We start from the raw sequence: 72,089 nt of genomic DNA, 5'->3' as shown, positions 1-72,089 counted from the left end.
CATTGGAAATTTATTGCATCAACACCATAGATAAATTGTTCTTAATGCTTTTTTTTATATTCTAGATTTAGCGAGGTCGATTATGAAAATAATTATAATTTATTTTATTCAAAAAAATGGACCATTCTTCAGATACAGAAGAATTTTCTTTAATACATACATATTTAATGAAGTTTACCAAGTCACTGTGTTAAATTAGTGCTCAAATAAAATCTTACATTTTTAATTATTTTCCGATTTTAAAGATTTCGATGGTTGCGTGTGATAAAAATAAGTTTTAAAGAATTTTCAGCTATTAATTATAGAATCTAGTTCCTTAATAATATTTTATTCTGATAAATGCAGTAGAATCTAGTTTGAATATGACACTGCCTAATTATTTAGAAAATGGTTTTCTGGATTCTTAGCACTCGTCATAAAGATTTTTTTAATTGTTAAAATAAATGTTACTAGATGTTCTTCAAAGCAGCACATTTGATTCTTTGAACAGGAAAACAAAAATAAAAATTATTCGTATGATTAGTATAAATTTTTTTTAAGAATTCATACTTTGCTTGGAATTTATTGATACAACTTCTAAATCTTTGAAAATTAAAAGAAATGTGTGCTCTTAATTTTTGAATGAAATAATTCAAACAATTCCGGATTTAAATTTTAGTAATTTTTAATTTTCTAGCTTTGTTCTAAAATTAAAAATAACATATTCATAACTCTCACATGAGGATGCAAAGATTTCTAAAAAATAAAAAGACATCCCAAAAATCTACTTCCTTGAATAAATAAAGCATAAAAAAGATTATTTTAATATGAAACTATAAGGGTTTTTTCTTTCTTGTATGATGTTACTTTATTCCATTATGTTTTGATTGACTTTCCTAAGCAAACTGAAAACTTTTCCTAAAGATTGTTTGGATAGATATCCGACTCTTCGAACTATTTGTTCTTATTTTTTTTCCCTCCAATTATCATTGAGTTATTTATCTTCAAAGTCACCTATGTTCTTAAATAGAACAAAATAAATAATTAAAAATAAATCGATAATGTAATTGGGAAAATTTACATTTTCAGAGTGATGTTCTACACAAATACCGTAAAATATAAAATAAAATTTGCTTAAATAAAGTGATAAATTTCTTTAATTTTACTTGCCAAGAATGACAATCAATTTAAACCACTCCTTGAGATTCCAAAGTGTAGAATGAAACACCAAAAACATTTTAAATATTTACAAAAGAAACTTCCTAATGAATATGTAATAGTCTCTCCATCAGACACCGCCTTGTTAATTGTAAAACCACTAAAAAAAAGAAATCGATCGTTAATCAATGAAGGGTTTTACCGAAAAAAGAAAAACCCGCTAGACGACGAAACGTAATGATGATGTTGACTTGCAGATTACTGTTGTTTGGACACCGAAGGAGGTCTAATAGTGCTGCAGACGGTGTTTTATGACCCAACGAGTCCTGACCCCCTACTCACGAGACTGACCCCATCCAAGTCGTGTGAAAAAAAGGGGGTCCTGCCAAAAAAGAAAGGGTTAATCACGGGGGATGTGAGAGCTACCTGAATTGTTTCTGTGGCGGCAGAGGCTAGGATGGCAAGGACGAAAATGACGGCTTGCCAGCCTGGATGTCGTGACATGCGGTAAATACGGTTTGATAGATAGTATATTACTGGTTTGTCTTCGCGTTTAATGGCATCTTTATGAGTTGGCACTTGAACCCCGAGCGTGATGTATCGAATAGAGAAAGTTGCATTTTGTGGGTTGTCACGATTTGCGGAAGGATGGCAGAAAGCATGCATTCTGGTAAAGCTCATGCATGCATCGTGGGAATTGTGGCACGTGAAGTGAGAGTCATTATGCGCTCATTTCCTGCTGTCAGTTGGCATTCACTACTTGTTTTTCTTAGAAATCTCATTAGTTAATTGTTAAAAGTGTTGAAGTGGGTGGAATGCGCGTCATCCATCTTGCTGTTGAGTTATATGGATGAATTATATGGCTGTTAGTTATTTTTTCTTCTTTTCAGATGTTTATGCTATTATGAAAAATATAATTGATAGTGAAAGCACGTTCGACAATTTTTTGGAAGATAATTTTTAACTTTCTTTATTTCGACTACGTGATTTTTTTTAAAATAGAGTAATTTTCATATTGTTTTTTCATTTTTTTTTTTTTTTTTTTTTTTTTTTTACGTTTATGCAAGCTTAAAAGGACTATTTAGATAGTTCTGACTGACATATTTTGAATGAATTTTACAAGATGAGGACAGCATTGCACAGCTATTGAAAATACAAAATATTTTCGCAGCAAACTCATGCCCACCAAATGATCAGTCTGTAGCTCAGAAAGATTATCTTTTTTTAATTTTATTTATCTAGCAACTGAAGAAATCAAACACTATATTACTTATTTTCTCGGTAACATTAAACCGTTTTTATTTGCTGACATTATATACTCTTAAAGCCATTATTAATGCCCTTCAGTTGTTATTATGCTCTTTTCTAAAAATAATAGAGCTTTAATTTAGGTTGTATAGTGACATCACCATACCTCCTGCATTTTCAAAGTCGTAAATATTAATGAAAATTAACCTTATTAAGATTATTTTATAGTTATTCGCTTTATTACTGTATTATTTGCCCTAGTGCTGTAATTCAAATATAATTAATATAAATTCATTCTTGCATTTTAAAATTATTATGCAAAATACTTAATTAATATAATTTATAAGATAAACAAAAGCGCGATGTATTAATGATAAAATGAATTCCTGATTTCTGCTGATACGAAACGACCCCGTATGTACATTAAATGTATAGCGTGTCCTAACTGTGTACAAATTTTAAGAATAAAAACAAACATATAGAAAAATGTGCAAGGAATGCTATGGGGGATGTTATGGGTCTGCAAGGGACGAGCCCATATGTTCTTTGCAAGGGAATATGGAGACAAAAATGCAAAGGGCTACCGCTTCTAGGGGCCCTTTATCAATGAATTAAATAAGCGAATTTTATGTTCTAAACAAAATATACAACCCCAATTTACCAAAATAATTCCTTAATAAGATAGTTGTATGAATAACAACTTATGAAGTTTGCATAGCTTTAAATGCAAGTATTTTGAACAATTATGATGATTACTAAAGGTTTGTTTCATTGTGACCTTCTTGACTTATCTATCCTGACAAGATTTGTATTTCTGCTATTCATACTATTATCATCATAATAGCATTAACAGCAGAACAATTTGAGTAGATTCATTTACGGCTATTCTTCATAATAGTGTGCTGTAGTACAGCCATCGTGTCTTTATTTGTATATTAGTTTGCTACATTAAATATGTGCTCCATTAAACCTATGTTTTACAATATATATAATATACTACATTTTTTTGACAAAGAACTCTTGTAGTGGTAACCTTTTACATCTACAACATCACTTTCTATTGTAAAAACATTTCAGTTCGTTTGATTAACCTTTGAAATTTGCTAATCTTTCTGAGTATCTTGTATATTTAAAGCTTTTGATTATAAAGCTTCAATAAGAAATGAAAAAAAAGAACAAGGAACACTTATTAAGAACAATATTTCTCAACACATGAGCACTTAATAGACATTCGTTCTTTGGTTGATTCACGTATAGCAATAAATATTTGTCACGTACGCAGGAATAAATGCTGTCTTTATTAAATTCCCCCTGCAGGATCACTTGAATGATTTTTTTTATATTTTTTCTGCTAACCAATAAAATAAAATAGAGATATAATGAACCCTTTCTGCTTTGTTGTTTATTCTGGCTGAAGCTAATGAAGCATTTTTTGCCCATTTATGATAGCGTAAATTATTGCGATGATTTAATGAAGCAGTTAATTTTATGCCCTTCCTTTATTCGAGTTCGGTGCAACAGTTTGAATCGGTACCGTGAAATATTCGAATCGGGACCTCCTAACATTTAATCTCTTTCTTTTCTTCAGATCTGAATATGTTTTTTTTAACCGAATCTTTAAACACAGCACGAGTTATTCTTGTCACGTAATAGAAAAGCAAAGGTAAAACTAGTAGTTTCCCCTCGCGCAACCCGAGGCACAGCCGATTCAGCTTTGTTAACATCGAAGCAGCAAGACTGAAAGCAACTAATAGGCATAATAAGATGGCATGTCACAATTATGAACCTGTGTGTCAGATAAAAAATAGATTTTAACTGAGAGACTCGGCAAAGAAACCGATAATTTTAAACTCAGGTTTCGCTAGAACTGTTTGTTCCTAATGTTTTAATTGGAACAAGGTTCGGCACGATCAAATGGAAACGTATTTAATTTGTATCTTATTAATTTCCAGCAATTTCAACTTTTTGTAATTTTATTTCATCACACAATTTTTTTTTAATATTATTTGTCTCTTATTTTAATATTACGTGTTTCAAAATGATAGATTGCTTGCTTTGATATTGCTTGATTTAGAAGAGCAAGATTTTGAAACTCTATTTAGTATTTTTCTGTGAAGTCAAATTTAATAGATAAGTTATTTTTATATCGTCTTATACAATCGAAAAAACACCTTATCACCTTCGGAGGTTCTAACATCGGAGTAACAAGAAGAACAGGACCACATGTCATGGGGAATTTCTTCCCGTATATAATACGCAAACCTCCTCCGAGAACATCCTGTGGTTTCTTCTGTTGTGTCTATTGGAAATAAGTATAAGCCTAGAGAAATATCTTATGTTTGAAAGAGTTATTTTTATGTATTACTTGCTATATATATTATGTATTAGAGTTATTTTTATGTATTATATCTTTTTTAAGTATTATATATTAGAGCTAAAGTATTAGAGCCACGTTTATGTATTATGTATACTATTTTATATGTATGCTTGAATCATTCAGGATTAATAAGACAAATTATCAAATAGTTTGTCAGAATTTCGCTCACACAGATTAGTCAAGAAATTTGTAATTGCAAACATTACACACGATCCATAAAAGTACCACTATAACAGTTAAGTAACGAAAAGAACAGGACGCTAGTTTTTATAGGACATCATGTTCTGACGAAACCTTATCTGAACGAAGCTGTGAAAAGATGTATTCCATGGAAATCAAGTAGATTCATCAGTCGGATTATGCTGACATTAGAGGTAACCCGAGCGTTTTATTTTCTACCTTGCAAACCAAGAATTGATTCAAATTATAATGGCTCATGATTCTCGAACGTTAATGCACGTCATTTATGCATTATGGCTTCATTGAGTATAGGATATTAGTTTCGTCTTGGGAAAAAAATCAAAAGTTATGTTAATTTTTGTTGTTGTTGTTGTTCTTATTTTGTATTCTTGACTTCTTTCACAATTATTTAATATTTGAAGGAATAATTCAACATTAGTAATTTTAGATTACGTTAAAATATATGAATGTTTTCAGGACAAAATATTCCAAGCTTTGTATTATTCTGATAAATTCCAGATATCCTATTAAGAATATTATCTTTTGAACTTTATTTTTATTAACTATTTCACTCAGTCATCAAGTTGTATTAGTATTTCCCCTTTCTCAACACTGATATTCTATCTAATTTTTTTTATAATTATCGATGATAATTATGATTTAATCTCTAAACAAACCATGAAATTTCAAAGAATTTCTGATGAAGTTTTTAAATTTTAATATCAATACTGATTTTCATCTTAAATATTTGATCATAATATACGCCCTTAAATTTCCTCCAATGAAAGAATTTATTTAACGATTAATTTTGATTCAGTAGAAGACGATAATGAAAAAAACAACAACAAAAAAAAACAGATAATTCATTCATAAAAACGAAACTAAGAATAATAAATGCGTTACTTTATAAAGTTCAAAGTCTTGATTTATTCCTGAATGCCTGACAGATGTGCATTGATATAAGAATTTAATTAAGAACATACTTCTACGCGTATTAGGAGATATTGTCCTCGATAAATGTTCCTTAATCTTTAGATTTTATAAAAGTAAATAAGTAAGTAAGTAAATATTTAAAATAAATAAATATATATGAATAAAAAAATCCATTTGATACTATCGCAATATCAAATTCTTAATCTCGAGATTCATTAAATATGTTCATTCTTCAAATTATAAATATGATTTTTTTTCTTTAATATTAACATTTAGTTTGGAATATTTATTCATTTAAAGTTTACAATTAGTAATAGGCTCTTTTCTGCTGTTTTATATGATATTATTATTAAAACATATTCTTATTATGTAGGATGTTATTTCGGCTTAGTATTGGTATTTATTGCATTGTCTTTTAAAGAATCTTTTCTACGACAATAATGTTTATGATTTGTTCTTAAAGCCACATTATTATCTTCGTATTTATCAGTTTTATATTTGTTTTTTTCAGTTCGCTAAAAATTTCTGTTACTTAAAAATTTATTTTGTAGTATTTATAACTCATGCTTATTGCTATGTAGTTCATGTATCGCTTAAACACTTATTGAAATTTGATTTTATTTGAACATTTTATTGAAAATTATAACTGTTGAATGTGAGGCGATTTATTAAGTTAAAGATGAAAACACATTCTGCTGAAAAGTAACAGGATATATCTAATAACGATGGATAAATATTGTGAATAAAGTTGTGGAATATTTCCAAAAACATTTATTGAATTTCAAAACTGTTAAATGGACAGCAAGGGACTTTTGAGAAACAAAACTTTATTCAGTTAATGACAAAAATGCATTTTGCCTTACAAGTAGCTGGGAATATTTAGTAACGTTGGATAAATATTGTAAATAAAGTTGCGGAAATATTTCCAAAAACATTACTGAATTTTAAAACGGTTAAGTGGATAGCTAAGAATTTTTGAGCATCAAAACTTTATTCAATTAATGACAAAAGTGCATTCTGCTGACAAGTAACCTGGAATATCTAATAACGATGGATAAATATTGCAAATAAAGTTGCGATATATTCCCAAAAATACATTCTGCCTGACAAGTAACTGGAAATATCTAGAAACGATGGACAATTCTTGTAAATAAAGTTGTGAAATATTCCCAAAAAATATTTATTGAATTTTAAAGCTGTTAAATGGACCGCAAGGAACTTTTGAACAACAAAACTTTATTCAGTTAATGGCAAAAATACATTCTGCCTGACAAGTAACTGGAAATATTCTAATAACGGTGGATAAATATTGTAAATAAAGTTGTGAAATATTCCCAAAAATAAGTATGTCAAATTCAGGAAAACTCTTAGAAATAACATATGATACTAATTGAAAAATAATATCGCTACGAACATTCCCTATTTCCATTGACAATTTATGACTTACACCAGAAACAACAATCGATCTTCACTGTCTTGAGTTTCTGTTTTCATTGATTGATGTACAGCTAATAACAGAGTGGATGGTTGGGTTTGCCTTCAAAGGGGCGCGTGTGTGGTCTAACAATTGGGTTTAAGCCTTCTATGGGGCACTTATGACGCGGAAACAGATGGAATTAAGAGATTTAATCTCGATTCTTGGTACACCACAGAAATATATTTAGTTAGAAATGAAACACTTCGTGAGGTACGGATTGGGTTTGTGCTTCTGCCTCGGAACTGTAAAAAATGTTTCAATTTCGACTTTGTGATGGGTCTGTCCGCTTATTAAATGTTGTTCCATACATGTGATTATTTATCATTAAGTAAGATTACGATCGTACGTTGGAAAAGACTTTAAGATCAATAGAAAAAAGATTTGTTGAAAGATGAAAAGAGTATTTTGTCTAAGTGTATCTCACGTACCTTGGTGCGGCTTTCATTATTTCTTGCGTCACGAATAAGGATGAAGATCCTTTACTCTTCTGTAAGAGTAGTATAAATCATGAAATTTCTTTAAATAAATACCATAAAAAGTTTATTAAATAAAGCAAGTGGTCTCCCCAGAACTTTCTCGCATACTCTCTTTTAAAGCTGATATCCCAGAGACAGTCTTTTCTATAGCATTCGCATGCAGTAGTAACGAAATATTAACATTTGGCGGGTATTTAACATTTTTACTAAATCTATCGTATCCTCCTTGGCGATTTATCGCCGGCATGAGGTCAATAGTATCCGAAAATTGCAATTGTGTCCTAGATGCATTTTCCTCAATCGATTGAAATAAAAATTTGACACAATACTATATTTGTAATCACAAAAATCCCATTCCGAATTTGATATATTTAAGCCACTGAATTTTTGAGCTATCACGTTTACATGTTTCTGAAAATATAGACAGAGAGACGGTCAACTTCTTGTGGAATTTGACTCAAAATTTGATAAATGCCTATACTAGAGTTATTTCATCTTTGTACCGGTTTTTATTTTTCTAGCTCTCTACGGTTTATAGTTTTCGTGTTCAATTAAATTCGAACAGCCAGCCAGGCAGATTTCTTCTGAACGGATTTTGCTGAGTTTCGATAAATCTATTAATTTAATGTAAAAACTGTATATCAAATTTCATTCGTCAAATTCAAAATTTTTTTAGTTGTTTTTGTAACAGAACAGATAGAAGACGGGACATTTTTCCAAAAATGTGTTTTTCGAGATCTGGGAGGTTAAAATATGGAGATTCGTCAAAATCTTGTTTCGAATTTTTTTGTCGAAAACAAAATATTATTTTCTCTATATTGCATATACAGAAAGTAAATTTTCTTGGAAACATTTCGAAAGCCCTTTTTATGTAATACAGAATTATTCAAAACTGTTGCACTGTTTATAAATAGATATTAATTCTTGGTATACAATGATAGGAGATAATATTTAAACTCTACACCGAAGGAAGGTTTAAAAATTAAGTTATAATTGTCATATGTCACTGGTTTTGGCCAATCAGCAATATTTATATACTAATCTAACGTAGTACCATATGGAAAAGGTTCTATACTTACCTTCTGTTCATTCATAGTAGAACGCAAATTTCTTAATAAAACATTCAATATGTACTTTGATATTATACAGGATCATTAAAAATATTTGTACTTATTACAGATGACTATACATTCCTGATAAAACAGTGATAAAAAGACAAAATTTGAATATAATACTGAAGGAAGTCTTAATTCTGTAATTAATATAATCAAAATAAATAATTAAGGTAAATTATATTTAGTTTATAATTTATGATTTTCTATAATTTCTGTTAATTTTTTATTTTCTTACCTTTCATCTTTGTCAGAAGAATTTTTTTAAATAAATACACAAAGAAATGTTTTTTTAACATATTTATAGTCATTCGTTGAAATAATTTTTAAAAAAAAACAGGCAAATAATAAAATTTAATCTTAATCTTGAATTAGTTTTAATGAAGTAGTAAACAACACGTTTGTAAACAACTCATTCTTCATTGTTCAATCGTCATAAAATAAATTTTTTTATAATAATTAATCATGCCTTGTTTGTTTTTATAAGACTGACCTTCAGGTAGGAAGCGTGTATGCAAGACTGGATAATATATACCATTTAATTATACACTAATCGTATAATTACGCTGCTGAAACATCTAATTACATTTAAATAAATTAAGAACATGAAAGGTACTTGAAATATATCAATCCCTGAAAAAATTCAAAGTAGGAAAACATTAATTATATATCAAAACAAGTCATTGGAGAAAATATAACTTTCAAATCAGGGCATGTGACACTTTGAATAAAGTGGCATATATATGCAATTATATATGCAATATTTGGAATATTTTATGCAAAGATTTGGCACATTAGTTATGGTTTAGTGTCAATATAATTAAATATTCAGTAAACTGTTAACTATTTAAAATAAAAAGCTTATCACACCTTTTTTTATTTACCTTTCATCGATAGTAAATAGGATTTCAGATTTTTCAAATGATCTTCATTCAAGGTCTTTTAAGTTTCTTCTCATATTATCTATTATTAGCAATGTACCTTAAATCACACTGAGACTATAAAAAAGAAGTCTGAAATATTGGATTATGTAATCAAAATCAGTAAATTAACCTTTTTGAGATTTGCACAGATTATTATTGGATGGATATGCTCACGAACATCGTCATTCATTCGCAGAGATTTAATTGAACTTGCAAAATTAAATATTCGATGAGGAAATATTTTTTCTAGTTTTGGCTATATTTTTGACATGTTAAGTATTAAACGAAAATGGATGGAAGAAGGAAAACTACAGCACAGATGAAATTATTAACAAAATTTTTATGCAATAGATAACGTAATTTTTCACAATGCAAATATAATATGAGGGAAAATCAATTATAAACCCTACATTTTCATAGAAGTAGACAGTTTTAATACATGTTTCTATATCAACCATGATTAGTTTATTAAAATATAAAAAATAATTTTATTTTTCATTTATTCAAGAGTTTATACATTAGCACAAAGAATGAACAAAAGTTATTTATGATGCAGTTGCATAGAGAATTGTAATGAAGGCCAACTGTAGACTTGATAAAATTTGACGAAAATTAAATACCCAAACTGAAAAAAGATGCCATAGTGATACTTTAAGTATTCAAATAGCACAAAGTTTTTAAAAATGACCATTAAGAAGTTGAAAATTTACATTTTTTTATTCTCTTCATAGAAGCATCATGACTAAACGAATTTCATTAGAAGAACAATTATTGCTAATTATCTGACTTCCTTTCATAACTTAGAAATAATACAAATCTCCGATGCATTGGGAAAAGTGTGTGTCAAGGAAAATTACACTGAAAAATAGCATTGATGTAATTTTTGTGAGCAATCTTTTGAAAGAAAGAGGTCTTTAAAAGAAATCCTTTATCCACCTTCATATATGCATTAAAATTTTCATGTAAAAACAATGTTTATATTCAATGCTTTTTTTCTGCACTCTCATATATGTGATAAAAACATCAAAAAATTTTCTTCAGGAAAAATAATTATTTAAAAGATTTTTTTATACATATAATCCATCTCTAACAGTAAATCTCCAGTTTGATAGGGGACATCCTAAACCTGCTAGCTTTCATACAATCGATAAAATTAGACTCAAATAATGAACAGAACAGGCAGTTCCTCTAAATAAAAAACCTTCAACAGTAATGTTATGAAAATAAATAAATAAGCTTAAAAAAGATATGGCGTAGCACCTATCTCGGGGGACGAGGGAAGGAAGTTCAATTTCCCTTCGGAACTTGGTCTAATGTGGTTCCCGTTAAGTTATGGGTCTAGAGGTAGACCGTGCATCCGGTTATTTCGAGGGTGAAAAAAAAAGTGAGGGGAAAAAAATGAATAAATCCATGGCATGTAATTTTATGGTATTTTGGGAGAGAGTATTATCTCATCATCATGGATACCTTTATGGAGTGTAATTTATGATGCTTTTTTGGATCTTGTTTTATGGTTTTTTGGGGGATTCTTTGTTATTTTTTACACAATCGAAGCTAATGAAATCTTCGGGGTTTGCTTTTATTGCATGGAGGGGATGTGAAAATGTAAGACCGACTGGCGTCAAAATTGAACGTTTCTTTCATTTTAAGGCTAAAGCATTCTTTCAATATATATATATATGCATACATATAAACAACAAATTGATTAAGATGTTTTGGTTATGTTATTATTTGTAAGTGCTTCTTTGTTGTTTTTACGAAAACGAAATTAATGAAATTTTCAGAATTTGCTTTTATTGCAAAGATAAATTGAGGAAAAGCTGAATATATTGGTGTCAAAATTAGCAGTAATATTTTATTTCTTTCGTTTTAAAGTTAAGATATACTTTAAAAAATACATACAATAATTTAAATAAAATATTCTTCTTTGAATCTGAACGAAGTATTTATATTTTATAGCAATAGTTTATTACTGTTCTCATATGAGCATTTGTCAATGAGAGTATCAAAAGAATGAAATTCAAATTAATTTTATTAAGCATATTTAATTGATCTTTATCCTTATTTATATTTATTTCTATTTTTTTATTTCATTTAATCTAAGAGATGAAAACTCAATAATTTTAATTACTATAATATGGTGTTTATCCATTCTATCTATACACTGGTATAAATATAATTTTTAAAGACACAAAATTTTGACATCGGTTTTACAATATAGATGGAAACTTTCGGAATGTGTCGCCGGACATCAAAAAGATTTCAAAACTTATCGTTTGACATCTAATTTTTCGTTTAGTAACCCATGCTAATATTAATCGTGCTTCTTTCAAGATATAATTTAAGCTCTTCGTCCAGCACATGTACAATTTTGTGACTTATCTCCGCAGTTTCAGATTTTTATCTCATTATCGTTTTTGGAGACAAAGGTGATCCAGATATTGGGTCACTGCCTACCCAAAACAAAAATCCTTCATTTTATCAATTTCAACTTGCAGACCTAGTGAAAAAATTGCTTAAAATTATACATATATTATGGAGGTTCTACAAGAATGAAGGCATTTTATCATCATTAACTAATAAAATGTCTTTAAATGCCTTCATTAACCAAAGAAACCTCCTTTGTGGACTTTTTTAATACAGGTTATCTGATAACTTCTTTCTTTCTTATTTTTTCCACGTATATAATACATTTTTCTTTATAACAAGAACGTGTTGTTTAACTGCAAATCTTATCATAAAAGTTACTTTTCAATTGCGTAATCATAATAATTAATAATAATAGTAATTTAGGGCCTCTATAAGTGTATGTTGGGATATCACAGATACAATGACAAAACTATTGCGTCATATAACTCCTGTTTGGATTCTATCAGGAAGTATATGACGCATACATGAAAATGTATGTTTTGTTTGCTTAAAATAGCTCCAAATGCGGAAATGTCAAATGTTTAAAAATGCTTTTAAGAGAGGAAGAAATGTTTAGGGTTTTATTTCTTAAAATTCCAAAATGCTCTGATGTTCCAAATGTGTAGTAATAACAAGCTTGGTTTTGCTTACTTACACAAAACTTCCGTTTTGAAGATACACGAGATAGTTTGGGGACAAACTTGTATATTTGAATCATGGTCAAATGATAATATCTCTGCCGGCATTTCATCTCCGCATTTCCCAATTGCAACACAGGGAGGGAGACCAGAATAGCTATAATCAGCGTGGCAAGCAGTTGTAGACATTATTTGATCCTGTGAACAAAAAAAAAAAAAAAAATCTACAGCTAAAACTCTAAAACATTTAAGTTTTTATATAAATCTATATTGATCTATCCATATTTATACAGAGTAAGTGGATCTAATCTGCCAAACAAAAGAAAATGATAGAATAGCTCATAGTGATCGTAAAACACTGTAGTAACCCTTATCGTTTGCAACTCATGGCGAATGAAATGAATATCTCACTAAAAATATTAATTTAAACATTTCTGGCAGACCTACACGTACATTAAGCACTTGTTTTAAAGAAATAGGAGAAATCCCATAAGATAGAAGCAGTTTCATCAAGATATTGGATGTAAGGCTACAAGGATCGAAACATTGTGAAAATGAAAAATCGAATTGTTACCACAATGTTTAATATTGAATACCGCAAATACAGTTCTGTCAAATCAAGATACTTCCCTATTTCATAAGTTTTCGAATGAGTTTACAATAAATAAAATCAGTGCTGAAGTTCAGGAAAAATTTAGTTTTACGTCTGGAATACATCACTGAATCGGCATAATCAAAAAAGAGAACTTACTCGATAGCATTTTTGCTTCTTATTTTAATTTTCTTTCCATCTTAAACCTGTTATTTTAGTTAAGTTCAAGAAATAAAATTTTAAAGCCAAATGAGAAAAATTAGTGCTTTTATTAACAGTATAAATAAAAAAATCGACAGACATCTTCATATCTAAAAGAGCTCATATTAGCCGTTTTGCATACATTCTATTTACCCGAACTTTGTTAATTTATTAACCTTTCGACAAATGACTGTTTCGATAAAGGTCGATTTCAGTAATGACTGAATCTCTTGACTGAATTTCTGTTGAATTCAGTCTTCAGTTTTCTTGGATTCTACTCTAAACTATATTAAACTAATATGGCTAAACCATATTACACTAATATGGTTTATTGCATGCTTATTCGAGAGCTGATGGAATGGATAACCTTTTGATATATTTAATGGATTGTAATTAGAATGATATCTGTGGCATTTAGTATTAAAGACTTTGACAACAATTCTATATTGCAGATTTCGGCGCTTTTAGCCTCAGCTTTAAATTCATGTATCTTGAAGAAAAGGGTCTCCTTGGAATTTCCTTACTCTTTCAACACGGTTTCTTATTTTAAATGTGGGTGGTCTGCCGATAACTTTTAATTATAGGAAAATTGTATAATTTATGCTTATCTTTCAAGATATGAAATTAAATTAACTAGCGTTGATTAGTACAATGATTAAATTCTCAGTAAAACTGAAGTTCCAAGATGACATTAAATAAAATATTAATTATTGTTTCGCTTCTGTATATCATATATATATGTCCGTTTTTTACATTTTTAATACATACTAAAATTATTAATTGTCGTTATAATTTAATCCAAAAATTACTTGGAATTTTAAAATATCTCAATCGTGCTATTATATGAATCTGAACAACCATATATTCTATAATAATTTAATTAGATAGTTAACAAACAAAACGGTTAAAGAATTTATATTAAAGATGAGTCAAATGAATCTTTAGTATCCGTATTTAGGAAACAAGTAAAAAAAATTAATCTTCCTTCTCAGATCTTAAATCAAATAGACATATTGGTAAAAAAAACTAACATTCTCCATTTTTGAGTGGGTGAAAGTCTACAACCTGCAGTCCTAATTGAATTAAATGCAGGATGGGAACCTTCTGATTTATAACAATTCTCTGTAAGAAGCTTAGTGAAATAATTCAGCGACCAGCAACATGCGGTTTTCACGCCGAATTACAAGCCTAAAAAACAGGGAGCGTTCTTTTTGATGAACTAATTACTTGTGATATAAATCAGCATTGACTTTTTTTCCACCGCATGCTTCTAACATTCAGAAACTTTCTGGAATTTATTATCTAAATTCATTCAAAAGGAAGTAAATCGTGCAACGAATCACGCTCGGCCTGGATATAAAATATAACGAAAAAAACCCGTTAGTAAAGAAAATATAATGATTTCATATCAGGAAAATCAAAGAAGAAGAATAAAATAAGTCAGCTTGTCAGTTTTGCTCATACAATAACGCGTTTTATTTATCATTTTTTTCAATGCAAGTTTTTCTGAGTCGATTGTTGTTTTTCGCGTTTAATGAGCACGCTGCAAAGAGACCTTATAAGAGAAAGGACATGACAAGATGTTATTATTATTCATTGCTAAAGTAAAACGTAACTTTTTTGCTGAATTAAAATCGTTTTCCATATTTGCCTTAGAATTTTTTCACGAATATCGTTTGCGAGCTAGATTATTATTTACTAAAAAGTCGTTTGCTATTGTTTTAAGTTATCTACTCTTCTGCCAAATCAGAATGAACCTTCAAGAAAAAGGTTGAATGCGAAACATGCAAGGTGATCAAATGCTCTTTGATTAAAATGATTTTGGTATAAAATAGCAAAGCATAGTTAAATCAAGTATTACCATGAGTTCTTGTTACTTTTGGAACATAATTATCTAAACAATAACAGGAATTCAATGATCTGTTTTGAAAAAAACTTTAAATGAATGAGTTTCAGATTTCATTCATTAGCCGTTGATGCTTATTAAATAAGCTTATATGTGCGTTATTACATTATGATTAAAAAATCATTGCATATGAATGTTGTTGACATCTGTAACTCTACTAATAATAAAGATGAAAATGTGTACGTGTTGGAACTGTACAGACATACCCTTTGATTTAGGCTACCAAATTTGACATATATAAACCCTGGAAATTTAGAATGTTACTTAGAATTTCAATTAATTATCAATTAAGCTGAATTTTGATATTTTTTATTATTAATGAAATTATTAATGAAAAAAAATACATTTTACAATGTCTCAAAAATTAAAAAAAAATATCTGTTTAAAAATGCCAGGTTAATAGGCGTGTAAGTTTTTTCCTAAATTTTGGCATTCTTTTTTTGTTTAATCTAAAAATTTAGATTACATTCTTTCCTGAAATTCAAAGCGTTTTCATTATTTTATCAAATATTTAATTGTATGACTTTCTTTCATTATCGAAATTTAAAGTAGAAACATTCTGTTTAATATCAGTGAAGTTTTAAAAGCGAATAAAAAAAATGGTGTTACAATACCGTAAAAGTTAGAATATAGATGAAACGTACATTTATGTCTTTGATAACACCATAATGCCATGGAACTAGTCTTTGTTAGAAAGGTTCATACACAGAATAAACAGAAAATGCATAGTTAAAATAACATGGCTGTAATGTCTATTTGTCAGAATCGCAGACATGAATTTGTATTTAAATGATCTAACTGAAATTAATTGCAACCAATATCCCCAGTGATTTAATTGAAATGAAATTAACTGCATGGTTTAACTGAAATTAATTGTAACCAATATCCCCAGTGGTGGCCAAAGATGACTAGGAAAGAATAAAGCCTTTCTATTCATATCAGATAAACAATATCTGGTTTTTGAAAACCTTCGGAAAATCTTTGCTGTTGTTGATGGTGGTGGTGGTAGTGGTGGTGCTGTTATTGTTGTTGTTAACTCCATGGCCTGACAAAGTCAGGCCAAATCCAAAAATACAAGAAGAATTAATTAAGGAAGGGAGGAGAATTAATTTCTCCCCAAAGAAGTCCTAAACAGTCTAGAATATGTTCAGAAGAAGCCTGATGTTGGCGGTATTTCGGGCAAAGAGGGTAAGATTTTTCACCCTGAGGAAAGAAAACGACAGACAAGTGTTGGTTTTTCTATCACAAAGAAGAATTGGAAATCTTTGATATTCTTTACTTATGATAGTAGAAATTATTCAGGGATGTAACATTTAATTGATTATTGATTTTATTTTATTATTGCAATAGTAGTAACTTAACTCTATTTCTTTATTCCAAGATATTTTCCTCATTAAACATAATAAAACTAACTCAGTAGGATCTACAATCATGAATGGAAGTATAATGAGACAACTGAAAACGTACTCACGATTATGCAAACGGTACGTTAAAAAATAATGTTAACAAAATTATTATTTTAAAAATATACTTGTCTTATGTCTAAAGTTATAGATGAAATCTGGAACGACTAAGAGATGAAAATGTTAAGATTGACAAGACAAATGTGGTGAATTGTAAATGAATAACATGTCTGCGTATGTAAGGGTTTTGTGTAACAATGAGCATATGAAAATGTATTTTATTCACAATAAAAATAATTATTAGTACTTTCATTAATTCACTTCCTAGTGCATCCACAAATACAGTTTCGAACAATATTAAATTGAAATGAATGTCAAACAAACTTTTGAAGTGCGTATGAATTCTACAGTCATATATATATATACTTTATCACTTGTATATTGATTGAGAGACCAAAGAGTATAAGTGAAGTTTCAACTGTATGGTCTTATTGTCTATTATGCTGAAGAAGAAAATTACAATGATAATTTTTCATTATTTCATGTCTTTCAAAGTGAAAAAAATTATTAATAACAATCTGTAATCTGAAATTCATATTTGATTTCATAATGTTTGTATTATCTATAATTTAGAAAATTGCATCGAATGCTTTTGTGCTTTATTCACATTGTAATTCTGCTTGATAAACATCTGTTCTTTCAAGATTATTCGCTGTCGAATAAAGCTATTTCGAACGAAACTCTTATAACTTTCAGAAACAAAATTTATATTTACCAAAAACGTAAATGACACATAGTTCTCTATACAAAAATATCTAAAAACATTTTCTACATTATTTTTCTACGAAAGTCTCATATTCTTAGCTGCAGTGATAGGAAAGTTATTCATTTATGAAAGGATAACAGTCATTCAAGTTTCGATTCTTTTATAAATCTAGTTCAAGCTGAAACGTGTGTGCCAAAGATCTTTATTTGCGCAAGTGCAAAAGTTTGAAATGATGGAAAATTAGGAAATCTTCCAAACGGCTTCTTGTTACTTCAAATGGAAGATAATATAAAAAATTCAAATTTATATTCATTTGAATTTGCTTATTAAATTTAATTTTCTTATAAATGAACGTCATCTCTCAAAAATTGCTTCAAATTGTTCAGAAATATCATTTCGAGAAATTCTTTTTTAATTAAAATTCTAAACAAATGATATATATAAAGTATTCATCTTTACAAGAATGTTTATTGATATGTGTCGTGTATACGATTTGATTTAAATAAATTATCTTAAATTTTTTGTATAAAAAAAACCGTAAGCGATAATTTAAAGAAAATTTTTCCGTACTCCTTATTTTTTTTTTTTTTTTTTTTTTATAAATATTAGTTTCCTTAAAAACTTTTTCTTGCAAATGTTAGGGTTATTTTGTCACACAAGCAAATTTGTCTACTTCCATAACAATTTTGTTCCAGAATTTTAGTAATTAGCGGTTTTATTTATAGCATTTTGTCGAACTAAATGGTGATGCAACAACAGGAAAATTAAAGATTAGAAGAAAACAATAGTAATAATAATAATAATAATAACAATAATAAATTCAATCTGGTAAGAAGAGTTCTGTAAACTAAATTAAATTAAATTGCATTCATTGTAAAGATCATCAATTAGCAATCCTAATATTTTTAAAATATGTGCAATACATTTCAAGCTAGTAAATGAAAATTTCAAAGGTTTTGATTCTCGTTTTTGTCTCATAAAATAAAGTGAGTATTAAGTGCGATTCAAAGTATATCAAATAATTTATTATAGTTTTAAAGTAAAATAAATAAAAAAGGCATTAAATTTTTTTTCAGATAACAAACATTCTTCCAAATCCTATTTAGATTGCATTTTTATTTTAAGTATTTCCACAACTTAATATTTTTTATCTTTACAAAATTTTTTTCATAGCTGGTATAAACACAATTAAACAAACAGTTTTTTTTTCTATTTCAGCAATCTATTTTTATCTACTAAACGACTGCTGAGCTTTAAACTTTAAGCAGTTGGATCATTGCTAGATACGGTTAAGTAAAGTTTTAAAAATTCATTGGGTTATTTCATTTTGTTAGCATTTTAAATCACATTTTTAATAGTTTTCTTTTGTACGTATAAGACATTTTTGGATAAAATAGAAACAATTCAAAAATCCTAATCAGGTGGATAATCGACGTATTTAAATATTTTTAAATACTCATAGGGTTGTTTCATTTTGTTAGTTTTTTAAATCGCATTTTAATAGAATTCTTTTGTCTGTATGAGCAAGATATTTTTGATAAAATACAATCTATTCAAAAAACTTAATTCATGTTTTTTGGATAAAAGCCATTGCAGCGAATTAAAGATTTCATAGTGAACTTCTGAAAGTTCCTGTAAACAATGGAATAATTCTTTTAATTATCAAAACAAAATGTTTTATTTATGTTTCATCTTTCCGTATTTTACGTATTTGCAAGCATTTTTTGATCATCAACTTTTTATACAATTTATTCGTAGTCAAATCTTATACATAGCTGGCAAACACAGATAAGCAAACAGGTTTTATTTTGTCTATTTTCTACAATTCATTTTCATCTACTTAACGACTGCTGAGTTTCAAAATTTAAGTAGTTGGTTGTTACTAGATGTGGTTAAGTAAAATTTTAAATTATCACAGAGCTATTTTATTTTGTTAATTATTTAAATCACATTTTAATAGATTTCTTTTGTATATATGAGCAATACATTTTGGATAAAATATAAATTATTCTAATATCTTAATCTATGTTTTTGGATAAAAGACATTTCACGGAATTAAATAGTTCAAATTTGTCTAGTGAGAAGTTTCTGTAAACAATGAAATAATTCTTCAAGTAATTATCTAAATAGCGTTTCATTTACGTTTCATCTTTCATGTTTCTACATGTTTGCAAGCATTTTTTGATAATCAGCAAAACTGTTCTAAATGTTTAACATGCGTTTTTCGCTAGATAACATCCTAACTAGTTAATATTTCAGTTGAATATTTCAGGCAAGATAATGTTCAAATAAATGTTTTCAACAAGTCCCCTTAAAGGTTTAACATATATCATGCCATCCATTTGTCAGATGTAGCAAACAGATTTTGTTTATTTGTGCCCCAATAACCATAGCCCCTTGAGGTTTCGTAGTTCAAGCTTGTTGCCACCCTACGTGAGGAATTTCTTAATGCTTATTGACGAACAACAATCACTCATCGCTTTCGTCCAGCCAATAAATATTGAAATGACTTATGTGGAGTAGGACTCGTAATAAATATTAATAACACTGACGAAATGAATGGTGCTTAATCTTTTCCACGCAACATGCTTGCCATCTGCTCTGAGATTTTTATTTTGGATATTAATTGCAGTTTGGGATTTAAATGAAAAATAGTGTATTGAAATTCCTCTATATCTCTTCTTATGAAGTTGCATTAAATGAAATATTCAAAACAAAAGAAATAAGGAGTTCATTTATTAAAAAAATTTATATAGATTCAAAGACGTTTGTTATTATTATATTGCTCATTTTTGAATAAAAGAAAATGTCATAGTGTTAATAACGTTTCAAGTAAACTTAGGAATTGTCTTCTAAAAATCACTATAATTGGCCTCCTCATCTATCTGTCTTTGTATAGAACAAATCATCTTTCATTTCTTTTTGAACATATATCAATAGTATTTTTCCCTGTATTTTTTAGTATTTATTTCTGTGTGCTTACCTACATATATTTGCATATATACTTTTATGCTTTTTGTGTTTGTATATTGAATATTTATTTTTATTTTATCCTGTTTCTCCAATTATATTATATTATGTACTGTATGTATCCGTTAGTATGTGAGTAATTTTGTTTGCATTTTTGCACTTCCTTGTTTCCCCTATTTTTTGTTGCATTTGTGCCTGTGTCCTTTACATTTGAAATTTCCCCCACTATCAATGTAAACTGACTTATGTTTGTAAGCCTTGTGTTGTACTTGTTGTTACACGAAGAGTTTATACATCGAGAATCAAAAATAAAAAATGCTTTGACTAACTGTTCATGCATTTTAATGGTTTTGCATAAGGTTGATTTTGAAGAAGTTGGTTTTATAATATTTCTAAATTATAATTCACTGCAAAACTCGATTCAAACAATTGTAATATTATTGTAGTTTTTTAGATATTGCTAATTCTATCTATACATTTTACAGTGACTGGATTTTTTAAACTGAAATCCGGGATCTTTAGATCTACGACCTAGTTTGCAATTCTAGACGCTGGCCAAGGGGAAATGTAGAGGAAGTACTAGTCACTGCACCAAAAATATTTATATGAATTAATAATGTTTAGAGTTAAAAAAAGAAACGGTAAACAATCTTTAAAAGAAGAATTAAATAAACAAGAATCCTGTTATTGTTATTATTATTTATTTTTAGATTGAAGACATATTAGGAAATAAAATACTTGAATTAACATTGTCACGTAGATGAACTGTGTGTTAACTAAAGTCAAAGATAACACTCACTAATCTCATCTCGTAACTTTCATTCAAGAACTAAACCTTACATCTGTTTTTATCCGCAAGACGAAATGATTCGAATCTTCCAGATTTAGAAAGATATAGAGATTATAAGAACATTCTAGAACAAAAGAGAAATAACAGGAAGTAAATCAATAACAAAACTAATTTTGGGCAACTTGCCTGCAGACAGATATGAACTTGCAAACTGTTCTTTGCGGCTCATAACATTCTACCATCGAGCCATTGAGTCCGCGTTAAGTTGGACAGTATAAATTAAGAAAAATACACGTTAAAATATAAATTGGAGAATTAATTTCCCATGAAGGTAATTTTTCCCACAATTGATTTATGTGGAGAGAAAAATTAGATTTTCTTTTTTAAAATAATATATTGACTGATATGTAAACAATTGTATAGGATGGGTAAGAATTTCATTTGCCATCAGAAACCAAGATTTCTACGCTTATATCGAGAAGTTTGATCATCTTTATATTATTATTGAAAATTGGGACTAGTCTTTCTCAGAAAATGTAGAAAACTATTTTTAATATTTTTATGCATTTAAGGAAATGACACAATGTCTTCATCCATTTCATTCCCTGAAACTATGCCACGTTACAAATTAGTCATTTTTTCCCACACATAAAGTAATGAATACTGTTACAAATTACTGCCACAGATGTTAAAGACGTACGTGATGTATCCAAGAACACAATCACTTCTCGAAATCAGAAGCCAGACGTGGCTAAAAACATTTCCGAAATGCATCAAAATCGCATTTGGTGCGAAATGATTAGCAGTCCTAAGTCCTTAATATTTATCCGACAGTTAAAAAACGCGTGGAAATTAAACACATCCCTCCGTCAGCAAAGACATGGTGGCAAACGCACGTGGAGAAAAATTTTTTTTCTGAAAATTGTTTTTTGAGCTTTCCCCACATAAAAATGTCATTGGGAACGATTAAAATAAATGTGGCATCCGTCCCCTTCGCGTGTGCTCACGCAGTTTTCTGCGTCGGTCACGAATTGTGCGTTCATTTCCCTGTTTCCCCCGGAAGGAAGAGTCGACGGTGGCGCCCCGAGCGGCGAAGGTAGACGTGACGTTGCCACGTGGTTACCGTCTGGGCTATCAACATTGGATTCATTGTTTCTCAATTCAAAACAATAAATCGTAGAAATGAGTAGTTTATGTGTAATCTGAGACTTGTTTTGTAAATGATGCCTTTGTATGGAGAAAGAAGAGTGAAATGCTTTTTAAGTTATTTTTCTTATTTCATGTTGTTGAAAACGATAAGCTGGTCTGCGATCAACAAACACTTCAATAAAAAATAAAACGTATAAAAGAATCATTGTTTAAAGAGCGAAATGAATACATAGAAGGTATATTCGAACAAAAAGGAAAAATCATATATTAATGTAAAAAAAAAAAAAAGTTGTTGTTTTTTTCCCCCTCGGTGAGTTTAAAAAATAATATTGTATTCGGTGGTTTACAACGTAGGTATGCAATTTGTTTTGCGGATAAAGTCAACTTATGTTAGATTTTATATTGGATGATGAGTTAAATTGACATAACTTAATAGGTTAATAAGTATAATAAGGAAATTTAAACATGTAGCAGTCATAATATAAATAACGAACTGATCATTAATAAGATGTATTTAAAAAAATTGTAAAACAATTTGTGTTTTGTTATAAATTTCATTTTTCATGATAGGAAGATAGTATAAATATTACCGCATAAACCAGAATAACTGACAATTGCCATGGTTCAGTCGGCAGAGCGATAGTTGGTTGGTCGATGGTTCGAATCTCAGCCACGGTGTTTCACCCAAAGATTGGAATTCTTTTATTTAAAATGTTATCGATTGTTTATTTTAGATCTAGAAGGTTTTAGATATTTCTTAAAAATTCAAATTGGATTGTTCTCGAATATTCTGTATGTGTACAAAAGCTGAGTTCTGTTAGTGATGGGTAAGTTGTCATTCTCGCGCTGCTGTGAGTTACTTCGTTCTAATAAATCTAATTGTTTGTTTAAACTATCTGCGTAGTTCTTTACATCTTTGTGATAATATTGATGATAAATTAATTAAATTAATTATTAAAACAAATTTAATTACCTTTTTTAAAAAATATTACAAAAGAGTTAATTAACAGATGAAATGAAAGGGTAAGATATTTACTATGCGTTACTTCATTAATAACTAAAACACCAAAAACAGCGTAATTTCTTAACAAAAATATATCATATAGCTTTTATGTTAAATTGTTTACATGAATTAAATTACATGTGGAAAATATTGGTGTTCAAGAAAATGACAACATTTGATTTAAATATTAATCATACGTTTAAGAAACGGATCTTGAATAGAAAACTGGTGCATTCGCTGAACGAAGGAAGAAAGAGTAAGTAATTTATAGAGTCAAATCTGATTCAAAAATGTTGTTTACATGCCAAATAGCATAAACAATACATAGATGATGTTTTTTTTTTTTCTTTTTCCTGTTTCAAAAAAAGAGTATCTTTGATGATACATGAATTCCACTCAACGATTTCACTAAATTTTAAAATACGTATTTCATAAATGTTGCTTACATGCGAAACAGCATAAATAATACAGAGGTGATGTTTATTCTTTTTTATTTTTCCTGTTTCAAATGAAGAGTGTCTTTGAAGGCCCATGAATTCTACTCAATGATCTCACGAAATTTTAAAATACGTATATTCTGCAAATTTTATTTTGAATATTTCGAAAAACAGATTTTTCTCTTCAACTTCTTTATCCTCACTTTTCAAAAACTGGAATGGAATTTCAGAAACTGATGAAATTCACAGAACACTAACAAGATGCTTTGAACAAATAGTGATATTCTAATACCACTTGGTCTACCATAGATTGTCAAGCCTATGAGTGTCTTTTAAGAATGTAGCTGTAGAACATCGATCTGGCGAGCATTTAAGGAAAATTCAGACTTAGATCTAAAATTTGAAATAGAATTTCGAGATAAACATGTTTACATTTCTTGCTTTGAAAGTGTATAGAAGCAGTTTTACTTACAATCATTTACTGATAAGATGTGCGAATTATTAACGAAATCTTTGTAAGTATAATTGATTTAATTGTTGTCGATTAATTTTATAGAGTAATTGTAAGTAAAACGGTGTAACTATTATATGTAAACTACAATCATCATTTGTGTTTTAGGTTTCTTAAAAATATTGGTTTTGGACCAAAGGATAAGAATCGATCCATCATTTCATTTTTCAAACTATGTCCCTCAACCATGTCATTACTACGATTAAAATATTTTTCCGTATTCCGTATTTATGAAGCTAACTCTTGTTAGCACAAGATATTATACGATATCCTCACGGTGTTAATCACATTCTGAATGCCAACCAATATTGTGTAGATATCGTAACAATACTTTTGGGTATACTGTGCTAATAAGGAAGCCTTTATTCCTTTTCAGAATACAGACAGTATCCTAAAGCAAGACTCTCTTCCCATATGGCAACGAACATGGAATTGTATTTAATTCAAATATCTTTTAATGGATTCTATCATCTGTTAAAGCTCACTGTCCCCCTGCCTACTGAGCGTTATTTTAATAAGACTTTGTCTTGATCATGTATATTTCTCTCAAAAGCATCTGGTTCAGCTCCAACATCTTCAAAATGCGATAGAATTGTATCTATGCGACATATTTTATGTGAATTTTTTTGCATATCAATACTTAGGAATAAATTCTTTTGGGAAGGTTTACCCTAATTTAAGATTGTTGCTAAGCAAACCTTGCTATACAAATGTTTTCTCGTTTGTTCGAGGCATTGACTTCACACATGATATTTAATTTCTTATTGGATTTTGCCCTTTTCTTTACTTTTGGATTTTTTAATACTATTCATATACAGGGTGTCTCAAAAACCTTGACCGCGGCTATTATTCCTTAAATATTGATCATAGACATATACTGTAAATTACAAAGTTGCGTAAAAAAAGGTGCAAAATGTAATGAAATCGATTAAAATTTTTAGGGGATTAAACTTAAAAAAATACAAAATTAAAATTTTTGTACGGATCCAGTACAAAAAAATTCCCAGTGAGTAAATTGTGCCCCATCCTCTAATAAAGTCATGTACAACATTTAAGAATTTTATTATGAAAACTCTCAAAGATATATTAAAACAAAGTTGGTGAAGGGTCAATCACAAATTAAAACGCAAATGTTTACAGCTTCAGTGCAGATGACGCGACGCAGGAATGCATCATAAGAAAATAAAATATGCTTTATATCTTTAGTTTAAAATGCAAATTTTAAAATCTATGCTTCCTGAAAAATACTTTAAAATTTTATATCATGAATTACAGAATATAACTTAAAAATAGCACAGTCAATAAACTTGTAAAAAACTTATGTAATCTTTCCTTTAAGTTATTATTTCTACAAATTTTTAATACTTTTGAACCAATACGTAGCAAAATTATTTATTTATTCAATCATTACTTTCTTTGTTAATTTGTCTACGACCCCTAAAACATGAACATCCGACATGATTTTTCCCCTTTCCGAACTCATATCCAGTCATCGAAAAGTGTTTAAGTCAGTATTTATGTAGTTTCATATCTTTGAGACTTTTTGTGATAAATTGCTGAAATTTTGTACATGACCTTATTGGAAGATGGGGCACATTTTATTCATCGGGCATATTTTTGTACGGAATTCGTATAAAAATTTAAATTTTGTAGTTTTCGAAGTTTTATCCCCTGAAAATTTTATCGATTTCATAACATTTTCCACCTTTTTTTACGCAACTTTGTAATTTACATTATATGTCTATGATCAATATTTAAGGAATAAAAGCCGCGGTCAAGGTTTTTGAGACGCCCTGTATATAAGCAGTATTTCAACATTTGTACATTAAATTAACACTCGTTTGTCGTAGTTTCGTCCGTACTGGTGTCTGTATCATAAAGAGACAATCAATCAGTAATATTCACTTTAAATGTTAATACAAGCAACTGAATTTTATATAATTATTAAATTTAATACAGTAGAATCAACTTTATAGTTTCTTTTTTAGAAATCCAGCAACCATATTAAACAACAACGTTTCAGTTCCAAAATAAAATAACAACCACAAATAAACAATAAAATTACAGGATAAGCCTTTGCTATTGTTACATCCGTTTAATGACCTGCTTTTTAAGTTGCACAAGATCTTCGTTGGCTCGAGTTATAATCAGTTAACGTGGATGACGTATGACTCAGTGTTTCAATTCTGAAGTTGCCTGATTATAAATTTCAGGATGTTTAGGAATCCTTATACTAATCGTTAGTCCAAGACGAAAGATGCATCTTCGAGACAACTGGACTGAAACACACCTTTGAAACTTGTAAGCAGCAATCAATCAACGAGCCACTTCCACCCAATAGGATGGATAAATAAATATCAAACAAGGGTTTCACTTGGAAAGCTGATGACACTTCATAAGACCCTTCTGCTTCGAAATATTTAATTTCTCTTTTATATAGTTTTTTTGTAACAAAAACATATTTAATTCTTGTTAAATGTCATGATTTTAATACCATTTATTAAATGTGTTAATGCCATAAAAATTACAGAAACAATAAAAATCCAAATTACAGAATATGTTTCTCAAATAACATAATTTGATGAATGAAAATTCATTTAATTTTTAGATAGGCATTTAATACCCGTCTTTATACACCACTAAACATGTTGACCATAAAATAACTAACATATAATTGAGCCCTTTCGCTAATTTATGGATACATTTTTTTTATATCTTTTGATTAATGAAGTAATTAAAAAACATTCCGCTCTGCTTATTTTACAGTAATTATAATACAGTAATTTATTTTAAATTACTGTATTATTTTCGATGAAAAGTCAACTATTGACTTTGTGGATGAAGATATGAAGAAATATAAGATTGTCAGTTTTACCTTCAGGCTATAACTGCTCTTAACTGCGTTTTATAATAATTGGTATGTCAATGTTTGCTAATCAAGAAGTTTATTGGAGATCCACCAAGCTAAACACAAATTTGGCCTAAATTCTCTAGAAAGTCATTGAAGATATCATTCATTTTTATTTTTATCTGTTTTATATATAATCTCATTTTTATTTTTATCTGTTTTATATATAATCTCATTTTTATTTTTATCTGTTTTATATATAATCTCATTTTTATTTTTATCAGTTTCATATATGATTATATTTTATGTCAATTGCATGTTTCTTTACTATTGATTTTAATGTAATATTTTTCTTTTTAATGAAATCCACTTATATCTATATAAATTGGATAAGAGCAACGATTGCTCTAGACACAGAGGTGTAATGTAATGTTAAGATGTTTATAAAGGTAATATAAATCTCATATATATTAATTAAGATCTTCTTCTACTTTTGATCACTTTGACCAATAGAAAATGCCACCCTTCTTTCTTATTATTAGTTCTTGATTCATGGGCTTAAATAGTAACACAAGACATAGAAGAGGATGAATTCTAACTATAACAATAAAACCAAACATAGATTTTAGTTACTTAGGAAAACCGATAAACTCTATTCATTAAAAAAATAAATCTGTTATCTGCTTTTTAATGTTATTGATTGTTTTCCCTTTGAAACAGAAAAAAGTTTGTACAGCAGAATACAGAGAAAAGTTTACAGCAGAAGAGTTGTTCAAAATGTTTTTTGCAGAGAAAACTTAATGAAAGAGCTGCTCATGTTTATCAATTTTTCTTCAGTCTTTCTTCGATTTTTAGTAGAGAAAATCTTTAATTCATCATCCTGCTTTTCCTCGAATGATACTTTGCAATTCAAATGCGCCTTTTCCACGTGCAAAGAGATAAGAATCGTCAGATTTTTTTCTCTTGTTTCATCACCGAATAGGCGAAGGCAAAATTAATTTAAGTTAAATTAAAAGTTGATGGACGGAAAGAAAAGAAAGAAGTAGACTCAGTTTAGCTACAACTTGGCAATTAAAAATTATTTGAATAAGAACATGCTAGTCCGCCAAGTTAAAGTGATGAGTTTCTAAGTCATGATTGAATTTCAGTAAATATAAATTGTTGCAAACTGTTAATGAATTTTTGTTAATGATTTATTAATTAATAACAATTGTTAATAATTTTATTGTGAATAAATTTGAATATGTATCCTTTCAATTCCATTTTCGCTGTTGTAGAAGTTTGTTTCATCGTACGGCCGCAAATACCTGAATGTTTTTTTCACAACAAACGCCAAACGAAATATTGCTATTAATAATTAAGGGGACGGTGGACACTATTAGACACTTTTGTGAATTATTCACTTAGGGTTATGAAATTTTTTATGCATATATATTAAAATATAAATACCTCAAATTTCTTAAAACCATTTTAAAATGGAATATATTATTTTTTTAAATTTAAAAGATAAATTATTTTTAAAAATTCTTGAATATTCTAGGTGATTTAATTTTTAATTTTTTTCTATTATTTTTTCTTATTGCCCAGTCTAATTTCCTTGGAACAAACCTACGTATGATTTTGTAATTCCAATTAAATGCTGATTTTTTAGAAATATTTTATGCACACTTACTGAATTTTCATAGGAATTTTTATCTTCTTTTGAACAAAAATTAACTTTTAACTATCTAAGAAAACTCAAAACATAAATTGCATATACTATTTTCTTATAATGTTTGACCGAAATCTTTATTATCAATTTCACTTAAATTCTTCAAAAATTAAAACATTTCAAAAATTTTTATATCTAATTACAATACCATTTTGAGAAAAATCATTAAGATGTCCTTTTTTCTCCCTTAACCCTTCAAAAATTTATTTTACTGAACAATACCTTTTATAACAATTTTAGCTGAATATAAGCATATATTTTGATGAGAAACGATGGAAATAAAATTGCGAGTTTTTGTCCATTTTTACTTATTTCAAAGTCCACATTACCCTTAAGATCTAAATTCACTACATCAAACTCTAACAAAACATCAAATATCAATATACATTTTTAACCTTTCATTACCTTATTTCTTGGCATCATGTGTTTATTGTGAACTTTAAAGAGAATAAAAAGATGTTAAAAAGTATGAATTATTCAATCGTTAATCATAACCGACAAGTAGATGTATGCTTTATTATTAATCTCTTCTAGCTCTCAAAACGAGAGAAAAAAATAAAACTTCTTTTAATCAGCGCCTATTTGGATAAAGTGAACGTGAAAGGATTGGGTAAGTGAAAACTTCGAAACGCGTGATGTCGCGATCATTGCGTGACGCTTGTTATGCACTAGAATCTTTAATGAGCTGTCCAGATTGTTAAATTTAGAAAAGAGATTTCATTAGAATTTCAAATTAATACATTACATCTGGAAAAAATGCCGACAAAGAGAATGAAGTTTTCAGAATGGTATTTTTATGTGCCGATTGGTTGTTTTATTGATAATTTTTTTTACCGTGTATCTGAATGCAGTTGTATAAATATGACAAGATCAAAATGGTTGTTTATAGGTCAATAATAATTCTGATTTCAAACATTTATAGCCTATACTTACAGCTTAAAAGTAATTAAATATAATCCTTGTGATCAAGATATATAGAAATATTGAGATATTTGTCACCTCAGCTCTGATTTGTTTTGATAATTTATTTCAATAAAAAAAAACGATATAAAACAAAAAATATATGATAGCGAAATACGATACGAAAAAATGTATAAAACTATAAAAAACGAAAACATTGTTTAATAAATGATATTTTCTACGTGCTAAAATATCAATCTTAGGTATATGCTCATTAGATATATATATATTAAATTCATTCAAAATGAGTCTGGTTTTGAATCTACAAGAAAATTATTTTGGGATCGATGTTGTAATTTCGAACTGTTATCTTATGAAGAAGGTAAAAGTTAATATATATCATATCGCTTCCAAACATTTATACACATACTACAGTGCGAAGGATATTTAATACAGGATTATTTATCGTTTACTTTACTTATATTAACGTTCCATTTTAAAGCAACACTATTGCTACTTTGGAACGGACCTTGTTTGTTTGTTTGTTTGTTTGTTTGTTTCTTATGGCACTTGCCACTGACAAGCCCGCTGTTACGAAGACAGCGATTTAAGCCTGAGGGGGAACGTCTCTTGTTTTTTATAGCAGCGCCAACTAGGGCCAAGAGTACGACTTTGCCACTCACGCATCATTCATTCGCTTGCACAACCCCTTTTTACAGGAGGGCACATTCACACATCTCACAGATAGAACAACAGAAGAACAACCATGCCCAAACCGGGACTCGAACCCGGGACGCCCAGATCACGGGGAAGACGCGCTACCCCTATGCCAGGACGCCGGCACGGACCTTGTAATTTTGAATTGTGATCAGATGATGAGGACGACACCTGAGCTGGCATTTAATCCTCTCATTATATTATAATTAATAGCTCCATCAATACTTTTGGACAAGAAAAAAATCCTGAAATCTTTGTCATACACATTTTGCCTACTTGCTGAAATTCATCTTATATACCTTAAATGCTTCCAAGATTGTTTTCTTAACAACATATTGCACACAAGAAAAAACAAACACAAAATGTTTCATCAGATATAACATTTTTTCACTTTCTTCAAATATATCATCTATACCTTGACTTTTTTACGATTATTCTATTTATCTATCTAATAAATTGCTATTGGTAAGATAAAGAATAGAAAAATTGAATTTAGTTTTTTCATTACATTGCCAAATTGGTTTAAATGAGCTCATTTGAAGCTTTTCAGTTTTCTAGTATCTTATTACAGTTTATTTATTACATTGCAAAGTTTGATCGGAACGTCTATCGACTACGATGGATGTCAGCCAAGAGGTCGGCATTATCCTTCGGTCACGATCCATTTCAGCTGCAAAATATAGTTCAGGGTCACAGTAAAAATCTACAATGGACAGTAACTATTCATCGTGTACCCTGTAATTACCCCTTAAGGATTCGGAAAGCTCTCGGTGATGCGATAATAAAACTGCTGAATATTAATTCTCTTTTCCCCTTCAGCCCAAAGTACAAAACTTCAAGGAGAAAGCAAAAAGAAAAAAAAAATGACTACAATCTAGCTTCAGAAAAACATTCGACCTTCGATGCAAGTCGAAAAATACAACGATCAAAAAAATATATTCGAGAACAAAAGCTTTCCGGAATGGATAACAGAAAAAAGGTTACTTCAAGTAGTACTTTTCACGTAAACTTAGATTTCTTGGACGAAAATAAATAGCCTGACGTTTTTGTTCTCCAAGCTATTTGAGAAGTGTTTAATGATCCAACCTCAAAAAGTCTCTGATGTGGTTATTGTGGCCGAGGGATAGTTTCTATCAATAATGTGATATTGTTCGGCGCAGGCGGATTAATGACGTGAAGGGCTATTACTCTTTTATTTGGATGAAGACGTTGACGCAATGGAATTGTTTTGCAAACTGGCCTTATGGAATTGACTGGGATTTGTTAAATTTGCTTATGCAAATTGGAGTTTCAGGTGATTTCAATGAAAAGAAATGGTGCAGTTAACTTTTACTTTGGGCGTTTGAAAGTAATAACTGTTGCCCATTTTTGATATAATAACAATAGAAGATCTTGAAGGTTAATGATTAATTTCAGAAACTGTCTTGATAATATTTTTTTTCATCGGTACATTATATTATAAAATTATGTTATTGCTGCGAATAAAATTACAAGATTTCACTTTTTATAATTATTTTGGCTTACTAGCTAAATCGTTTCCTTAGGCTGAAAATGAATCCTCTAGAAATGCAATCATGCCACTAAATTGTAATATGACTTTAAGAATTAATTTTAAAAACAACAATTTTATATTTATCAAAGTTAACATCCAGGTGCAATAAATAATTTTTTATTGCTTTTATGAGGTATATTACATGAAATTAATGAATAATATAAGAAGTTTTTAAAAGTTTGGAATTTTAGAAAATAATTTATAAATTAACATAAAGGATTTAAAAAAAAAAACTTATTTTGGATATGAATAAAACATTAGAAATACCTCTAAACTAATTTAAGCCTTTATTTCTTTAAGAATTCATTATCATAATTAACTGTTTTAAAATATATATTTACTTTATTAACAATAAAAATTTGTAAAACAAATCAGATGATAAAAAAAATTCAATATCATGTCACCATCAGTGCAACACACATCTAATCATGGGATCGATTATTTTATCAAAACAAGAAAATCAAAGAATGGCAGATAGATATCTCTGTGGAATGAAATTCGTTCTCTGTTCTGATGGAAAAGGATAGACATGTCTGAGTATCATTTATAAGCAAACTCGGCATTATTATTTTTAATATTTTCTCAGAGACTTTCCACTTTTAATTGAGCGAATTTTTCTCTGACATTATGAATTCCCGCATACCTCTGACAGTGCACTAAAGTTGATTAAAATTTTTAACCCATTACCTCAGACAATATTGATAAATGAGAGATGGAAAATAAATGGAAGCATAACTCAATTATTTTCAAAAAGTTCGTCCATTTTACTGACATTAGTAGATGATTTTTTTTGACCATTTTATTTGCTTTCTATTTATCATCGCATAAAAAAGGAGCTGATCGGAATCCATAGTCTCAGTTTCGGTTGATAAAAAATTAGTCCTTGTAACATGTATCCTCCCCCAGATTAGCCAAAGGTTAATTGTCTGTTTTAGCATGTCCATTAATAACAAAACCGTAAGTAAAGACGGACAATGTCTATGTACACCAATTCATCATCTGTAAATAACTTCTGATGGTTGAAACAATTCAACTCGGAGCTTCGGGTCATGTACAGGAATTATTCATTTGTTGCTGTTTTTTTTCAATGTATTTTTATTTCCTTTCTTGATTCTGAACTGCATCTAATTTCGTTCGCACATACGCCCACTGCAACATTTCAGACCTTTTTTTTTTTCTTTTTTGACATCTCTATCAGTCATCTGAACATTATCTTTTGATACGTCTTTATATATGCTAGTATAGGTCATATACCCGTGGTAATGGGTTTAACATGCCAAGTACCTTATTTGTGCACTTCCTATTTAGACCGCTTTCTTAGATATTAAACTAGTTGGTCTTTTTTAAAAGCATTTGAAGTTGACCCAACTTATAAGAATTTCCGCCTGTTACCGTTTCCCTTATCCATTCATTTCCATAAATTTTATTGCCGAAATTTAATTAAATTTTTGGTCTTGTTCTTTTTTTTTCCCCTTCCTTTTTTATTTTTGGCCCTTCTTTTGCTTCCTTGAATTTTTGGTTTTATTCGACAGCAGTGAATACTTGTAACTATTATTTACTTAAGCTAAATTATATTTCTATTTATTTATTAGCATGTGAGAACATGATGTTGTTTTCGTAAGGGGATTTGAAGCTCAAATCGCATAGGCAATGAATGAAGCATAAATGGCTATTTTCATCGTCATCTTTTACTAGCATGTATATTTTTACTTGCTTTTACCAGTATTGCATTATTATTATGTATGCTTCTTTGAAAGCAGATGCGTTTTTAAAAGGTTGACCTGCTTTTATCAGTATTGCTTTATTATTACGTATGCTTCTCGGACAGAGATGTGTTTTTAAAAGGTTGACATAGAACTATGACATCATAGCTGTTATTTCATCACAAAATCGGTCGAGCTCCAAAACTGTGTCTGTCAGCTAGAGAAAATTGAAAATGAAAGTTTAAAAAAATTAACATTATATATATATATATATATATATATATATATATATATATATATATATATATATATATATATATATATATATATATATATATATATATATATATATATATATATATATAGAGAGAGAGAGAGAGAGAGAGAGAGAGAGAGAGGGATAGAGAAGTCTCGTGATTGTTTGAAACCGGTTTAAACTGGTTAATAAACTTAAATTAATTAAGACAAATAATGACAAAAATAATAATGTTCTCACATGATAACTTGAAATTTGCGATCGTAGATTTAATTTTAATATTAATTAATTATTGTTTTCTAGCTTTGCATTAGTTTCATCTCTTTTGTAAAGAAATATATTTCTGCATAATTCTTCATTTAAATTATATAAAGTATATTTAAATTTTTAATTTAAATGTGGAATTATTTACTTGCATTTTATAATAAATTAGTCATTGACATATTATTTCTAGTTTAAATAACTTTATTATTTAAATAGTTACAAAATTCTTTAGCTCTATATATCAAGTACTCAGTAACATGATATTTTAACGTCAAATAAACATTTTTATTTATTTATGATTAAACACAATTTCATGATAATTTGAGAAGTTGTTCCATCAGTAAACATTGCTTAAAAATATAATAAAATTAAGATTCAGACTACCTTTACTTTACAACCTACTTTAACGTGTTTCAAATTTTATAAATTTTAGCTTAATATTTTAGAAAGACTGGGTGCATTATTTTTAGTTCATCTTGAGGTTGAATTGATTATGAACGGTTCTTATATTATGGAAAGAGTATCTTACTTAAAAAGACACAACCAGAGAGACAATTTCCACCAAACATTAGAGATAGAAGAATACAATTGTTATTTCGCACCTATCAGAATTGTTTAAATTATTCTGTTCCTATCCTAATTTTTTGATATTCATATTGCATCACTTAATGTTATATAGGAATTTTAAAGCCAGAACAAAATATTTGAATTTATGAAAGTGGGCAAAATTTATAAAGTCAAGTTTAGTTCATCAGAGTAAATATTACTTAATGACATATACATTATCTGTTTTGGGTTTAATTTCTGCTGAGTGCACTCTAAAAGAAACTTAGCATACTTGTATAAGATTTTTTCTGCATACTTGACAATGGAGTGCATCGTATAGATAAATGTCATAAAGTAACGGATTTAAATAAAGTAATCTGTTACTTTATAAGTTGTTATCACATTAATGATAGATTTGAGTAAATAGATGAGATAAAATAATATCCATTGCCAAAGATTTTGGACAAAAATCCTTCAAAAGGATAAAGTTTTCTGGCTAATCAATATTTCTTTAATGATAATTAGAGATAATGAAATATTTTTTATTTCGAAACCAAGACCTGAATAATAAAATTTAATAAAAAAATTATATAGCAAATGATACATATAGAAAATATTGACTTTTGTACATATTGTTTATAAATATTCCAGAAATAATTAATAAGATCAATATTTTATGTAGTTGTTAATAATTAATGACAATTAAACTCTCAGAAAATATAAAAGTGGCATCTGAGAGCAGCTATGTAGTAAGCTGCTCTCAGTTATTTTGTACGGAGATGTTGAACTCTTCTTTGAAGATCCTATTAGGACCTTTTATTCGCTTAGCTTTACATAAAATATTTTATAAAATGAAAAAAAGTAAGTAAATGAATAAATAAATCATCATCAATACAGAATTACGTAACTACCAGTCTCAATTTATCTCTTTCTTCTTTGTCTCAATTTATTCAATAATGTTTTGACAATTTTTTAATTAGCAACTGAAAAATAGAATAATTTATATGTATCATGCAATAGTTTTTGACATTGTTCGGTGTGTCCAGTATTGCACAATGTTTCCCCAAAAATATCATAAAATATGTATAGATATTTGAGGAGCGATTTTTCGATTTGAGGAGCGAACTTTAATGATTAATAACAACCTATTAATGCATAAAGTCATAAAAATCGTTTCAAATACAATGATTTATACCATCTTATTTCCATATTTCTCAGCGATTCTCAAGGGTGGCAGGCGAACTTTGAACGATCGGAAGCGATAAAATACTTTAAAAAAAACAGCAGAGAATTCCAGCCATTTGAAGGCACAGCCAGCGATCATTCATTTCTGTTTTTGTTTATGGCAAGTATCCCGAGTCAAGAACAACATGGCCTCTTGGGCTTTTTGCATTCACCTGTGAACCCTCTTATCTTGGTGGTGTTGATAAATAGCAGGAGACGTGGCAGAAATGTGAGCCCCGCTGTGGCGACTTGATGCAAATTGTCGCTTGTTTGAATATCGGTATAGATAAGATGGTTCTTTACGTGTGACCTTTGTCTCAAGAGTAGCAAGGTGGGCTTCTGGCGTACGTTGAGCAACACCTAATGCGTTTTCTTACCTCACATAAAATGTCACGAAGGAGTCGTGATCCTCATGTCAGGTAAACATTTCCTCTGACCTTCTGGAAGCATGCCAGCCATCAGCTCAGGCCAAATGTCGAAAACGGCATATTCAATTGCAGTTAAATGTTTTTCTTATTATATTCACGCAGTAATAATTGAGCTGCATCGTGATTCAATGCCCACGTATTCCTCTATAATTCATCAGTAAGGTTTGAGATATTCTTCATGTATACGAGATAGTATTTGGGAGTTTGCTTTGGTAACAGGAAGGAACATAAATAAGGAATGAGTCGGTTTATACTTTGTTAACCATTGCAAATAATGGAATCAAGATTTCTTATTTATGCAAGTATTCTTTTCGCTAATCCAAGGGTCATTTTTGTTGTTATGGCTGCCATTATGTTGTTAGAACGAACATTTTTGGTAGCCTTTTTTCGGGGGGCGGGAGAAATATAAATTTCAGTAAATCATTCTCTTTTTGAGATTTTCACATTTAAATAATATTTCTTTGTTTAGGATATTTATATGACTTAATAGAACGCAACTTCCGGTTTATTTTCATTTATAATCTTTATAATTTACTAATTAAATGTCCGGTAGTCGATAAATATGAAATATTAGAAGTGTAATAACATGGATTAGTATATTGAAATAGATCAATATTTAGTTTCTTAAGCCCTGATTAAAATTTAAAAACAAAATTTAAAAAGCAATTTTTTAAAAAAAATAACTGAACGAAAATTTCTTAAGGCTGATATAATATTTAACATTGATATGACTCCCTAAACATTCCTGAAGCGAAATCTTGCAAAAAGTCGAAACTAATTCAGTCGTCATGGGCCTACATTCCCGTAAACATATATAATAAAACTATTATATAAAAACAAATATAAAAATACTATTATTATAATATATATATCTCTATGTGAAGGAAATACCATATTTTATCAATATGTGTTTCCATTTAGATACGAATTTATTCATTGAAATCGACACTGAGAAATTTATCTTTGCATTCATATCTTAACCTTTCAAATTGTTTGAGTACTTTGGATTATTTGAAGGAATGAGCGAAAACCTTTGTCAGAATCATAAATATAAATATTTTAACCCTTTAATGGATAAATGATTCTCCTCGTTAATGGTAAGCATTTGATTGATCGAAAGTATACAGATGGGCACTATTGGTTAAATATTAATAAAAAAATGTATAAAAATTTGAAGTTCTATATAATAAGAGCCAGTATTTTGATAGTAAATTTTAGTTAATATTATTTTCTTTAGGTGAGATTTCAATCGAATAAAAAGATTTTAAAAAGTTTTGAAAAACATCACATGATTAATGATATTCCTCTTTTAAGAATTTATAGTATAAATGGTAATCAATATAATACCATATACAGAATTATTTTAATTTTAATTGCTTTTAATAAAATTTACAAAATTGAATAAATGCTTATAGAATTATGTTTTCTAAATTATAAATAATTATAAATCAAAAAATAAGAACCACGGATTTATCTTTTAAAATTAAAGAAATTTTTATTCTCTTCAGTCAAAATAATTTAAATGAAAATAATTTCTTTGATTAAAGCATTTAGAAAACCATTGCAATACAATTTTACGATACTTTGTTATTCTAACCAATTCTTTTATTTACAAAGTATTATGTGATTAAAATACCATTAATAAAATAAATAAAAAACAAAGATTTTTTATAAATCAGGATATTAAATAAATCCAGAAATATGGTTTCATCTACAAATCTTGAAGTTACTTCAGTTATTTGCTACAGCTAATGAATTCAACAGTCCGTGGACCAAGTCTAATAATATACAGCATGAAGTTGCAATAACAAATATTTAGTTTAAAATCAAGATATTTTCCCTTTATGTTAAAATAAAATCTATATATTTTTTCACGTTCTCTTGAACACATATTACTATATTTAATTATTTTACTTAACAAATTCTTGACAAATGTAATAAAAAAACTCAATACATCTTATCTCTAACTTTGATTTTAAAATAAAATCTATATACTTTTTTTCATAACATGCCTTTTTTTAATATGCTTGAAAGAATGTTATTGCATTTAATCATTTGAGACTTTGAGTCTAAAAAGGAAAAAAAAAAAAAAAAGCAGAAGAATCTTTAGACAGTAAAAAGGAAAAGAATTTCGGATTAATTCAAAAAGCATTATTGCTCTTCAAGTATTTTCTATGTAAATTCATTGCCACGTGACCTAAATTCATTACCAAACGACCACCATCAGTCATTACAATCCAAAACAACATCAGTCATATCTTTTCATTGCACATGCCAGACTTTTGTAAGCTAGCTGCCGCCCTGCAGTATAACAATGTATACAATTCAATTCATTGTGTGATTTTTCACAGCCCACAATTTTTTTTTCTCTCCCGACTTCAAAAACTTTTTATCTGTGAACTTTCAGTTCAGTTTCGATGTCAAGCGATGCAGAAGGCGTGGTCGATAACTGACTGGCCAGCAAGAGGAATAACAAAAGATTCAAAACCTGCGCAGTTAAGTAAAACGTTCTTTAGGCCATCACGAACTGTCCCTGACATTTTAAAAGTGAAGAGAGTGAGGGGTAGAGGGGACGCAGAAATTATTTCACCGACATCCGAATATCAGATGAGGATTATTGATTGACTTTCTGAGTCTATTGTAAATGGATTTTTGACAGCCACCGAGAACAAATAGTCACTTAATTACAATAGACGGAAAAAAAGCCCAACTCTCAACATATGACGCCTTCAGGTAACTTCTCAAATTCGCTGAACTGATATGTTTCCTTTTGTTTTAATTTTTTCACCTTGATGTCTATATTCCGCTCTCAAAGGTATCTACGAACATGCTCGCGCACACTTGCAAATAAGATCCTAATTATCGCCTTTGCCAATAAAACGTGATTTAAATCCCAAACTACTTCATTTCGAAGAATTCGTCACGTTTTAGCGTGAGTGAAACCCGAAGCCTCTAAATCGTGAGAATTTAGCGAAATGTCCTTGTCGACTCTGTTGTAGAAGGTTGGGAAAAAGTATGGTTTGCGTCGAAATATACGGTCTAAGTCTTGCAAATCAGCTATAACGATGAGTATAACAAGGTTGGAAAAGCTCTGTAAGGGATTATCACGCAAAATAAATAACAATATTTATTGGCAAAGAATGAATCTTTCGTTCTGTTACTGAATGAATGAATCAATATATACGGTACTTCAAGGTTATCAGAATCGTGAGAAAGGTAGCAGAAAACAATCGAATATTCGGTGAAATTCTTGCCTCTAAAAATTTATGACAAAACGAACTGTACCGGAAAGTAACACTTGCCTTGATTACTGTTTTATTTCCCAACTTTGTGTTTTGTTCAAATATTTTCTCTTTTGCGGTTTTTGGAGAGTGATTACTGTTTTTGAAAACCTGTCTTCAAAATAAACCGTCTCTAATTGCTGTGAAGTTTTCATGGCCGGTCTTTCGTAACCACCTCGGAGCTTTGTCGTGGTCGAAGCAAAGCAATAAAATTCATTTGTGTGTGTTTTTTTTTCTTTCAAATTTGTGACTAATTATTTTATCTCGAGTATATACTTTCATATATTTTATAAGTAATCAAATCTGACTGTCTTGAAGTTTTCCAGTGCTGCCAACAGTTTGAACAGATTAAGGAAAAGAGAATTAATTTAAAATTAGTAGCTATAATGTGAGTCAAGGTTATTGAATGCGAAACAAAAAGCACCTATATTTATTACTGTTAAAAAAAATATTGGGGAAATCCATATAACTGTTTGAATTTCTGAGAAAATGAGCTTGCTGGAAATCCATTTGGAAAGGAAATTTTAGTTTTTCAAAAAAATAAAAGCGTCAGGATAGCTTCAACCGGTAGTATAAAAGGCAATTTCAAAAATTTGGAGGAAATTAAATTTTTATAAGAAGAAATTTAAATTTTTTTCGCGCTCTTTGTGCAATTTAAATATGCTTGAATGCCATTTTAATCAATTACTCCTACCAATCTGGCAACTCCTCCTTCGAAAAATATTTCAACAAGATATTAAAATTAATCAAATAAAATTCAGTGTTTGCACAAAGCACAAAAAAGTAATGTGATTATATTTGAATTATAAATGGAAATTTATGCTTTAGTCAGTTAACTGAAACCAATACTTATTTTAAAGATAAAAATCTGTAAACGTCAGGCTATATTCTAATATTAATAAATATGTAGGTCGAAAATGATTTACTGTTATTTCAGTATACAGAACAATGTTATGATTTATATTTCTTATGAGAAATAAATTTAGAATTGATTTAGTTGAATAAGTTTATACTTTTATGAAAGAAAACTTGGACCAGGGTCAGACATTTATATATTTAGAATGAACACGCAATTTTCAATCCTTAAAATCTAACTGGGCAAAGAAAAAGAGATGGATAAATTGATTTATTTTGAAAAAATAGCATTAAAAATTATCAAAATTGTGATGAGAATTAGGAATATTTTTCAGAAGTTGTATTATTTAAACCGAATACATTTTCCCATTTTTATGTTTTAAACATTTTTATTTTTACAACGACTGTTATCTTCCCAAAATTCCAAAAACTGTAAAACACGCAAGATCCGTATTGTCATTTTATTTATCCGATCAAAACAAGCAAATTGAAAATATTGAATTCAATCAATGCCCCCAAATTTATGTATTGATGTCTTAGTGCATTCAAAACTCCTGTATAGGATTTCTGTTGCTACAAACGCTTTTTCTACCGTTCTATGTTGTGCAACTTTTAGCTCAAATATAATTCAGTGTATAATATATAAAACAAAAACAAAACTATTATAATATACAAAACAAAATGAATTGAATATGAATAATAAGGCAAAACAAAAACAAAACTAGTATTTTTCCGTAATAATTTGGAGTTGTATTATTTATGAATGATAAAAAGAAATCTGCGATTAATTGATAAAATGTCTATAGCAAATATTTTGGTTTAAAAGGTTTCTTTTATTGACTCGGAAAGCATTTTAAAACAAAAAGACTTTGTAATCCTTTCATGCAAAATATATAAGTCCAATCCATTAAAAACATAATGAACAGGAATGACTTCCTCGAAGCTTTCTCACACTTTTCGTAATAATAATAAAAAAAAAAATGTGATTCTCTCACCTTAAAAATGACTTTAAGAAAACTTCGAATACATTGAGAGCTTAGTCTTTTATTTTGAAAATCTCGAAAATACAGGATATATATTTTGGATGCTTTTTAATAGACCGATTGAAATTAAAATTTAATACATAATTGCGATAATAGTAACAAGATCACATATCAAATTGCATTTATTTTTGTTGATTTTTAAGTTATTGTGCTTATATACCTGCGAATGTACAGACGAATAAATACTCAAAACATTCAAAACAGTCCGAAATTTGTTACGGTTATTAAACCTGTACACTAAATTTTATTGAACTAGCTTGCTACATTTTATAGTTATTAATCCATTTGCATTCATACAGAGAGACAAACAATTTTAAACGAAACAGCTTTGTTCTAAATTTAATAGAAATCTACCATATTGGTGTAAAGATCAAATTCCAAATTTCATCCATCTAGCTCAAGGTGTTTTTGAATTACCATACTCAAAGGCAGGCATTATTGCAAAAATGTGTTTTCCCGACTCAGGAATGTCTAAAACTTGGAGATTTGTCGGTCTCGAATTCAAATATTTAGCGATTACATTGTTTTATTTTTGTATGCTTTGTATACATGAAAGTAAAAGTAGCTATTAATTACTTCTATTCTTTCAAACAAACAAATCAAACAAACAGATCAATTATTGGATATTCGTTTTCCGGCATCCTTGGATCAAAAACAAGGTTCACATACTTACAAGTAAGTGAGCGTAATATTCTTAGACTCCACTATACCACTTGTTGTTAGGGCATAAAAACAATCTTGTTTGTACTGAAGAATAATTAACATCTCATCTCGACATTTTATTGCCGCAATTATCTGTAAATTTAAATTTCTAACTAACTCAAACACCGATAGTTAGCATATATCTTCGATTAAATTAATTTATACAGTAGGGACATCAAAATAGTAAACGTTACCTATTTTCTAATTGGTTCCAAATTGTTTCCTTCATAAATTAGTTTTCAAAAAACAAAGTTAATTTATGTTTATTAAAAAGTAAGAAAATTTTGTAGTTTCGAAATCAACGACTGCGATAGAAATGGTTAAATGAATCCGCAAAAGAATTGGTTGAAAGATGTGATTTGCATTCATATCGTTTTAGACTTCTTTCTCATTTACGAAATGTGGAGCAGGAATTTCTTTTAACGTTCGTAAAATAACTCATTCAAATTCGTAAATACATTTCGTTTATGCAATCATATCTTTTAAAATGACATATTGTGAAGATAGATGTTGATGAAGGTTAATTCTTAACATTCTGATTAGATAGAAGTTCGTTAAAGTAGCAAAGATTATTATACACTCTATTATAGAAACGAGATTAAAATGCATATTTTGTGCTCGTATTTATTCTTTATCAGCTGTTTGAAAATCCACTTAACAAATGTCACCAGAAAGACAAGATGTCTTGCTGATATAAGAAATGTCATTATAATTTAAAGAAACAACATTAATGTTGACCGATATTTAATTATACGGCTGCAAATAAAAAAGCATTTTTAAAACATTTTTTTATTTGTATGACCTGCATTACTTCAAAAAATAGGTAAGCCATGTATAAATTTTTTTTTGAAATAAAATAACATGAAATAAATTTGATGATTAAAAGTTAAATCTTAAATTTTTGATTAGATAAAACCTTGCTAAAGTAATAAATAAATTTTATTTTATTGTAAGTTAAGATGCATAGCTGAGCATATTTTTATTTTTTTTTCAGTTGTTTATAAAATGATTTGATGAATACTATAAGAGTTGTTCCGTTAAAGTATAAAAAATGTAGGTTTTTTTTTTAAAGAACATAAACTCGCTTACCGGCGTTTAAAAGATATTTCTAAATACTTAAACATGAATTCTGAATAGGTTAAAGCTATTCAAAGAACATTTCTCAATACTTTATTTGTATCAACTGTATTATTTTTAAGGTAATTAGCATACCTTCAAATTACTTTTAAAATGATATAATGTGAAAGATTTCGAAATAAAGTATTATTTTTAAGAAAATTCTTATTTTTGTAAAAGTTTGATAATAAATAGATAAATTTAGCTCAATTATAATTACGAGATTAAAATGCATAACTGAAAATATTTTTTAAGTTTTTCAGTTTGTTTGTTTTTTAAAGTGATTTGTTGATACCATAAAAGTTGTTTCGTTGATGTATAAGGAATGCAACTACCCTTTAAAAGAAAAATAAAAGAAGAAGAACATAAACTCACTTACAGACGTTTAAAAAACATTTCTGAATACTTAAATACGAATTCTGAATATGTTAAAGTATTTCAAAGAATTTCTGAATACTTTATCACCATGAACTCTATAACATTTTAAAATAGTTTAAACCATATCTTACTAATTCTTTTTTAAATGATGTAATGTAAAGGGTTAAATTAAAAGTACTTATTAGGTAAAAGTTAGGAAAAGAGTAGATAAATTTAACTCAGTTGTAATTACGAGATTAAAATGCAAAACTGAGCATATTTTTAACTGTTTCAGTTGTTTATAAAGTGATTTGATGAACGCTATAAAAGTCGTTCTGTTTGATGTACAAGGATTATAGCTATCATTTAAAAAAAACATAAACTGGTTTGCTGGCGTTTTAAGACGTGGTAATATTTCAAAGAACATATTTGAATACTTAATTACATGAACTACATTATTTTTTAAGTAATTTAAGCCATATTTTGCAAATTCTTTTTGAAATTATATAATGTGAAAGCAGTTCATTCAGGTATAATTGCGAAGTTAAAATGCATAATCTTTGCTCATTTTCAATTTTATTAGCTGCTTTGAAAGCGATTTAATGAAAATCATAAAGACAAGTAGTTTCATTGATGAATAAAGAATGAAATTATTATTTAGAAAAAGAACATTGACGTGGTTACAGCTATTTAATGGTATAGTATTATCTAAAAGATTGTTTTTGAAATCTGTGTTTGCATAAACTGCTTTTTTAAATACTTAATATAAAACATGGTTTCCAAATTCTTTTACTATATGAAAAAAGGTGATTGTATCTAAAATGGCAGATAAATTTGATTATACATGATACATAATTAATTTAAATGTCTGAGCTCTTATTCAATTTATTTTCTATAAAAAAAAGATACATCTTTATAAGCTTAATTTCTTTTACTATTGACTTAGATTATTATTATTCTTAATATCTGTATTTTAGCTTATATGTAATGATTTTGAGCACGAGGCTGATAGAGCAAAACAATTTTATGACCTCGTTTGCCTTATAGCTGATCTGCTCTTTTTTCAATCAGAATTACTAGCTTTAGATTGGTAATTGAAACCGAATTGGTGTAAAGTAATTTACATGTGTAGTTAGATTTTTTTTTCTTCACGGCAAATAACCACATACGACGAAATCGAAAGAAGAGAAACGGATTAATGTCTTTTATTTTTTTAAATGCCACCTCTGTAAAAGAAAGGGAAAAAAAAGACTGTACATATCAACCATATATGGACATTCTATATTGTGTACAGCTAATAAACTGGTACATTTTTTTCCGTCTTAGAAATGAGGTTTTGAAACAACAAAAATGTTTTTTTTTAAAACTTTTTTTTCGATTGATAATTTCAGCAATGTGCACATAAAAGATTTAAAAACTTTCCAGAATTAGCTTTATAGAATATTGCCCATATTTCTTTAATCATGTCATATTATTTTGTATAAAATAAAAAAAAAATTATGTTGTAGGAATTGTTTGTCTCAGAAGTTTATTTGGCTGCAAAATTCATTTAATTCACTAATTTTTACTTCTCAATGATGCGCAACATGTCTTGACAATATATTTAACGTAATGTAAAATATTTTAGTAAACTCTATAACAAACTAGGAACAAAAAAATCACAAATTACTGAGAAATAGTTGCAATACATAATCTGATATTTTTGCTCAAATATATAACAAAAATTTTTACGCTATCTGAAATTGATAAACTGATCCCGTTAATTTAATGCTAAACTTGGTTATAAATTTACGAAACATTCTTTAGCTATGAGTTAAGAAATATTTGAATTAAAGTAGAGATGATATGAAATATATTTCAGAATTCAATAGTATAAAAATTACATTTAGTATTTTAATTTAAATGAAAATGAAAAATCTAATTATTTTAACTAACGACTAAGCTCTGAGAAAATGAATTTTGAAGTAGCAAATTTTGGAATGGGGTGATGTTTAGTTAGTCGAGTGTCCAATTATTTTAACTAACTACCAAGAAAACGAAATTTAAAATAAAAAAATTTGGTATGCGGTGATTTTTCTAATGAAATTTAGTGCAGTGTTTAGAAATCAGCCCGAGATGGATGCACCGAGGATTCACGACGAAGATTAATTGCGTCATATTCCCTCAGTGAAAGCGACTTTGGAGCACTGAAATATCACTTAAAATGTGAATCTTATTTTATTCTAATGTGCAGAATAAGTTTCATTCCCTTTAATTATTCAAGGAAAATTGACACGCACTTGTCATTCGACTGGAAGAAAGAACACTTCTGTATACAGCCTGATTACGACGAACAATCTTTGTTAAAATTGGCTTTCTTCTTTTTGAAACATGCTGCAAATTTATCGGAGATGAATACACCAAGCATCTCTGATTATTTTCACTGATGACTAAATTTTCAATGTTTGAACATTTATGCCTGATGTTCTGGTATGTGATGGCGGTTATAAACACAATATATGTAGCCAAATCTTTCAACCAAGGACTTGAAATAAAGAGAAAATATGGCATGTTCTGATAGTGAAAGAAATCTAGGATAACAAAAGTATCGTACGAAATAGATGTCTAATTTGGTTCTAATAAATAATAATAATATATTGGTACTAATAAATAATAATTGGTATTTCGGATTTAAAACAAATTTCGGAATGTTCAGAACTTTAAGGGGAGAATAAGAGAAACTTATTATTCGACTGGAGGCAAATCGAAAAATACTCGGCAAACATCCTAATTGTAACGAGCAATTACCGTTAAAGCTGACATCTATCTTTTAAAAAAATAAAATATGTTTGTTAAGGGCATAGTTAGAATAAATAACTCTCTTCCACCAATTCACGTTTCTCAGTCATACTTGAATTTTTCACCAATCAAGTGGCTTTCTTTGTTCTGAAATGAAAACTACCTGATCGCCTTAATCGTCACTAAGAGTTAATTCAGAAGAATACTGGTAAGCTGCTTTTTTGTTATATAAATATATCTTTGAAATATTAGGAAAAATTTTATATATTGAATTTTTAAGATCGACTTTTAAACTGAATTCAACTGAATTTGAACTATCTACTTTTAAACTGAAATTAGAAGACGGAAAAAACAGATTTATTGCTTAGGGGGTCTAAAGAAATTAATTTCATGCAAAAGACGGCATTTATTTAACCTAAATAGAAATTCCGATAAATAGACTGCAACTTGCCCCTCAAATATAATTCTTAGATACGCTGTGGCACCACCTGTAGCAATTTTCCAAAGTGGTATCGAAAAATCAATTCGAGTTGGAAAATTATTTTTTTTTCCTGTACTATCCATTGAGACAAAGTAAGCTTTCTAAAAATAGATTCATAATAAAAAATTCTTCCTCGTCTCCATATCAGCAACCATCGATTATTAAAAAAAATCATCCCGCAATTTTCATTACAATAAGTAAGGAATTTATTAGTTTGGCAGACAATGCGAAGCCTCCTTGCAACAAGAATATATGAAAATGCGTTTAAAATGGGACTCCAGGGACCTAGGGTTAGACAGAGCGCCGTTATTGTAGATGATAGATGAGCAACGGTGTCACTTATTTTAACGTTTAATTTTGCCTCGTCGAATATTCTTAATGTTTTAATAACAACGGCAGGCTTCGTGCCTCGAAGGGAACAGGTATATCAGCGGCGTACTTCATTTTGTCTTGGGAAGTAGCTTGTGGAATGCGAATGGATAGTTGATAGAAATTATATCAAATGGCATTGAGGATAGCTAAAGTGTAGAGCTGGCAAGGAATTTAATAAAGAGAATGACGTCTAACTTTTATTTTTATTCTTTTTGACTACGATATTTTGAATTCAGAGTTTTATTTTTCGGCAAGTAATTTTTCATTCATCATTTCTGACAGAAAGATTAATATAGTTCCACCTTTAACGATACCTCTGAATATTAATTCATACCGATGGAATATATTATTTCTGAATTAAACATTTATTAAATAATTTTTCCTCCAACTATTTATTGATTAAGTTTTGCTAGCTATCAAGATCATAATTTTTATTATGGATTTTTTTAATACTGAAAAATTTACTCAGAATAGCTAAATTGTCCGTTATTAACATAGTGCCATATTTCTTTTAGTGGAATACAATAAAAGAGTATATTATAAAACTTTGCAATTTGAAAGCAATCTTGATTCAACAAACTGAATAAGTTAATTGAATGCGAATTGAGTTATATTATTAGATCAATATTATTTGAAATTATTGTAGGAAAATGCTAAAATTTTGATAAACTATTAACTAATAATTATAAACTTTTAATTAATGATTTTGATAAACTTTTAATTAATAATTTTGGTAAACTTTTAATTCAGGATTTTGATATTTTTATTAATAATTTGGTAAACTTTTAATTCAGGATTTTGATATTTTTATTAATAATTTGGTAAACTTTTAATTAATAATTTTGGAGATGCTTTCTTGATAAGCATGTATTACCTAAAAAATAAATGCTCACCAAGATGATGTAGGAAATTTGGTGGCTCTGCGGCAAACCTTCTACCCTGTGCAGTGTTTTGTATGATATTCTCAACATGCATGGAGAATGATATAGTTTACAGACAGTATGCTGCTTATAGGTATTATCCTGTAATACAAATGGAAATATGTCTTGCATTATTCTCTGATCACGCTGATATATGTTTCAGAAATTTACAGGCTTGTTTTATTTTATACTTTGCTAAGAAAGAAAGAAAATTAACAATTATCTAAACGAATTAAGATTTATAGTAAAATATGGTCAGATATGGGAATAGGAAGAGAAGTACGTTTTCAAATTCCCCTCGAATTATGCCAATCTGAGTTCAAAAATCTAAGTTTTTATTTATTTATTATTTTTTTTTTATTTAAAGTAATGCAAAAATACGAAAGTAAATCTATTTTATGATAAAAGAGACTTTTTCTTCGATTTTGGCCAAATGTATTCCACCAATCTATGAAATATTTTTTTAAAAATAAAATGAAGAAGCGGAGAAAAGCTATCCAGTATACACACAATTCTTCACCGTTTCCATTTATTAGAAGATGACAGTTGCTCTTGTGGAGAAATCGGCGATCCCATCCCATCCCCTTTGCGACATTCATTTTACACTTTCATGGCACCTCCGAAAATCCTCATCTTCGCTAGAAAGTCTTTGGTATAAGAGTCCTTAATAATTCCTCTTCCAAAAAATAAAAAAGAATTATAAGCACGATTAGACTCCTAATTGGTTAATTAGAACTGTTCAAGTGAAATTAACCCTATCAATTTTTAGGGCATCATTTAATACAACTCACATTTTATTCTTGATATATCTTTAAGCCCCCTCAAGCAACTAATTTTTATAATTCCTTTATATTTTCACTCATACTGTACATTATCCTGTTCATTCACCCAGTTTTATTGTAAGCCAGATATTTTTCATTCTAGTATTTATTATTTCTTGTTATGCTACATGTATTTGTATTTTGTCATTTGTTTGTTTCTTTCAATTTGATGTTATGTAATTTTTTTTAATAAAGTCCACCTACCTATCGATATCAAACTAGAAATTGGCCACGTGAGCTTTAGAACCCGAGATGTGGTGTGGTGTTAAGTGTTAAGCATACACACATTTCAAAACTTTCCAAAATATCTTATAACTGGATAATTTTCATTATTCTCTATAGAAATGTATAATTCAGAAATACTACACGAAAACCACAATTATATTTTTAAAAAAGCAACTATGCATTTTACATGATATTATTTTGTACACGTCCATTTTAATTTTTCGAAGTGCATACCAGGAAAAATTCGAATGAATAAATATGCATCTGATTAAGATATTGTCTGTAGTTTAAATAAGTGCTATGCATTTCAGCTTCACCACATGGTTGTTAAAAAAGTTTCATTATAATAAAATCCAGCCGGTACACTCCATTAACGTCTGCTCGAATTACAAAAAAAAAAGGAGAACATATTCCTCTTTTTACGTCGGGTGATTAAAATAAGTGGCATATGCTGCACCGTAAACAGAGCTTTTCAAGGGGGTATTCATTCCCCCAATCGTTCACCCACCTTTCGAAACGGCAAAGGTGTTTTTAGACCGCTGAAAAATCAACGAGTCCTATTATAATAGGCGCCGAATTCACCAAGGGATCGAGATAAAATTGAACATTGCTAATTTCTAGCTCAAAATCGATTTTGCTTGTTTCGGAAATAAGCAATGAGATTACATATTTTCGCGTGCCTTGTAAAAAAATTTACAATAGTTGCAAGAATAATAACTGATGCGCAACGAGAAATAATATATACGCAATATAAGCACTTAATCTAGTTGGATTTAGTTTACTAAGATTAATATTTCATTTTAGGCTGCTGCATGGTGGTCATCACAAACAGCATGCTCCTCAAATTTCCGGGCCATACTAGCACGAGGACTTTTGTGTTAGAGTTTCTGATTTGCTGTGGACTGGGTCGTGCAGAAAGGATTTTTTGTGAATCAGATCCAAAACCACTCCTAATCTTGAAATCGAAATTTTATCACCAGTCTCTAACTCCCAAACACCAATGTAAAAATTATTCCGTTTTTGACTTTCATTAATGAAAGCAAATGACATGTTATTAGACCACTCATTTAAAATCTGAAGTCATAATATTATTCCTAAATCAGATGAAGAGGATGATTATTTCTACCAAAAACAAATTCCTCAAATTCCCATGTCTCACTCACATGAGGAGGTTCCATTCCGATTTGCCATGTACCAGGTCTTCCAGAAAAGATCATTTGTATAATCGATTCCGGAATCCGTTCTACTTTAGAAAAACAGATTTCGAAACTTTGTCATTAATGTATAACTCCATATAGCAATGTAAAAAAAAATCTATTCTTGCATCTCATTTACAAAAAGAAATGACATGTTATTATAAGACACTTATTTGAAATCTAATGAGATCTTATGTTTCGATGATCAAATCTTACATGCTTTGAAGATTAATTATGGCGCATTGTGGCTCTGTATATTTAGATGAAATGTGGATCATACTTCCCCAGACAAGTGTGGCGTAGAAATCTGAAGAAAGGATATTTGTTCGCCCTGTAGGAACATCATTGAAAGTGACAAAGCATTCCTTTAAACTTATAGATAATTAAAACACAAATGGAAAATGTCACTACAGTTCTCCCGCTTTTCTTAAGTGGCAACAGATAATATACGATACTCTAAATTTATTACACGAGATTAAAAACAACAAAAAATATGGAAATTCGAGATACAAAAAAAAATATGTTGAATCTTCATAAGAATTTAAATAAGGGAATTTATTAAGTAATTATCATCATACCAATTTTGAAAAATTACATGAAAAACAAAGAATTGTTTTTAAGATTTTAAAAATTGAAAAAAATTAGTTAACTTTATTTTTTCCTTAATATTAATGGGTTTCTCTCTCTCTCTCTCTCTCTCTATATATATATATATATATATATATATATAAACTGGCCATAAATTAAATCAAAAGTCAATTGACCATAAAAGCGTATCAATTGCTGCCTAGCACTATTATCTAATTAAGTTATAATTTTCTTACTTTCACAAATGAAATACATTTCTTAAGTATTTTATATGAAAAACTGTTTAAAATTTTTTCGATTTTATAAATGTTATAATTGCATGATTTAATCATTTTATTTAAGTTGATAAATTTACAAAGATTCAATGACGTTTAAATGATTTCATTTATTGATTATTTTTAGGGAACATAGATTTTCGTCAATCAGTAATTAAAAATCAACTTTTTAAGTATTTTATTTATATGTTTCATTCAAAAAGAGTGAAATTTTCATGGCATATAATTTATAGAATAATAATCCGTACATTTTTCACAAAGTATTTAGTTTTTAAAATTTTGTACTTTGCTGTTGTATCAACTAAATATTAAGGATTATCAAGGAATCATAATGAATCAAAATATTCACGATTCTTGAATAGCTTCATTTGTTACAAAAAAAAAAAAAATATTACGAAATGTGTTCCTTAAATGTAAATATGAAAAACATGTTTCTAAAAATTTTTTATTTATCCCTGTTCGTTTTAATATTTTTGTTCATTTCAATATTTAAAAGAATTATTCTTGCATATTTGTTTTCATAGAAATAATTATTTAGAGCCTAAGAAATTTTAATTAAAAAATTCTTCAGAAGGAATAAATGTAACTTCAGTCCAGTTGATCTATTAATTATTTTATCCTCAGCACTTTTGAATTGAAAATGAAATTCATTTTCATTTCTGAGTTAACAAATATCAATCATTCCGATAAATCATTAATATGTTAATAAGATCGTTAAATATGCGCTCCTTTCAGGTTTATTATAACAATATTTGCATTATCAATTTAAAGTTAAAATCAACCTATTTTTATTATGTATTTGTTTATATTACATTAAACGTTCTATGGAAAAATACGGATGGCATTTTTCATATTAGCATTCTCTTCCTTTTCATATATTAAATAAATGCATTAACTTGTCGTTTAAAATATAATGAATTTAGAAGGATCATTAAATTATCTGCTTCAAATAACCCACGTTGGTTTATTTAATATTTCTACATCGTTAACATTCTGTTTTTCCAATAATCTTAATTTTAATTTATATTCAAACTTATTTTCAAAGTCTTTTGAAATATATCAATTATTTCTGCAATCTTTCAAGTTCTTTAGAATCGATTTAATAATGCAAACTGAAAGTTAATCTATAGCATAGAATTTTAATTTAGCGGATAGAAATATATGAAAGTCTTATTAAAAAACCCATTGCAAATTGAATGAATTTTAAAGCATAATTCGAATCCATACTTCAAAATATAAGCATAAAATTAAACAATTTTAAATTTATAAAAGTAGTCCTCCAGACTAAACTTTTTTATAAACTGTTGAGCAGATTTTAAGTCTTCATTATTTCCAATACCAAATACAAATTTCATAACATTGTGAAACTTGGCAGATTTCTTTGAAATAAATAAATAAATTTGATGACATGAAATGTAAAGAATTAATTTCCTAAATAAGATATTATTGCAATTATTGTTTATGTGAAAACTTCTAATTGCTTGGCATAAATTAAATGACTATTGTAACACAACGGTTACGACATTTAAAGTACAAGATGCACTTTAATCTTCGATTTAAAAGTATATTTAAATAATGTTAGAAAATTACCACCCATTTTGAAGCTGGTTACTTTGAGACACTCTTCAGTCTTTTAATCTTGGTAAGACGATAATAAGGCAATTTTGGTAAGATTAATTAAAGCTGCACAATATTATTCTGTATATTATACGGTATTGTAAAATATCGTGAACTATTCTAATGTCACTATTCAGCTAGAAAATAAGCATCCAACAACCCCCGGTAGTAAAATTTAACTGTACTGAATTAACTTTGAATAAGCCAGCATATAAAGCAATTCTTTAATTAAACGAGGCTGGAAACAGGGACTCCCCGTTGTTAAAGTAAGATCCAATAGTCATTTCCTTTCTGTGATTTTGCTAAATAGGTTTTTCTTCAAAAAAAATTTGCAAAAATTAAAATTACAAATTCCATTTCTTTTCAATGTTCAGATGCTATTCAAGTAATATTCAAACAATATCTATTCATCAGTATTTGATATACAAATATTGGGAAAGTGATTAAAAACTGCCATTTGATAGTTGCAATATCATAATAATTTTAGTTACGATTTTGCACATTTTTACAGATCTTTAACTATTATAGATGTTGTATTATCAAACCAAAGGACATATATTTTGTATTATAAAATTAATTTTTTTCAAACTTACATTTTATATACATAATACATTGTTTCTTCAAACTAAAACTTTTGAAATTCTGTTCCCAAGAATATATATGGTACGGTTAATTTGAAGAATAATTATTGTTAATATTTATTATTATTGTTATGTGTTATGATTAATAATAACTGCAATTAGTGACGTTAATAATCAGTAATTATTAATTCTAACTTAGCCTTAAAATCAGCTAATATTATTAAAAATCTCACTTAATACCATTCGATTAATCATATTTACTATACTGTAACATATTTATAATTTTAATTATTTCTGTAATATATTTATATATTTTTCTTCTGACATTGTTTTAAACCTTTAGTGCGTGAGTTCACGTATCGATTATTTTGAATAACCGATACGTAATATCGATTCGGTAACTCAATCAATACATATCAATAAAATCCTGTTTTTGAAACTAAAGGTAAAATCATTCTTAGCTTTAACCTATTCACAATTTTTTTATTCAAAATAAGCGCAAATTTCATTACAGCATGTTTTAAATGGATACATTTAAAGATGTTTATTGGTGTTTTGATATTAAAACCATGTGAAATTCATAAAACTACTTCTTGTATAATTTTAAGACCCATCAAAATCCCAATACATTTCAAAAATATGAAAAGACAGCTGATTAGATATTAGAAATAAAAAAACTCATCTAATTAATAATTGATTGGATAAAAACAGAATCAAAAAGAATGGAATTAGAATTTATGCATATGGTATAAAATATATTTTAATGTGATTAATATGTAAGATGCAGTGGCGCATCTTCGGTAACTCAAGTAACTTCTCAGGATCAAATACGATTTTTTGTCTCTAGTATTCAATAGCGGTTAACAAATGTAAAAAGCATCTGAGGCGCAGCATTATATTTTCACCCCTTTATCATATTTAAATTAAAAAAAAAAATGGTGACATAACAGCAGCAAATTTTTATGACACCAAACACTACAAAAAATGGCATTCACAATATCTATATTACCCTCTCGTCTAACACTACCAGAGATCCAATTAGGCATGCCAGACAACTGATAGAGGTTGCAACAGCCAGGTTGATTAAAAAAAGATGTTATTAGCTCACTTTTTAAACGAACTCGTAAAAAAATAATTACAAATTCATTGAATTATAAAAGATTAGGGTATCATAAATGCTTTTTCATATACAATTGGCCTGTTTCACTGCATCCATTTAATTATTGCACATTTTATGCATATTTAAGAATCTGTTTCTGTAACATTGCTCGCAAACGAAATGCTTTACAAGCATGTATTGTAATAAATAAATATAATATAATACATATTTATTTATAATCTTATCAAATAATTTATAATCTAATGAAATAAAAAATAAGCTAAGATAAATTAATGAAAATAAAAACTAAGCTTTGAAATGTTGAAGTAAACCAATCAACTTATTAAAAGAGATGCACCATAATGCGTACTACCTAGGGGATAAAAATTCGTAAATTCTTCACTGGTCACTATTTCAAGGTGGCCGACTTGGGTTTATATACGCAAAAAATCCTTTCCATGGAAGGATAAGAAAATATTTCAACAAGGTGAATTAAAAATTAGATTTCAAATAGATAATGACTAATGAGTTTGAAAAATATATAGATTATTTTTGTTCAGATAATGAATTGAGGATCAGCATATGAGTTGAAAAAAAAAAAGAAAAAAAAAAAAACAGAATAACTGAAAGAGAAAATAATCCACTAGAAAAAAGTACGTAACAAGTGTGAGAAAAGAAATTCAAGATTATATTACAACATTTCATTTATCACATTTTTTTCAACTTTTCCTCCTGCTACTTTTCCTTTAGGAATTTCGAGTCACTGTTACAAATCAAATCCTGCTTCGTTCAATGGTGGACTCCGAAATCTAAAAACCTTCTCCACCAGTTTTTCACTCCGACACCAAAACACAGTCCCCGAAGCAAACGAGCGCTAATATACTTAATGCCCTTTCCGCAAAGCCACACACAGGGCATCTGAACACCCCAGGGACATGGGATCACAAACCGCACTGCATCAGGTAAATTAAACTGCGCTTCTATATCGTTACCTGGTCTGGCTTGTGCGGGAGGGGGAGAAGAATCGGAGAATAATAGGGGGATACCCTAACAGAATCATATCACCTCTTGCGAGCCCATGGTGAATGGGACAGCAGAACGGGAACGAGAATTCTGGGGGAGGAAGAGAGGGAATAGGAATAACACGGTCTAGTGGCGTGGAACCCCACATTGTGCACCGCACGCGTCTTATTGTTGCGCCACCACGCGGCGGCCATTTAATGGATGAGTTGACTTCACTGTCAACCGTGGCATTGTTGGGGTTCGAGTTTACTTTCTACGATTTTTCTTTTTTCGCTATTCGTTGTGATGAGAAAATGGTCCGCTCAGTGTGGGGTTGGTAGTCGCCGTAATTGTAAGAAAACGATGGTATTTATCGATTTTTGTGTGTGGTTTCATTGGGGCTGAAGGTTGGAGAGTTGCGTAGTTTGGTTTGTTGGTTTTGTAAAGCTGATTAGATAGAAGGTTGTTAAGAATTGTTCATGTAGCTTTAAATTTGGATGTTCTCACGATAACTTTTATTATTATTATTATTAAGTTTATTTCTGAGAAAATCATCACAAAGAGTTTGAAAACATCCATAATTTTTCAGTTATTCTTTTATGGCATTTTCTCGTAAGAAAAAGTTTTAATTAATTTCAATATTTTTTTTTTGTTTTGATTTCTCTTGCTTTTGTGTTGTTCTAATTTTTACAGGTTAGTTGAAAAATCTGAGATTTGTTTATTTTGATGGTAATTCGTTAGAAATATTACCTTGACAGTAAGTTAGCAGATTTTTTGTTGATTAATTAAACAAGCCTTAATTATGAGAATTATGCAGAAAAACACATATAGAATATACGCACACTGAAGTTGGCAATAATGAGAAAGGTATAAAAATATGCAAGAATGAGAAGTACACAAAAGTATGCAAGAATGAGAAAGGTATAAAAATATGCAAGAATGAGAAGTACACAAAAGTATGCAAGAATGAGAAAGGTATAAAAATATGCAAGAATGAGAAGTACACAAAAGTATGCAAGAATGAGAAGTACAAAAAAGTATGCAAGAATGAGAAGTACACAAAAGTATGCAAGAATGAGAAGTACACGAAAGCACGCAAGAATGAGAAATACACAAATGTATGCAAGAATGAGAAGTACACAAAAGCATGCAAGAATGAGAAATGCACAAAAGTATGAAATACAATGAGAACCACTTGTGTTCCGTTATTATTTCCTTCTATACTACTGTCATACTGCTATCTTATATTTAACGTATATATAATTTTATATACGATGCTATATTAATTCCAACAACTTATATAACTTGCTTCTTTTTTTAACCTAAGTATATAAATACGTTGGAAATATGTTTATCACTAACTTCAGTTTGAAAGTGTTTATAGTAAGCTATTTTATCCCTTCTGATTATTAGTATATAAAATACAATATTAGTTTTCTTCATTTACCGCGTGACATAAAATTTTAATTCGCGGAAATCTGAAAATGAAAATCAGAGCAATCTGAGGCTTCCACAAAGCAATGCATATTACGAAAGAAGGGGAGAGTATCTTTGTTAGAGAGTATGCAACGAAATATCTGGGAAGCCATTGCCTCTGGTTTAGTAATATAACTTTTTCTTTTTTCTCATTACATTCAATAACTGCTCATAATTTCAGATAAAAAGTATCAAGTTTTGAAAGAAAGGTTTGCAGTATTTTTACCTCTAAAAACTGAGTAAGAAGCCTCATACCATCTGAACTCTCCCACTTTATCTTTCTAAATTTTATTATGTGTTATTTTTGAAAAGTAAGCGTTTTTTTGATAAATGAGCATCAAAAATATTTATTTTCTTTCATTTTAATGATATTATTACAAATCCACAGATTGATTTTTTCCACAAGTTTCATTAAGTAATTTTATAGAAAATTCGCTTTTGTAAGCAAAAATCAGAAATAAAATAATCAAAACTGCCTAAGGCAAACGATATTCATAATAATGTAAAACGAATGCAACAAATCTCTCTTCAGTGCTTATGCAGTTTTTTTTTAAACTTCTGTTTACTGTGCTTTGAGAGAAAAAAAAGAATTGTTGCTAAAAAACAGACCTCGAAGCTTTAATAAATGTACATACTTTGAACTTCCCTAAAAAAAGTGTAATTGTATCTATTATCTTTCTGTATATATATATAAATACGTGCTGTTAAAAACAGAGCTTCCACGGCCAATGGATTGTGATATGTAGTGACATCCAAATTTTGAAGAACATTCAAATCGATGCATTTTTCTTTGCCAGATATTTGACTTTCTTATCTGTATTACATAGATTATAAAAAATGTACCAGAGTTTAAAAGATTATAGTAGAACTGAGTAAAGATAGGGAAGCATAATTTGTATATTCATTAACACGTTGATTAAAATTACTTGTTTTGAGAAATTACTTCCTTAGAAGTTAGGAAATTAGAACTTGAAAGAGATTTTTTATCAGAAATTCTCAATTACGACAACAAACAAAAATTTTATTTCTAATACAGTTAATTTTCTAAATTGTTAATCAATTTATTCCTGATAAATTTACCATCAATTTATTTTCAAGTAAATTTCATTTCGTATTAATTTATCTGTTTGAACATATTGGCACTTGGTGCTACCTTTACAGAAACATCTGAATTCCTTTTAAAAACAAGTATGAAACCTGCATGATTGAATACTGTGAATAATATGACACGATTTACTCAAAAGCTGGATCATGCAATATGAATCATTACGATGCCTTGGAAGTCTGCTTTTAAAGCTGTTTCAGGATAACATTACGTTAAACTAGCTTCTCCGACGCGCCAGAAAGAAAAGTCTGAATGACCGGACCGCCACTACCACCTAAGGTTCATCACCGACCATGGTATGACTCGTGATCGATGGATGGAGCCAAACTCCCATCTCTCTGTTCCCACCAGGGCAGCAAGAACCAACCACAAAGCCGGAAGCTTCTCTTTCTCAGTTACGAGGTCCCCCCCTCCCTTTTTGACGCTGTTTCAAGGTAACGTGTAAAATCTGAAATTGTGATTATTATTTCAGGATAAAGTGAAATCCTCCATTTTTATTATAACCATTCATTTTATCTTAATACAATATATTTTTGATGAAAAATTTTTCAAACCATTATTTTTTTAAAAATAAGGTAAAGTGTCTTAAGCGGGTTCAAATTAAGTGAATAGCCAAAAGTTTAAACCACAATTAGTTTATTAAATAAAACTTAAAATTCCACCTTAATAAAACAAGAATGCTGTATGAGCCTGGTACTGCGGAGTGCCGTGAAAATGTTAGTACGAGCTTTCTATAATGGAACATAAATGGTGTTGCCACAAGCTTAATAAATGCTTTCAAACAGTAAAACAGATAACCATCGCGCGGCACCACACTTCGAAAACACGAACATTTTTTTTTTTTTTTTTATTCCTTTCATCTAGACTAGTATATGTTTTTTTACTTGAATTTTAACTAATAAATTAATGTTAATAACTAATAATCAAACAACAATCAGACAGTGTAAATCATTGCCTTACCATTTCAATCAGCTCCCAAGCTATGTTACAGCGATTGAGATAAAATGTTCCCAATTTGGGTCAGATCCATACATTTTAATACAATACACTCTTTTGATGAACATTTTTCTTTAAATCAGTATTCTTCTAACATTACAGCAATATTGGTTTGGACTATTATTTGTTTTCCTCCCGTTGGACTCCAGTGAATAAATTAACACTTCTCATTCACAAAAAGCAATCAGACAGTGTAAATCATTGCCTTGCAAACCAGCTCGGGAGCTGTGTTATCACTTCCCCCTGATCACCTAGAATCCAACAGCCTGAAGGCATAGGATGAATTGCTTATTTACCTAGATGTCATTCCTCAGTTTATCTCGCTGTCATGGCCCTTGCACTTCAATTCACGGGGCTTATCATACGGATCTGTCTGATTCCATCAGCCTGCTTCGTGAAAACGATAGCAGTGTTGGTAGACGTCTGAATGTGTATCGGAGAGCAAGTCTGGCAGAGGTCATGTCTGTCCTTAATATGTTTGACTGAGGGCATTCTGTTTTTTACATCTCACCTGTCAATTTTATATCAATTTGATGAGATTATTGAAGAGAAATAAGATAGAAGTGGAGCTTTGTTTTTCTTACTCTTGGCGTCTTTTTGTTTTGTTTGTTACCGCCAATGATTGATCTCGATTTCAGCGTCTTCGACAATGTTTGTGGAGCATTCCATAAAGGGTATTCATCCTCTAAGCTGGTAAAAGCTATTGCGCAAAATATAAAAAGCTTTCAATTCGGAAATTTTTCATATAAATCTGCCATTTTTTTTTTTTTTTGTTCTATCTTTCATGAAAATATTTAAGTTATCACTATTTTGACACCTATAATATTGAAATGATATATATACAAAACTTGATTCTATTGATGTTAATATATTTTTATAATAAGTTTACCTGATTATAAAAGTTTATTTAAGAAAAAAATATATAAAAGATGTTATAATTTTTTTATAAACATGGTGGAAATGATATTAATTTAGATTTATATACGTTCAAATTTCAAATAAACAAAAAATTCAAAAAACAAAGGAAAAGAAGTATGTTTTAAACAAATTATATAAAATTAAATACAAAAAAATATATTTATTGTATTTTTTAGTTATTTATACAACACTTATTTTGGCGTTTATAGAACACCTATAAATAAGTTTGAATCCAAAACATATATTGGCTATTTCTACGAGTCCATTTACCATTTTTTATTTATAATTACTTCTGTGTTATATTAATGAATATTTGACTGCTAGTTGTGGAAATAGATGAATGAAAGGATTCAGATTTAGGCGAGTCAACATATTATTATACCGTTGAATTTATTTTATGAAACCTTGCAGAAAATTTCAGATCAAAAAATGTTAAAGAATTCCCTCTCTGTATTATTGGTTGGTTCACTCTCCACATATATATCAAAACAAATTCATCAAGTAGATCTGTGAGGCAATTTTTTTTTTGTTTTACTTTTTATGAATTTCCCATTTAATACACCTATTTTCAAAGCTTTGCTTAAAAAAAAAATGGGTTTCATCAGTTGCCCCTACTTGAAATGGATTGAATAGTATTTACTGGTATTTATGGAAAGAAATAAAACAGCATTTTAATTATTTTAATTAGATCAAATGTTACAGAGTTTCAGAATCCTGCATATCATAGTAAAAGTAGCATTTGAATAGACGTGGGAAATTATTCATTACACTCTCACGGTTTGAAAATAAAATATGGCATTGCTGACGGTAATTCAGAATCCCCCTCCCCTTTAAACGACACTTCAAATGAGATTTTTATACTTTTAAAAAAAAGACTTCTACCAAAACATTTAATTAAATAATTTTCGAAAACAACTTCAAATTAAATTCTAGTTAGGATAAAACAGAGTATTGAGACAGTGCTTTCAACATGGTAATGAATACATTTTTGTATTCAAATAAATCACTGAATGGAAGATATTAAAAAATTTGGAGGAGTCTCGATTCTATGGAAGAATTAAAGGCTCAAACTTCAGATAAAGTTCAGCTAGGGTCTGTTCGAGGGTCAGTTGAACTATTGCTGGCGAGGAGCAGTAGACAGGACTCTCTGACAGAAGAGTCAACATTTCGAGTCTAGTTAAACTTGTCGAGGATCAGGTGGACTCGCTGGTGATATGTCCGGAGAATCAAAGGTTCGAACTTCGAGTCCAATGAAGTTTAGCTAGGGTCTAGTTTAACTTATTGAGTGTCAAATGGATTACTGTTAATGAAGAGCAGTAGATCGGACTGTAAGACCAAGTTCAACTAAGGTCTAGTTAAATATGTAGAGGTTCAAACACTCTACTGCAAGTGAGAAATAATAGATTGGGAAAAGGTGCCAGCTCAAGTGCAGTCCTTTTCATTTGACGTAATTTGAAATTATGAACTAGTTCCAATATTACTTTCGTCGAATTTTAAAACAGAACGACAATATAGTAAAATTAAATGTTTGCAGGAATGAGTCATTTATTAGATAGATAACTTCGAATAGTTGGTGCATTCGTGAAATTCCATGCAATAATGGAATTTTATGAATACACAATAATGGAATTTTTGATGATTCCATGTAATAATGGTGCAGTCCAATGATTCCACGTAATAATGGAATGAATAATAACATGCTTGAAAAATCCATTTAATCATATCGAATGGTTAAATTTCATATTCTTTGTCGAATACAATGAATAGCAGTTTCTACTTAGAAGGTCAATAATTGACCGACTATCGTACTTAAGCATCGATGCCTTCCATGTTAGATATTTGAAACCGCTACATATTTAATATTTCATTAATGCTATTAGTTCCAACTAATCATTTTCTGCTGGCGTCCATAAAACCAATATCTTTTGTCACACTTCTTTTCACTCCCAATTGTTAACTTACTTCTCATCATACAAACTACAAAAATGACACATTTGGCGATCGCCACTAGTTAATGAATGGCGTCCATAATCAAATACAGCAACCCTTGTCCCTTCAGGCGTGAGACAGTGGTCAGTGAACCAAAAAGCGTGATAAATGACACCTTTACTAGAAACAAGAGACGATTTCTTCTCTTTTTTTAGGGAAACATCAAAGTCTTTATCTATTCGAGGCTCTTACATTATCCATCAGCCGAAAGAAATACCGGTAATTTGTATCGCGTTACATTGCTATTATCTGTTACTTAACCGTCGACTTATTTCGATCCGGATAGAGTTATATGAAGCAGAATGACAGAAGAATGTTTCGAATGTAATTTCATTACAGTTTTGACATATATTTTCAAATTTAATTAGACTAGATTAATTATTCCTTCTCTGTCGAGGCAAAAAACATTGTAGCAGTATACAGTCATTTCTCACACCACTGTTATTTAAAATTCATATTTGACAGTCTTATGTAGATAGGTAGGAATAACTCGGATGGAATGACATTATTTCAAATTAAGACATCTCCGACAAACCATTTTTCATTATGTTGCTCTTCTACAAGGAGTCCAAGAAATCAATGGTGACTTTTAAAAAGGAGTAATAAACAAACTGTTACTGTTTTTTAAAGCGCATTGCAAGAGATAAGTAAATAAGGTCAAGATTATTTGGTAGCAAGCTTCCTTTGGTTAGGACAAGCAATTAAAGAAAGTTGATTCCTGAGTTAAAAAAACCATCAAGCATTGAAGGACAGTCAGAAGTCTCATGAACATATCATTGTCATATGATTGATGATATGCTTGATTTACGATATGCAATGTTTTCATATTTCGTCCTCTGAACCCATTCTTCAATTTACTCTTAAGAAAGAAATTAGCATGAAATCAGTATAAGTGAACAATCCATTCCCACTTCAATTGGTGGTTTGCAAGTAGGCAAATGTAGTATCGGTATTATCAAAATTTCCTCTTGACAAATCAAAATATGTTCATTTCATTGAGATCTTATATTTTCTTCATTAAAATGACTATTATGAGTAGATAGTCCTCCATATTAAGTCAACCATCTAACTCTCCGATCAGCCACGAAGGCACATGGATTTAAACCATAAAAACTGAATGACCGGACCGCCGCAACAGCAACATTGGCGGGAATGTGGTTGAGTCCTAAGGGGCGTCATCGGCCACGGTACAACCCTCCCCGAAGGAAGTACGTCCCGTCATGGATGGGAGTAGTCAGATCCCCCACTTATTAGTGTACCCCTCCAGGGTGGCGAGATCCAACCACCATGCCGGAAGCATCTCATCCTTATTTCGAGGTGCCCCCCGAGGGGTTGCCCTCCATATTAAGATAAACAAGAAATAATCTAGTTTTGAATTATTTATATGATTTACTCACACAATAATTTCCCCGACTACTGAGTTTCTACTGGATACAGCTGTCTTTTCAATAACTTTTAGTGAGTCAAATCTTTATTATTTGATTTCACCTGTTTTCAATGACTGACGGCTTTTATAGTTCGAGTGTCTACTTTAGATTGCATTTGTATCATGAAATAGTTCTAATCTCATTAATCAATACTTTGCAAAAATAATTAAAATAAATGGCAACATTTGCATTCCATTCCATACCGGTAGGCTCAAGTATTGGCTCTATCCATTGACATGATTCGACATCTTGATATCTCAAAATAACTCTAGAGTTGCTGTAAGAGAAAAAAAAAAGGGAGGGGGGGGTACAATAAAACAGTAAAATAATGAAACAGTGTATAAACGACACATATTTATTCGTTAAGAACTAGGCTATTAAAAATTTTAAAAAGTAAAAATAATAACAGCAACTATATTTAAATAAAAGATCAACAAAATAAATAAATAATCAAGATAAAGGAGTGGGAAAAAGCTATGCACTCCTTTATCTTGAATACTGATAACTTCCTAAAGGGAAAAAATTAAATTAAGTGGTGACACTTAAATCACATTTTTAACTCTGTCAAACTGTCAACGTTGCAGATTTCGTTCAACCAATTAGAAATAGCTTCCAACTCTTGATAATACAGCAAAGAATGTTGACAATAATTAGATGCAATACGTTATGTTAAAAGGGAAATCACTGAGGGATAAGATAAATAGATATCTTGATGTCCAAAAATAAGAAATGTGTAGTTATTAACTTTGTACCTACTTGTAATGACTAATCGATCAATGTTTCTTTTTTTTTACGTCTTGAGCTCCAAGTTATGTTAAATATTAATGATATTGTTTTAATTAAATATTAATGCTACCCATAGCCTGCTAATTTTGAAACTAATCAATTTCAGAATGCTGCATTAAATTATTTTGATACTGCCCTTGTATCAAATTTTTAGTGTTGTCAATGCAAATGAGGTAGTGTATTAAAAGCAATATCAAAATAATTCGGAAGAATTCTCAATTTTTTTTGCAACCAATTTTAGATAAAAAGTGGTCATTAAATAAATTTTTTACTTGGAGATATTTACAGTTAAAACAATTTAAATTTTATACACAGATTTTGGAGCATATAGGCAGAAAAATTTTACTAAAGGAAAAATAATAAAAGCAAAAGTTAAATATGAAAGATATTTTGGAACAATAGCGAGTCACAAAGAAAACACGGAAAGTGGATTCATTAGTGTTTTCAGTGATAAAAAAATGTATTTAGAGAAATAAATGCCATACAAAATGAAATTTACAAAAAATACTTTTTTTTAATCTATGGCAGGATCCCATAGTCTATGTAAATTTTTTTCAATTTGGGATTGAAATTTTTTCAAGATTGGCATTTCTTTTGTGCATGATATTGCATCGGCAACTTTGGGTTCATTTTTTTTGTGTGTAAAATTCATCTTTGTACACATTCTATATTCTGTAAATATAGTTTTATTTTATTCATTAGTTTTAATAGCAAAATCCTTCAAATAGGGAAAATTATATTATAGCCTCTTTACAATATTATCTTTCATATCAATATTATCTATTTTTTTAATTAATTTAGTTTCATTTTATTTTAATAACTTATTATTTAATGTACTTTAATAATTATTCAAAATGTTAAGTATTTCATATTTTAAGTTGCAGTTAGCCTCTAAAAATATAAAAATTTAAACTAAAAACATTCAGAATCTATTTTGTAATTTGAACACATTTTAAGAAATATAAAGGCTCTATTCAGTACATTCTATCTTCAGATTATATTATTAATTGATATTAATTAATATGTTTCATGCATCCAGTGGCATTAAGATTATTATATTTTGTATTATATTATTGTTATTATATTTTGTACATACATTTATAGTATATATATTTTGAAATTTATTGCTCTTAAAATATTGTTTTAAACTGTTCCGATTTCCGAATTTTATGTTCTTATCTTTAGAGAAGGTATTTTTAGAGAACTGGAAAAGAACAGAAGAACAACGTTTGACACCCTTTTAGAGTCAGCTTTGTCTAAATTGTCCTTTGTTCAGAAAAAGCAAGCAATTTTGCATCAAAATCCTCAATTAGATTCTTGATGAAAAAATGAAAAAGAAATTAGTAATATTCCATGACCCTAACTTGCAATCTCTAGGAATCTACAAATGTGTCATATATAAACTTGAGTAATTTGCGCTAAAATTCACTATTAAATTGTAAGAAAAAATAAATCAGTAATCCAGTATGAGTCCAATAAACTTAAGTCAAATTCCTTATGAATCAATAAATCATCAAGAAGTGAACTTTGATATTATTGAAACGAAAAATGAAAAATCATAAACCCAAAATCATTCGCAAAGAATTCATCGCTGTGAAAAAGGAAGAAGAAAATCTTTTATATTAATTTTACAAATTGCATTTTTATTATTGTAATTAAAGTGCTAAATTATAGTTAAAAACAAGGTAAATCAAATAGAATTTCGGAAGAATGAGAATTGGCTGCAAAAATCTGATTTATATTATTTCAAATTGTTCATAAATCTGGACAATTTCTGCAGTTTTTTAGGTGACTGGTCATGCAAACTTGACAATATATATATCCATTATTGATAACAAAACTTATTCCTTTAACAAGAACTATCAAACAGAGGATTCCTGAGGCTGGAGAATCATTTACAAAAGTTTCTATATTATTTCAAAACTGTTCAGAAAATTTCTGAATAATTTCTGTAGCATAAGGCGATTGGGAAATGCAGTATAATAATTAAAATAATTAAATTCTGATGTATAACTACTTAAATCTGTTAAAAAAATTAATTTTAAGCGCCATTCAATTGTTATTTTATTAACCGTCAGGTTTCAGATGCAGCGCAGCACAAAAGACAATGAGTTTATATGTTTCCAAAGACTGGCCATGCAAATGGATCAAGATATTTGCGGAAATCATCAATCTACGAGAGAATGCCAAGTATTTCGATACCCTATCAGGTGAATGGCCATTTAAATGAATCAATATATTTTGGAAATCATCAATCTGCTAGAGAATGCCAAGTTTTTCAATACCCTATTGGGTGACTGACCATGCAAACTGAACAAGATATTTTTGGAAATCATCAATCAAGAGAATGTCAGGTATTTCGAAATCCATTGAAATGATAACAATTTTAGTTCTTTCAACAGTTGAATATGATATATTTTTTTATTTTAAATATTTCCCCCGAACAAGACAAAGAAGAAAAAGTTCTTTACGATTCTACTCTGCTGCCATTTTTAAGTGGTAGTTTTACTTGCAACATGCAAGACTGTTATCTCAAAAAGATTACGATGATCCTCAGGCTTCTATCGAATCAACTGCATAGTTCTTTCAATTGGGGCCCGGCATAAACACACACCTGCGGATTGAGAGCTGCGATATCATCTCTGTCCGACTCGGTAATAACTGGCCATTGTTGGCGGGTAAAAGTGTGTCAATAACCAACCCTTGCCTCAGCCTCTCCACTGAAAATTAAATAAAGGAAGAAAACACACATCGATTCAATCTATGAGAGACAGGGTTATCACCAAGACAGGTTGAAAAATCAACACTTGCTTGTAAAAATAAAGAACCAAATCTCTCTTGTCACAATGGCACATGTAATGATACATAGAAATAAAATAAAAGAATGAAAAAAAATTTCGATGTTTCCATCCAAAGAGAAAAGAACATTGCGTGGTGATGATAAGTATTTTTATTTTCTCATTAGATTTCAGATAACTGATGATAGAAATTTTACACCGTATTGCTCAATTTCATCTAATATTTGCGGTCACGTTTCTTCAAAGCACATACGGATTTATAAAATGGTATTTTATAAAGATAACTTGAGAGATTCTTTTTCTTTGTGATATTTGAACTTTTTCTTGGACTTTTTTTTCTTTTTCAGTAATTCGCTGAAAGACTAGATTTTCATTGTATTTCTTTTTGAGGTCCTTTCCATTAAAATACCAGTTTTTACAGAAAATGTGTTAATCTTTGCGGTTATCTAAGTGGAATATATATTTTGTACAAAATAAGTAAGAAATGTGTCATATGTTAAATTTTCTTGGATGATCTTTTAAAAAATAAAAAAACGAAGAGAAAATTAGCTAATCATCATTAAAATACTGTTTGTTTCAGTTTTTCTTCAAATTTTCATGATTGGTGAGAATATTTTTTTAAAAATGAACACTATGATTTACTTTTGAAATTTACTAAAAAATCTTTGAATCTAGAAATGAGTCAGCCAACTTATTGATAATATTTTTCATTTCATAAAAAATAATTAGAGATATTAATAATAACTCTCAATACTGCTTTTTATAAATTTATTTCATATTAATTTAGAATATATATATAATGCACATGATGCACAGTATGAAAAAATCCGAATAAAATTTGTTTCAGACATTTTTATGGTGAATAAATCAATTTGGTTGTCATCATTAAATTAAAAATTTGTGTACCTTACGAGACAGAAGTTTGTAAACTTAATGATTGGCATTGCTGTTATTAAATGTAATTTGATAAAATAGCGACTGGTTTTTGAAAAGCTCTTAATAGATTTATTTTTGTTAATCTAGCATGTATATGTATATGCATTGCAATGTCATAAGATGAAATCCCTAATTTCATAATAAAATTCCAAAATTTAGAAAAAAATTAAGTATAAAAAATATATTTATATTGTGGGAGAAATATTAGTAGCTAAAAAAATAAAATAACTCTTTTATTTAAAAATTCTTAATTCCACTTTTTTTTTCTGATTTTACGATTTAAAAATTCATATTTTAAAAGAGTTATCATTTGTTAAAACTTCTATTTCAGCGTCATATTCATATATGTGGATTTATTTTAATTTGTAACAATTTGAAAAAGAAAATTGTGTGTTTTGTACACCAGCATTCATATTTAAGCATGGTCAATGAATATTATTGGGCATATTTTAACTTTATCATAAATCAGTAAAAATATGAGTCAGCTTAGAAATTTATCACTACGAAATTATTAAATAATTTCAACAGGGCGTCGTGACCAAGTATATACTGTTTAAAACCTCAATATAAAATATTGAGCGATTATGAAAAAAGTGAGGCTTCAACAAATAATAAACCAAAATTTTGAGTAATAAAAGCTTAGCTTGTAAATGAGTTTCAAGTGCTTTGGTTTAATTACAGAATTTATAGATACTGAGCTTTTTATATATATATAATGATGATCTATTTTCTTTCTATAAGGGATTAGTGTACGTTTCCCTCTATGAGTGGTTGAAGAACGTTTCTCCTTATAACTGGTAAAAGAACGTTTCACCTGTATATGAATAAGGAACGTTTTTTCCCTATTAGTGATTGAATTACATTTCTCCCTGAAATTAGTTAAAGTACATTTTTTCTGAGTGGTAAGAGTTATTTCAGACTGTAAGTAAAGAAAAAAAATATTATGGATTAGACAGATGTTTAAAAACATAAGTTATTCATTTTTTAATCGGATATCCGATTAGAAAATGATATGAATAAACTATGTCCTGTCTATGTCCACAGATCGGATGCAGTTATTCATTTTCTTATTTACTAGATCAAAAGCAGTACGAAAAATAATTTTGTCGATGATGAGGTACAACTTTAACAATATTATAGGCTATATCAATATAATAAAATTCGAAAAAAGATGGATCTGGTTTTAATTAGGTCCATGGTGTAATGTAACTGAGATTGTGAGTGGTGAATATCAGCCAGGCTCTAGAGCAAACCTTTGAGTACTTATAGTATGTATATAAAAGTCAGTCAGTATTAATATGAAATATTTATTCTTTCAACTTGAAATACTTATTCTTTTTTATTTCAAACTATTTTGAATCACTGTGCTTCTTCTATAATCAAGGTGAATGTTTCAAAAAAAAATCTTATATATATATATTAAGTACATCCTTTTTGCATTGTAGAATCTTCAGTCTTTATATAACTTGATTGTATAAGAGGACGTTTGATACGATTTCCGACATTGTTTTAGCATGTCTAAACCATGAACATTAGAGAGAAGTATGGTACAGCTTCGCCGCTAAGAATATGAAACAAATACAGAAAGAAAAAGCAATTTCGCGGCTTTTATCTGTTTAGGTTTTTTTTTTTTTTTTTTTTTTTTTTCGTTTTCGACAGTGGTACTAGAATCGAAATTATTACATACCAATCTTTACCTTTACCTTTCTCAATCTTTACCTTTATTACATACCAATAAGCTTGAGAAATCCGCGCAATTAAAAAGGTATACTGTTCCTATGTTTGAATCTTTGAAAATAATTTCAAATTGAAATTTACATTGGCATTGGCATAATAGAATATTCGGAAAGAGTTTCACCAAATAAACTTCGGTTAGCGACCTCTCAGTGAAAAGCTGACAAACACCTAACCTTTGACTTTCTGTGTTAAAAACAATAATACATCTGTGAAGGTCATATTACTTTTTAGCCTTTTCTATATGTTTGCTGTTAAAATCTATTGTAGCAAGAACAATTGTTTCAAAAATTGTTTTGTAGCTAAACTGATATTTATTTTTAATTTGCTGTATTTCAAAGAAGTTAATCTAAATTCAATTAAGCTTGCCGCTAATTGGAAAAGCTCCTTGAATCTTTCTGGACAAGGCTTAAGGAACATCCGCATAAAAAAATTATCGAAAAAAAAATTAACCGTTTATTTTCAACCAGTCTCCTCTGTAGCCTGGGGGTATTGACGAAAGCGTAACCTTTGACCAACGCCAGTGCAACACATTAAAAGATTTTACAAAGCTGAATTGTTTTCTAGTTAATTCTAGTTTCTGAAATCAAAACAATTAACTGCTGGTAGAACTTTTACAGACATAATTGCCTTAGTAAGGAATGTTTCAACGTTTGGTTTAAGAATGGATTGATATTTGTTTTTAATTTATTGTGTTACAAAATCCGTAATCTAAAAGCAATACTTCAATTATAGGTCTGTTATCGATCAAATTTTGAGGAAAAACATGTTGATTTAATATTTATCAGCAAAACCACTGTCTTGATAATCAGTTTTGAAAATGAACATCTTCCTTAATAGGCTTGGACTAAGAGTGATCTTTTTTGTTCTAATAAAAATAATATCTTTACAAAATTACTTTGTTACTAGAGAACAACAAAAAAAAAAAAAAAATGAGCGTATAAGACAAAAAATCATTTAATTTTAATTTCCTTAAAGTATAATTTTAAATGTTATTATTAGAATTAAAAGATATAAATACATTTAAATAAAAGTGGTCTGAATAATAAAGTCTTTTTTAATTTTGGCTCATCATTAGCTAATTAAAATACATGTTTTCCTTCCTCTTGTAAAGCTTTAATAAATATTGCCAATCTTAATAAGTACATTTTTGAAGGTTTTTCTATCCTTACTGAATGACACGGATTTAAAAAAATTGGCGAAATTTGATTTGCTTTTAAATATGTTTGAAAGTTTGTTAGATTTACATTCTACTATATTTATCTTAGTGAAAAATCAATATAAAGTGAAATATTTCTATATATAAAACGTTCATGTGGACTCAAAATTATGCAGAATTTGTTAATCACCATTTTGCAACAGTTCGTACATTTGAATTGTTTACGTGGTTGCTAAGCCTGAAAATCTGAGACAATGCTTTTTTTTTGGGAGGAGGGGGGGGGGGAAAGGATTCGTTTTACCAAAAAAATGAGGGCAAAAGTTAAAAATCGAAATCGTCGGAAATGAGAAGTAAGAGTAAATGAAAAATTGAGGAAACATTCATAAGAAAGTCTAGTCAGAAAATAATAAGAATAAAGGTCATATATTGTAACTTATAGAATGAAATTTCCGAACTGCAAGAGCATCGCCAATTTTCGCTGCCAATTAATTTCAACACATTTGAGGTACAGCTGAGCACTCGGAATGCTCTATCATTACTATTCAAGCATAATTTAAATTAATATGATATCTTTTACATAGTATATTATAATTAATATGGTATTTTTTCTTTATTAAGATATATTCATCAAAGTTGATTGACAAACCTAATTTAATCTTATTCATATTT

The sequence above is a fragment of the Argiope bruennichi genome, chromosome 1 (assembly GCF_947563725.1).
Source record: "Argiope bruennichi chromosome 1, qqArgBrue1.1, whole genome shotgun sequence".
Taxonomy (NCBI): Eukaryota; Metazoa; Arthropoda; class Arachnida; order Araneae; family Araneidae; genus Argiope; species Argiope bruennichi.
The sequence above is the reverse complement of the archived record's forward strand: the minus strand, read 5'-3'. Positions refer to the sequence as shown.